Consider the following 72,089-nt stretch of genomic DNA (forward strand, 5'->3'; position numbering starts at 1 on the left):
CACAAAGGTACTGGTGAGATAGTGATACTCGTTGCACTTCTCTTCCTCGAAGCTCACAAGATCGGCGTTACGCAAATATGCATTAAATTCTTCCTTAATTCCCGCTCGATCCATAAAGTTCTCAGAAGGCCATTCACAAGGATGCACTGGAGCATCTCTTGGTGGCTCTTCATCAGCATCACGCATTGCAAGCCTGGGTCCTTGCTTCCTTGAAGAACCACCTTGGAACATTTTCCTAAGCATATTTCTTGCTCTGAAAAATTCTGAAATTTTTTAGTAACTTCAAAATAAAAGTAAACCAAACTCAATAATATTGATAGCAACTACTCCTACAAGTGCCTAGGGCCTATATCATGCACCAAAACTACTTGGAACCATATAAATTTGACATGCAAACTCAAGAATAGGGTCACCTAAGCAGCAAAAAATTGCAATGAATAAAGCACTAGAACAAAAACTAATTGGACCAATGGAGGAGTCACATACCAAGGAACAATCTCCCCAAGCAGTTTTGTGAGAGGTGCTTTGAGCAAGGAGATCGTAAATGGCAGCAAAACGAGCTAGGACTCGGGTTTGAGCTAGTTATTCGTGTTTGTGGGAGGAAGATGAAGTGTGTGGGTGCAGGAATAAGTGGAGGAGGGCCACCGTGGGCCCACGAGGTAGGGGCGCGCCCTAGAGGGGTGGGCGCGCCCTCCACCCTCATGGGCAGGTGGTTGACCCCCCCTGGTTTGTTCTCAGTTCCATAAATCCTCAAATATTCTAGAAAAAATCATATTTAAATTTCAGGGCATTTGGAGAACTTTTATTTTCGAGGTATTTTTATATTGCATGGATAATCAGATAACACACAAAAAAATATTTATTTTAATTTTATTTAATATAAATAACAGAAAGTAAAAGTGGGGTACAGAAGGTTGTTCCTTCTAGTTTCATCCATCTCATGATCATCAAAAATGAATCCACTAACAAGGTTGATCAAGTCTTGTTAACGAACTCATTCCGAATAACATGGAACCGGAGAAATTTCGAATAACACTATGTTACCTCAACGGGGATATGCACATCCCCGATAATAAGAATATCATATTTCTTCTTGATAGTAGGAAGAGGAAATTCAAAACCTCCAAATATAATTGATGGAATTTTTCCAATAGAGTTGATACTATGAACTTGAGGTTGTTTCCTCGGAAAGTGTACCGTATGCTCATTACCGTTAACATGAAAAGTGACATTGCCTTTAGTGCAATCAATAACAGCCCTTGCAGTATTCAAAAAGGGTCTTCCAAGAATAATAGACATACTATCGTCCTCGGGAATATCAAGAATAACAAAGTCCGTTAAAATGGTAACGTTTGCAACTACAACAGGCACATCCTCGCAAATACCGACAGGTATAGCAGTTGATTTATCAGCCATTTGCAAATATATTTCATTAGGTGTCAACTTATTAAAATCAACTCTACGATATAAAGAGAGAGGCATAACACTAACACCGGCTCCAAGATCACATAAAGCAGTTTTAACATAGTTTCTTTTAATGGAGCATGGTATAGTGGGTACTCCTGGATCTCCAAGTTTCTTTGGTATTCCACCCTTAAAGGTATAATTAGCAAGCATGGTGGAAATTTCAGCTGCCGGTATCTTTCTTTTATTTGTAATAATATCTTTCATATACTTAGCATGAGGATTGGTTTTGAGCATATCAGTTAATCGCATACGCAAAAAGATCGGTCTAATCATTTCAGCAAAGCGCTCAAAATCCTCATCATCCTTTTTCATGGATGGTTTGGGAGGAAAAGGCATGGGTTTCTGAACCCAAGGCTCTCTTTCTTTACCATGTTTCCTAGCAACAAAGTCTTTCTTATCATAATGTTGATTCTTTGATTGTGGGTTATCAAGATCAACAGCAGGTTCAATTTCTATATCATTATCATTACTAGGTTGAGCATCATCATGAACATTATCATTAACATTATCACTAGTTTCAGGTTCATTACCAGATTGAGTTTCAGCATCAGAAATAGAAATATCATTTGGATTCTCAGGTGCTTCAACAATAGGATCATTAGGAGCATGCAAAGTCCTATCATTTTTCTTTTTCTTCTTTTTAGAATAACTAGGTGCGTCTATATTATTTCTCTGAGAATCTTGCTCAATTCTCTTAGGGTGGCCTTCAGGATACAAAGGTTCCTGAGTCATTTTACCACCTCTAGTCATAACTCTAACAGCATTATCATTATTCTTACTATTCAATTCATTGAGCAAATCATTTTGAGCTTTAAGTACTTGTTCTACTTGAGTGGTAACCATAGAAGCATGTTTACTAATAAGTTTAAGTTCACCTTTAACATTATCCATATAATCACCCAAGTGTTCAAGCATATTTGAATTGTTTTTCAACTGTCTACCAAAATAAGCATTAAACTCTGCTTGCTTAGCCATAAATTTATCAAACTCATCTAAGCATGGGCTAGCAAACTTAGTAAATGGGATTACAGCTTTATCATATCTATAGAGAGAATTTACCTTTACTACCTATGTCGGGTTATCAAGACCATGAGTTTCTTCAATAGGTGATGGATCAAGATCATATGTTTCTTCAACAGGCGGTAAATTAAGACCATGTATTTCTTCAATAGGAGGTAAATTCTTAACATCTTCAGCTTTAATACATTTTTCTTTCATAGATTTCTTTGCCTCTTGCATATCTTCAGGACTGAGAAATAGAATACCCCTCTTCTTCGGAGTTGGTTTAGGAATAGGCTCAGGAATTGGCTCCGGAGGTGTCCAATTATTTTCATTTGTCAACATATTATTCAATAGAATTTCAGCTTCATCCGGTGTTCTTTCCCTCCCCTCATAGTTGAGGGATAGATGTTGGTTTTTGGATCTCTCAAGTTCTTCATAATGATAAGAAGATATATATCCCAAGTGACTCAAAGAATAGAGCTATGCTCCCCGGCAATGGCGCCAGAAAATAGTTTTGATAACACACAAGTATAGGGGATCGCAACAGTTTTCGAGGGTAGAGTGTTCAGCCCAAATTTATTGATTCAACACAAGGGGAGCCAAAGAATATTCTCAAGTATTAGCAGCTGAGTTGTCAATTCAACCACACCTGGAAACTTAATATCTGCAGCAAAGTATTTAGTAGCAAAGTAATATGATAGTAGTGATAACGGTAACAAAAGGTAACAGTAGTAAAAGTAATGTTTTTGGTATTTTGTAGTGACGAGCTTAACAGAAGAATGCTCAATATTAAAAAATTCTAGAAAAATCCTTTGGATGCAAGGGTGCATATGAATAAATTGTCTTTCAAGTTCAACTATGAGCAAAGATATAGCATCCGCAAAACTACTAGTTCTATGGATAATGGACCCTCCCATAGTAGGTAAAGCATCGCACAAGTAAAGAAATCTTGAATGACTCCTTTTCCAATAATATTACCACTACCAATCCGAAACTTTTTAGTGTGTAAAATAGTGGGTTCTCCATGAGGATCAACAAAAGCATCAAAGTTTATTACCACTATCCTTATCAACGATAACCTCCTCAATTTCAGACATGATGGCAGCAAGAGGCAAGCAAAAAGAGGCGAACGGAAAAGGAGGGCGAATAAAACGGCAAGGGTGAAGTGGGGAGAGGAAAACGAGAGGCAAATGGCAAATAATGTAATGCGAGGGATAAGAGTTTGTGATTGGTACGTGGTATGTCTTGACATGTGCGTAGATCTCCTCGGCAATGGCGCCAGAAATCCTTCTTGCAACCTCTTGAGCACTGCGTTGGTTTTCCCTTGAAGAGGAAAGGGTGATGCAGCAAAGTAGCATAAGTATTTCCCTCAGTTTTTGAGAACCAAGGTATGAATCCAATAGGAGACTACACGCAGGTCCCTCGTACCTACACAAACAAATAAGAAGCTCGCAACCAACGCAATAAAGGGTTTGTCAATCCCTTCACGTTCACTTGCGAGAGTGAGATCTGATAGAGATAATAAGATAAATATTTTTGGTATTTTTATGATATAGATTGAAAGTAAAGATTGCAAAGTAAAATAGATTGGAAACTTATATGATAAAAGATAGACCCGGGGGCCATAGGTTTCACTGGTGGCTTCTCTCAAGATAGCATAAGTATTACGGTGGGTGAACAAATTACTGTCGAGCAATTGATAGAAAAGTGCATAATTATGAGAATTATCTAGGCATGATCATGTATATAGGCATCACGTCCGCGACAAGTAGACCGAAACGATTCTGCATCTACTACTATTACTCCACACATCGACCGCTATCCAGCATGCATCTAGAGTATTAAGTTCATAAGAACAGAGTAACGCAATAGGCAAGTTGACATGATGTAGAGGGATAAACTCAACCAATATGATATAAACCCCATCTTTTTATCCTCGATGGCAACAATACAATACGTGCCTTGCTGCCCTTGCTGTCACTGGGAAAGGACACCGCAAGATTGAACCCAAAGCTAAGCAGTTCTCCCATTGCAAGAAAGATCAATCTAGTAGGCCAAACCAAACTAATAATTCGAAGAGACTTGCAAAGATAACAAATCATACATAAAAGATTTCAGAGAATAATCAAATATTTTTCATAGATAAACTTGATCATAAACCCACAACTCATCGGATCTCAACAAACACACCGCAAAAAGAATTACATCGGATAGATCTCCAAGAAGATCGAGGAGAACTTTGTATTGAGATCCAAAGAGAGAGAAGAAGCCATCTAGCTAATAACTATGGACCCGAAGGTCTGTGGTAAACTACTCCCACATCATCGGAGAGGCTATGGTGTTGATTTAGAAGCCCTCTGTGATCGATTCCCCCTCCGGCGGAGCTCCGGAAAAGGCCCCAAGATGGGATCTCTTGGGTACAGAAGGTTGCAGCGGTGGAAATAGGGTTTTGTGCTTCTCCGGGATGTTTTTGGGGTATATGGATATATATATATATATATATAGGAGGAAGAAGTAGGTGAGTGGAGCTGCGAGGGGCACACAAGGGTGGGGGCGCGCCCAGGGGCAGGCGCACCTCCCTGCTTTGTGGCCTCCTTGCTTCTTTCTTGACGTCTACTCCAAGTCCCCTGGATCACGTTTGTTCCAAAAGTAACTCTACCAAAGGTTTCATTCCGTTTGATATTCCTTTTCTGCGAAACACTGAAATAGGCAAAAAAACAGCAATTTGCGCTGGGCCTTGGGTTAGTAGGTTAGTCCCAAAAATAATATAAAAGTGTATAATAAAGCCCATTAAACATCCAAAACAGATAATATAATAGCATGGAATAGTCAAAAATTATAGATACGTTGGAGACGTATCAGTGAGCCATGGACATAGCACTATAGGTGGAACAGAATATGATGATGGAGGTTGTGTGGAGAAGACAAAAAGGGAGAAATTCTCACATTGACGTGGCTAATCAACGGGCTATGGAGATGCCCATCAATTGATGTCAATGCAAGGAGTAGGGATTGCCATGCAACGGATACACTAGAGCTATAAATGTATGAAAGCTCAACAAAAGAAACTAAGTGGGTGTGCATCCAACTTGCTTCCCCACGAAGACCTAGGGCATTTTGAGGATGCCCATCATTGGAATATACAAGCCAAGTTCTATAATGAAAAAATCCCACTAGTATATGAAAGTGATAAAATAAGAGACTCTCTATCATGAAGATCATGGTGCTACTTTGAAGCACAAGTGTGGAAAAAGGATAGTAACATTGCCCCTTCTCTTTTTTTCTCTCATTTTTTATTTGGGCCTTTTTTCTCCTTTTTTATGGCCCCTTTTTTTATTTGGGCTTCTTTGGCCTCTTTTATTTTATTTCATTTTTCGTCCGGAATCGCATCCCGACTTGTGGGGGAATCGTAGTCTCCATCATCCTTTCCTCACATGGGACAATGCTCTAATAATGAAAATCATCACACTTTTATTTACTTACAACTCAAGAATTACAACTCGATACTTAGAACAAAATATGACTCTATGTGGATGCCTCCGGCGGTGTACCCGGATGTGCAACGAATCAAGAGTGACATGTATGAAAGAATTATGAAGGTGTCTTTGCCACAAATACGGCGTCAACTTCATGATCATGCAAAGCAATATGACAATGATGGAGCGTGTCATAATAAACGGAACGGTGGAAAGTTGCATGACAATATATCTCGGAATGGCTATGAAATGCCATAATAGGTAGGTATGGTGGCTGTTTTGAGGAACATATAAGGAGGCTTATGTGTGATAGAGCGTATCATATCACGGGGTTTGGATGCACTGGCAAAGTTTGCACCAACTCTTGAGGTGAGAAAGGGAAATGCACGGTACCGAAGAGGCTAGAAATGATGGAAGGGTGAGACTGTGTATAATCCATGGAATCAACATTAATCATAAAGAACTCACATACTTATTGCAAAAATCTACAAGTCATCAAAACCAAGCACTACGCACATGCTCTAGGGGGGTAGATTGGTAGGAAAAGACCATCGCTCGCCCCCGACCGCCACTCATAAGGAAAGCAATCAAAGAACACCTCATGCTTCAAATTTGTCACACAACGTTTACCATACATGCATGCTACAAGACTCCCAAACCTCAACACAAGTATTTCTCAATTTCACAATTACTCAACTAGCATGACTCTAATATTACCATCTTTATATCTCAAAACAATTATCAAGTATCAAACTTCTCATAGTATTTAATGCACTCTATATGAAAGTTTTTATTATACCCATCTTGGATGCCTATCATATTAGGACTAATTTCATAACCAAAGCAAACTACCACGCTGTTTAGAGACTCTCAAAATGCTATAGGTGAAGCATGAGAGCAAATGACAAACTACTCCAAAAGATATAAGTGAAGATCAATGAGTAGTTGAATACTTATGCAACTACGTGAAGACTCTCTAACATTTAAGAATTTCAGATCTTGGGATATTATTCAAACAGCAAGCAAAATAAAATAAAATAAAATGACACTCCAAGAAAAACACATATCATGTGGTGAATAAAAATATAGCTCCAAGTAAAGTTACAGATGAACGAAGACGAAAGAGGGATGCCATCCGGGGCATCCCCAAGTTTAGGCTCTTGGTTGTCCTTGAATATTACCCTGGGGTGCCTTGGGCATCCCCAAGCTTAGGATCTTTCCAGTCCTTATTCCTAGTCCATCAAAACTTTACCCAAAACTTGAAAACTTCACAACACAAAACTTAACAGAAAACTTGTAAGCTCCGTTAGTATAAGAAAATAAATCACCACTTAGGTACTATTGTGAACTCATTCTAAATTCATATTGGTGTAATATCTACTGTATTCAAACTTCTCTATGGTTCATACCCTCCGATACTACTCATAGATAACAGCGGATCATATAACTATCCCTCAACATGCAACAAAGAGTCACTCCAAAGTCACTAACAGCGGAGAACAAACGAAGAGATTATTGTATGGTACGAAACCACCTAAAAGTTATCCCCGATCGATCTATTCAAGAGTTTGTAGTAAAATAACATGAAGCTATTCTTTCCGTTCGATCTATCCTAGAGTTCGTACTAGAATAACACCTTAAGACACAAATCAACCAAAACCCTAATGTCACCTAGATACTCCAATGTCACCTCAAGTATCCGTGGGTATGATTATACGATATGCATCACACAATCTCAGATTCATCTATTCAACCAACACAAAGAACTTCAAAGAGTGCCCCAAAGTTTCTACCAGAGAGTCAAGATGAAAATGTGTGCCAACCCCTGTGCATAAGCTCACAAGGTCACGGAGCTCGCAAGTTGATAAGCAAAACATACATCAAGTGGATCATGTGAATATCCCATTGTCACCACAGATAAGCACATGCAAGACATACATCAAGTGTTCTCAAATCCTTAAAGACTTAATCCAATAAGATAACTTCAAAGGGAAAACTCAATTCATCACAAGAGAGTAGAGGGGGAGAAACATCATAAGATCCAACTATAATAGCAAAGTTCGCGATACATCAAGATCGTGTTGAATCAAGAACACGAGAGAGAGAGAGAGAGAGAGAGAGAGAGAGAGAGAGAGAGATCAAACACATAGCTACTGGTACATACCCTCAGCCCCGAGGGTGAACTACTCCCTCCTTGTCATGGAGAGCATCGGGATGATGAAGATGGCCACCAGAGAGGGATCCCCCCTCCGGCAGGGTGCCAGAACGGGTCTAGATTGGTTTTCGGTGGCTACAGAGGCTTGCGGCGGCGGAACTCCCGATCTAAGTTATTTTCTGGAGGTTTTTGTATTTATAGGAATTTTTGGCATCGGGAACAAGTCGGTGAGGGTCCCCGAGTCGTCCACGAGATAGGCGGCGCACCCGGGGGGTAGGGCACGCCCCCACCCTCGCGGATGGCCCGAGACTCTTCTGGCCCAACTCTTTTACTCCGAGGGCTTGTTTTGGTCCATAAAAAATCGTCAAAAATTGGCACGTCCATTGGACTCCGTTTTGTATTCCTTTTTTGTAGAACTCAAAAACAAGGAAAAACAAAAACTGGCACTGGGCTCTAGGTTAATAGGTTAGTCCCAAAAATCATATAAATAGCATATAAATGCATATAAAACATTCTAGATGGATAATATAATAGCATTGGACAACCAAAAATTATAGATACGTTGGAGACGTATCACGTGCTCCTGACCTCCACACAAAGGATGACAATCAATAATAAATCATGCTCTAACTTCACTGCATAACGATAGACCATATGTGCATGCTTAGGGAATCACAAACTTTAACACAAGAATTTCTACCAATACACGATTACTCTCTAGCATGAATCTAATATCACCATCTTTATATCTCAAAACAAATGCAAGGAATCAAACTTCTCATATATTCAATGCTCGTTATGAAAGTTTTTATTATATCCCTCTTGGATGCCCATCATATTAGGACCAAATTCATAACCTAAGAAAATTGCCATACTATTTTAATACTCTCAAAATAATGTAAGTGAAGAGTTCATCAATTTCTACAAAATAAAACCACCACCATGCTTAAAAAGATATAAGTGAAGTACTAGAGCAACTGCCTAGCTCAAAAGATATAAGTGAAGCACATAGAGTATTCTAATAAATTCACGATTAATGTGTGTCCCTCTCCAAAGGTGTGTACAGCAAGGATGATTGTGGCAAACTAAAAAGCAAAGACTCATATAATACAAGAAGCTCCAAGAAAAACACAAATCATGTGGTGAATACAAATATGTGTGGCACCCCGGCTCAAAGAAACCGGAACGCCCCGTATTCCAGCCCAGAGATCGATGAGAAGTCTTCTGGAATATGGCACTGCTTAGCATAGAAAAAATCAGCTCTTTATTACAAGCTATATGGATAGAAGGGGATTACATTGGCACGGCGACACTACGCCTGCCACGGTTGCTCCATGCAAGCAGCAGAACAACACGATGCAGCGGAATAGCGACGATGGTGATGAACTCCACTCCGCAGGGACTCTGGCTGGAATGCTTATCCTAGCTCGCAAACAAGGGATCCACGGCAAACAAGCAATCAAATCTGGCATGACCTGCAAACTCGCATGACACACCAGGTCAGTACATTGAATGTACTTGCAAGCTCACAGCAACCAAAGCACAATAGCATGGAAATTACAGGTTAACCAGAATTAACATGATACTATCAGAACAACATGGCATGAACAACATGATATAGCTAGAACAATCCGAGCATGGCATGAACATATAAACATGATGACACTATCATGCAACATGATGACGTTATCATGCACCAATTTACTCTGTTCGGGTTACCTCGTAACCAACACGGACACCACACGATCATCTCAGGATCCAATCAAGCTTGGTATTAACAATACCATAGTAATCATTACATGACCACAAGGAGCTTGATCTTCACCTTTGCTCTTGCATAACCCCACAAATACCCATCAACTCGGAATCCTCGATACAACGGTGATCATCTCACGATCACAACCAAAAATATCCATCAACTCGGTATCCTTGATACCACGGTGATCATCTCACGATCACACCAATCTCTTTCTCATCATCGAACCAGGGTTGTTATTAAGCAAGTTATTATTATTACTGTTGACCCATAGTGTGACCAACTACGAATTGGTCCATTATCCGCGGGCACGGCTACTGATAGATTTAATATACACTCTGCAGAGGTAGCGCACTGTACCCACACCACAGAACCCATGGCCTCGCACTCCCATTTGGGTGGACCAATGACGTTCCAACAAAACCGTCCTACTGCCATGACACTCTCCTGGCCACTTCGACCAACACCCCCTTGGGGTTCAGTCCCGGGTGGCCCGTGCCTACCAAAGGCATCACGACCACCGTCGTGGCAAAACAAAAATGGTCCCAAACGGGGACATGTGCACATAACCAAATGCGGTCTCAAAAGTCTTATGCCATCCTACCTGGCCAAGGTAGCGCCCGCGCATAACCTTCCCTCGTTGGAGGCACCGGCGAGAGGCACAACAATAGACCCAGTTAGGACCCTCCCATAAAGGCAAGTGTGGTTACACTGGTCAGCTCGATATGGTGGCACCATGACTCAGCCAACAGTTGTTCAAGTTCAATTTAATCCGGTTAAACTTGAATGCAATATGCTGAGCCATGATAAAATAACATGATGCAATTACAATGCATGAGCATGATATCAACATGAGCATGAGGGTACAACATAACTATCAACCATATCAACAATGAATCATATCCAACTGAGCATGGCATAATGACGAGCATGAGTATCACAAGTAACACTACTCATTGTATAACATGACCACTAACATCAACAATAAATACCGTGCCATAACACATCAATAATATTACCGAGTAAACACTTAACCAACTAACAGCAAAGGAACAATGCATATCAACGGTACTCGGTAACCGACGTTAGTCATGCACCGAAGAACATGACCAACCCAACATGTACTACTATCAAGCATGACCAATATGAACTTAATACTAGCAGGTAGAACATGATAGAGTGCAAGAAAACATAACATGACGGTAATCACCGATCCATAAGCATAACCGAAATAACGACAGCAGTAGCAAACAAACATACAGTTATTAAAGATTCAAGTTGAAAACCAAAGCTATTGCATGGCTATCATGCAAATGGTGGTTCTGGCTTGCCTGGGGATGAAGAATGCACTAGGGAGATTGCGGTGAAAGCGCGAAAAGATTCACCGGAAACAGTTCTCTCTTAGAGGGGGCTGTTTACGGGCAAGGGAAAAATGGTCATTTCCATTATGTCAAACCATAGGAAAATGATACCAAAAGTTAGGGCTCAAAGAGATGAAGATGTGGGCATTGGATTCACCTCAATCGGAGTCTTGAGCAAAAAGTTATAGCTCGACGAAGTTCAGGGACCAATCTGTAAAAATAACTCTACAAACAGGCCCGTGGCTGGAAAATCAGAAAGCGCATTTCTCAGATTACGTCTTCAGAAAGTGAAAACGTATTTTAAGCCAAAGGAGAAACAAAATACGTTTTCTTCAAAGGAAAACGTATTTCCAAGAATACGCCTTCACTAAAACGGTCAGCGGGGCCACTGGGTCAACATGAGAGACTTACAGGTGGGGCCCGTCACTTATCCACGTGGGCAGGACGGGGTCAACGCCCGTGGCTTATATGCGGGGTCCGCATGGAGGTGGGGCCCGCCTGGCTTGGCTCCTTCTTCCTCCTTGTTGTGCCCCGATGGAAACAGAGGAGGGCAGGGGAGGGCGCACAGCCAGCGACGGCTCGGACGGCTCCGACGGTCTCCGGCCAAGAGAAGGCCACCGGCGGACGCAGGGTGGAGAGCCGCTCCCGCCTGGATCAGCAACAACGCCAAAGAAGGGACGGGGCGACCGCGGCTCGCAAAGCGGATGGCTCGGGTGGCACGGCCGATCTTGGGGTCGCGACCACACGAGCTCCGGCGAGGAAACCAGAAGCTGGGGAGGGTTGAGGTGGAGTGGGGAGGCTAGTGGATAGGTCAGGGAGTGGAGGGGTGGCTTGGGTCGGCCGAATTTGAGCGGAGCACCGCGGTGAAGCTGCAGCCATGGGAGGGGCAGGGGAGGAGTAATGGAGCGAGGGGAGGCTTGTGGTGCAGACGAGAGCGCTCGGGAGTGCCTTAAATAGGCGGGGCGAGGATGGCCAAGCTGGTTGCCGCCGCACGAGCTCGGCCAAGGCTCTGGCGATGCGCAGCGATCACGGGGAGGCGCGGGATCACGACGAGCAGGAACCGTACGAGCTACAGAAGGTCACGGAGCGGCCGAAACCAAGGGGGAGCAGAGGAAGAGGCCGAGCGCCATTAATGCGCTGTCGGCTATAGCTCGCCCGTGGGCGCGCGGCGGCGAGCACTGACGGAGAGGCTTATGGAGGGGGAGATGGCTCCAGGAGGATGGCGACGACACAGGGAACACGCTGGACAGGCCCGTGCTCGCTGAGACGTCGAGCAGAGGAGGGGCCCGAGCAAGAAGACGCTCTGGACGCGGCCAGTGTGTGCCAAAACGGTGGTCACTGTGTGCACTGGTGCACACAGTGCCACAAGCTATGCCAAATGATGTCTGGGTGTTAGTCCTTCCAGGCTAGGTTGCAACTTAGGTGGTATATCGGTTAAAGACTCGATGGTTAAATGGTAAGTGAGCTCTGAAGTTTACTGCATCAAACTGAATCATTATGCAGTGATCAACATAGTGAGGTTAAGAGGCAAACTAGATGCCAGGGGAGTTTAGGTTAGGAAGGACTATAATCCTATCAAATATGAGATGATTTGGACAAGTATTTTATATAGTTGCTTTACAACTACATAAACTGCTCCAGAAACAAAATCATGAAGGGGCACTCACCAGGAGAGGCCACTTGAGCTAAAAATGGGCATGGTAGAATGATTTGGGCATATGAGAGTGCTGTAAAAATTTCATACCATTTGGTCAAGCCAAAGTGGTACTTCTTTCATACAGCACCTCTCTGGACAGAAACTTAGGAAAAATCCTAAGGGAAAATGGCTTCAGGAAATGATCCCAAAACTTGTGGAGATTGGTTATATAGGTGGGAGAAGGCCTAGGAAAATTTTCAGACATAATGGAGCAAGATAAAATATACTTGCTTCATTAACTGAAAATTTGGACAGAACCAAATAATTGATGATCAGCTCACATGGTTACATTGCATGAGCTCAAATCTTGAGGAGGGTGATTATTTGGTGATATGAAGGGCCATGCAAAATTTCAACTCAATAGGATAAACCTAGCTAGTACTTCCTTCACAACCAATTCCCTCAGACAGGAACTTTGAAAAATTGCTCAGGAATATTCACTAGGCAAATTAAGTTGAAATTTTTCATGAGGCAATTATTTGGACATTAAAAGGTTTTCAAAAAGTTTGGGGTCAATTGGGCAAAGGTAAATGGCACTTGTTTCACAATCTGCCATTCAGGACAGAATACGAAAGGAATTAATTGGGCATGATGGGAAACATGGCCAATGAAATATCTTGCCATATTTCAGGAATATATGACCCAAATAATTTATGAGAATTATTTGGGAATTTTAGGAGTGATGGAAATATAGGTTGCTTCATAACCTAGGGCAAAAGGATTATTCATTTAATAGAAAAGGAATATTCCCAAGGAAAAGAATACTGGGGTTTGTCTAGGATGGAAATGGCAAGGTCTTGGGAAGGGTTTGAGGATGACAAGCCACTCTGGAAAGAAAGAAGAGGTCATCTTCTTCAGTTTCCAGACCACAAAGTCACGGAAAAAGAAAACTCAAGCAAAAATCCTAGAGGAACAAAAGAAAAAGAAAGGGCCAAAAATCAGGCTGTGACATATAGCCTCAAGTAAATTTACCGATGGATTGAAGACAGAAGAGGGGATTCCATCCAGGGCATCCCCAAGCTTAGATGCTTGGTTGTCCTTGAATATTACCTTGGGGTGCCTTGGGAATCCCCAAGCTTAGGCTCTTGCCACTCCTTATTCCATAGTCCATCAAATCTTTACCCAAAACTTGAAAACTTCACAACAGAAAACTCGTAAGCTCTGTTAGTATAATAAAGCAAATCACCACTTTAGGTATTGTTGTGAACTCATTCTAAATTAATATTGGTGTTATATCTATTGTATTCCAACTTCTCCATGGTTCATACCCCCCGATATTATCCATAGATTCATCCAAATAAGCAAACAACACATAGAAAACATAATCTGTCAGAAACAGAACAGTGTGTAGTAATCTGGAAACTTCGTATACTTCTGTAACTCGAAAAATTCTTAAAATTAGGCAAATATAGGCAATTTGTATATAAATCTTGAGTAAAAAAATCAAGAATTTATCACGTTCCAGCAGCTCAGATCAATTCTGTTACTGGGCGCAAAAGTTGTTGTTTTTCAGCAAAATCAAATCAACTATCACCGTGGACCATCCCAAAGGACTTACTTGGCACAAACACTAATTAAAACACTAAACACAATTATTACAGAAGTAATATTGTGTATTTATTCAAAAACAGAAGCAAAAACAAAAAACACAAAATAAAATTGGGTTGCCTCCCAACAAGTGTTATTGTTTAACGCCCCTAGCTAGGCATATTGCATAGATCTAAGTATTGTCATCTTTCTTCTTAATTTCCATGATAGTGCTTTTGTTAGGAGATTTTTCAAATATAACATGAAACACATCATCCATAGAAATTTTAGCATTATCAAGTTGTCCCTCGGCGTATCCCCTTTGATTACCGGCTACAATCCAAGAAAATTGTTGGTTAACATCATTAAAAACTTGTTGGATCATATCTAAAACAGGAATTGCCTTTCTAAGGTTCTCATCAAAGATTTGATTATTGCCAAGCAAGGTTATTAAAACATGATCACTATTGTAGAGGATCTCATCTATTACCGGTTTCTCATGGTTCATACCATAAAAATCAAAGATCTCCCTAGGTTCCCGTACTATATGATCAAACTCATTCATAAGAACAAGGGTAACTATTTTTTAGCTTTAGGGTCCTTTATCACCAGCAGCTCATAAACAATCTTTGCAAGGTGGGGTGTGTGCGAATAAATCTTTTTCAAGTTTATGAACAAGAGCTGAAATAGTATTTACATAAGTATTTGTCCTTTTAAGTATGGGAACATCATCACAAGTCAGAGTCTCAATACAATTAAAGAACTCTTCAATGGTTTTTTTTCCTATAACATTCCCTTGTCCTAGGAAAAAAATTAGCATCTAGATTAGCATAACGTCCAATTTTAGGAGTTCTGTCGTCATCTATTTCTGCCATACCGAAATCACTCATGATAGTAGGTTCAAAGCAAGCGATCAAGCAAATGAAAAGCAAGCGAAAACACGAACGGGAAGAAGGCAAATAAAAAGGAAAATATTTTTGTGTTTTTCTGAAAACTTTTAGAAGTGGGGAAGAGGAAAACGAGAGGCAAATGGCAAATAATGTAAATGCAAGAGATAAGAGTTTATGATAGGTACTTGGTAGGCTTGATGTAGAACCTCCCTGGCAACGGTGCCAGAAATTCTTCCTGCTACTTCTTGAGCTTGCGTTGATTTTTTCCTTAAAGAGGAAAGGCTGATGCAACAAAGTAGAGATAAGTATTTCCCTCAGTTAAGAATCAAGGTATCAATCAAGTAGGAGGCACAAGCAAGTCCCCAATATATGCACCTGCACAAACAAACACTTGCACTCAACGCGAAAAAGGGGTTGTCAATCCCTTCATGGTCACTTGCAAGAGTGAGATCTAATACAGATAGAAAGTAAAAGGCAAAATAAAATAAATATAAATAAATTATAGAAAGGTATTTTTTGGTTTTTATTTTATAGATCTGAAAATATATGATGGAAAATAGACCCGGGGGCATAGGTGATAGGTTTCACTAGAGGCTTCTCTCTTGAAGAAGCATATAGTGGGTAAACAAATTACTGTTGAGAAATTGATAGAAAAGCGCAAAGTTATGATGATATCTAAGGCAATGATCATGAATATAGGCACCACATCCGTGCCAAGTAGACCGACTCATGTCTGCATCTACTACTATTACTCCACACATCAAGCGACTCATGCCTGCATCTAGAGTATTAAGTTCATAAGAACAGAGTAACGCCTGAAGCAAGATGACATGATGTAGAGGGATAAACTCAAGCAATATGATATAAACCCCATCTTTTTATCCTTAATGGCAACAATACAATACATGCCTCGCTACCCCTACTGTCACTGGTTAAGGACACCGCAAGATTGAACCCATCACAAAGCACCTCTCCCATTGCGAGAAAAACCAATCTCGTAGGCCAAACCAAATCGATAGATCGGAGAGAAATACTAAGTTATCTCAATCATGCATAAAAGAGTTCAGAAAAGACTCAAATAATATTCATATATAATCTGATCATAAATCCACAATTCATCGGATCTCAACAAACGCACCGCAAAAGAAGATTACATCGAATAGATCTCCAATAATATCGAGGAGAACATTGTATTGAAGATCAAAGAGAGAGAAGAAGACATCTAGCTACTAGCTATGGACCCTTAGGTTCGTGGTAAACTACTCATGCTTTGTCGGAAGGGCAGCAAGGTTGGTGTAGAGGCCCTCTATGATCGAATCCCCCTCCGGCGGAGTGCCGTAGAAGGCCCCAAGATGGGATCTCACAAGAACAAAAGCTTGCGGCGGTGGAAAAGTATTTTTGGTGTGCCCTCTGATGTAGGGGGGATATTTGAGAATTTATAGTGGTGGAGTTAGGGTTGGAAGGTCTCCGAGGGGCCCACAAGCCTAGGGGGCCCTTGGGGCATGCCCCTAGGGCTTGTGGCCTCCTAGTAGGTCTTCTAGCCTCCTCTCGGAGCTTCCTAGGTTTCTTCTGGTCCAAGAAAAATCATCGTAAAGTTTTATTCCGTTTGGACTTCATTTGATATTGATTTTCTGTAAAAGCCAAAAACAAGGAAAAAATAGCAACTGGCACTTGGCCCTAGGTTAATAAGTTAGTCCCAAAAATAATATAAAATAGAATATTAATGCATATAAAACATCCAAAACAGATAATATAATAGCATGGAATAATAAAAAATTATAGATACGTTGGAGACATATCAGCCGCTCACATGTGTATTGATGTGGAAGGAGTAGCGCGGGGTCACTCACATTTTCCCCACACGGTGGCACAATAACACATGATGAGTCCGGGATGATGTGGAAAGAGTAGTAGGGTGGCACGCCCTAAGCATGTCATGCTATCATCCTCTTCGTTGTTAAAATCATCAATAATGTCATACCATTGTTGACCCTCTGTAAGTCATTCATGTGCCTCATGCGGCCACCGGTCACCGCCTATGTTGATGTGGAAGGAGTTGCGTGGCTCCACATGCTAATCCCGCCATATTATAGTCCTCTTCATTGTGAAAAGTAATGTTGGTGCCACACCATCGTCGACGCCCATGGGATATCCATTTGTCTCATGTGGCGGCACACTTACACACAGTGAGACCAGTCTGATTTGGCATGACTAGTGTAGGGTCACACCCTCAGCCTATCATAGTATCGCCTATTTGATGTTAAAAGGATGGTCAATGTCACACCATTTGTCGATGCTCCTAAGCCATTCATTTGTCTCATGTGGTCGTCGCTCACAAGTGATAGCCCTAGGCTGATGCAGAAGGAGTAGCATGGGATCATGTGCTAAGCCCGTCATAATGTAGTCCTCTTTAGTGTTAAAAGGAAGGCTTGTCTCATACCATCACTAACATTCTAGAGCCGCAGATGCACACTCACGCGTGATTGGGGCGAGGTCGATTTGGAAGGAGTAGTTTGCGGTTACACTAATCCCATTGACTTGTAGTCCTCTTAAATGTTAAAATGAAGATTGGTGACATGTCATCGTCGATGCTCTTGAGTTGTCCATTTGCCTCACGCAACCACATGCTTACACATGTTAGGGCCGAACCGACATGGGAATGAGTAGTGTGGAGTCGTATTGAGCCCATCGTGATGCAATCCTATTTTAGTGTTAATAGGAAGGCCGACACATGACACCATTTTCAACACTCTCAAGTTGTCCATTTGCCTCCCTTATCCGCACGCTCATAGGTGATGGAGCATGATGTAGTGGAATAGAAGCGTGGAGTCGTGTGATAACCACATAAGGTTGTAGCTCTAAGGTCACACCATCGTCTAGGCTCTCAAGCTATTCATTTGCCTTATATGGGGTCACATGATAAGCTAGTGCATAGTCCTCTTCAATGTTAGAAGAAAGTGCATGTCATAATTTTTCTTCGTATGCCAAGCAAGTATCTGAATAACATACTACGAGACAAATTTCCTCTCACTAGCCGTGAATATACCCATGCCATCCATGCACAATTACTTTGTGATTAATTGGTAGAGGAAGATTAATTCAAGCACCCATTGATCATACTGTTATGCCCAGTGGATTGGTTCTGTTGCAAAAAATCACGAAAACAATCTTGAGAATGGAATCAAGAACATCTTTAGTATTTCCCTAAAATCTCTTGAACTATATAAAAAACTTCACTTTGAGGACTTATACCCGATCTAGCCCTTCCCTCATATCTTCAATTTCTCAAAAGTTTAAGGACTTACCCCTCACAATAGCCCTCCCTCCTTCAATTTAAGCCGCCACTCAAAATCTTCATAAAGCTTTTATTTCCTCTCTCAGACTCAGTCATCGCCCACCTCCTCGACGACAACGTCTCAGAGTTCCCCGTCGTCCATGTCGACTACGCGCGACAACCCCGACTACCCCCACCCCACGCTTTCTCCCTCCTCGACGATTGCCAAGCTCCTGTAATCGCCGTTATCTCCCTCCACCATAGCTACAACAAATAAGAACGTAGTGATTGAGATAACTCGCACATAACTCGTCGGGAGCTACTAGCCTCTCGAAAGAGGTCATTGTTGAGGAGGGCAACTGCCGAAGGGCCTCATGATGCTACATGCGCCCTTCGCCTCTATTGTCGGGATCCTTCGTCAGAGGCCGATATGGTGGCAGAGGTGGTGACATGTGTGAAGACGAGGCTCTGGACCTCGTCGATCGATGTGGGAAGGATATGTCGGGGCGAAGGTGTACGAGGTTGGCGCGGGTGAGACCCTATCGCGAAAACATGCATGAACAACACCATGAAGCAGTGGCCCCTATTGTTTTAGAGCTCAAGGTGGGACATCTTAGCACCGTTAGTGTAGATCCTAGCACGGTAGAGGTCAAAGGGGCCCCACTCAATGAATACCTTGATGCACAAGCCGACAAAGGCGGAGGGGACATGGTCTATCTTGGTGGATTCGAGTCGCGGGGATGTCGATTTGGAGAATAAAGGATAGGAAGAGAGACGGGCTTGCATGCGGGACCCAGGGTGTAGAGGAAGAAGAAAGGATAGGGAGAGAGATGGGTTTCCTTTACTCTTGAGAATGGAATTAAGAAAGGAGATGGAGAATGGAGTTTAAGCAGCCACTTGATATCTCCCTAAAGCTTCTCTCCCCCCTCTCAGACTCAGTCATCACCCAACTCCTCAACGGCAGCGTCTTGGAGCTCCCGGTCGTCCGTGTCGACTATGTGCGGCCTCGTCGACCCCCTCCTCACGACCGCCCTGCTCCCGTAATCGCCCTCGTCGCTCTCCACTATGGCTACAAACATAGAAGAGCAAAACGATCGAGCTGGATCACACAAAACTCACCAGGAGTTACTGGCCTCTCGGGAGAGGTCATGGCTGAGGAGGAGTACGAGTCGAAGGGTCCAACGATAGTCGATAGTCGTGCTCCTTCATCGGAGGCTGAGCTGGTGGCAGAGGTGGCGATGAGACTCTAGCCCTTGCCAGCTGGTATGGGGAGGATCATGCTGGGGTGGAGGCGTAGGAGGTCGGCCCGGATGAGGCCCTGTTGGGAAGCCGCACATAGACAAGACAATGAAGTCATAGCCCCTCTCGTTTTAGAACTTGGGGCATGACACCTTGACGCCATTGGTGTAGATCCTGACGCAGTAGACGCCAAACGAGCCCCGCTCGGTGAATACCTTGACGCGCAAGCCGACAGAGGCAAAGGGGCAGGATGTATCTCTGTTGGATTCGGTCACGGGGATGTCGGTTTGGAGAATAAAGAAGAGGGAAAGAGACATGCTTCCATGCGGGACCCGGGGTTTAGTGGGAGTTAACTGAGGGAAGAGTAAGATGCAACAAAATTAACTCATCAAAATCTAAAGGGCCAAGGTTTTCGAGTTGTTCCCTAAAAAAAAGGTTTTGAAGTTGTTTGAGAAATGAAAAATTGGAGGAACGGCTAGAGATGCTCTGCCCCCCTGCCTTTTAACCATGGCTAGCTGTCATCGGTGCATGTTTTTTTCTGCTTTAAAGCAAATGAGCCCTTATGTGCAACATTACAACAAGCAAGGTGTCATGTGAAACTAATGCCTGCTGGCGCTTAATGAAAACAATTAAGAAATAAAATAAAACCCTCGAGCAGAGTACCAGGCCGCACAGCCTTCTCCCTCTATAAAACCCCTGCCTACTTTCTTTCTTCCACCTTGACTCCCCACTCTCGCTCGGCCCACCACCATTGACACAGCACAGAGATCATGAAGAGATCCCCTCCTCCTCCTCCTCCTCAGCCATCTCCTTCTTCTTCGCCGGCATGCTCGCTGTCGCCGTCGCCGTCGTCTCCTTCCTCCTCCGACTCGTCCTCGATCGCCATTCCCCGCAAGCGGGCGCGGACGCAGAAGGCCGGGAGCGCCAAGGCCAAGGCGGCGCCCAAGCGGGCCAAGAAAGACGCGAGCAGGAGCAGCAAGGAGTCTGACGCCTCCGCCAATGGCGCCGCCGCGGCAGGGAAGAGGAGCTCCATCTACAGAGGGGTCACAAGGTATGGATCATGCCTGTATTCCGTGGATTGATTTCGATCTCTGCCCGCAAAGTAACCAGTCAATTGCGCATTGCCGCTGATTAATTAGGAGTCGCACAATTGGTTGGTCCCCAACCTTGGCTTGCATGTCAAAAGTCTACACCCTTTTTTCCTTCCTGGTCTCTCGGAGAGCCTGTTAAGCATGATCCCGGTGGAGTTCTTGAATTCGGCCATCGGATTTTCTTGCCGTGCTCCATTTGAATAATTCGGTCAACTGCTGTTAGTTGTTAGGAAGTAGGAGGGCTGGTTGATCTGCAATCTGCATTACTGCTGCCTGCTCATTTAATCCGGTCAATCAGTTTTTCCTTACTTTTTTATCTCCTTGAAAGGCAAGTGCTTATATTGATCAGCTGCATCCATGTCAATATGTACCCAGGCACAGGTGGACGGGCAGATTCGAGGCACACCTCTGGGACAAGAACTGCTTCACTTCCATCCAGAACAAGAAGAAAGGGAGGCAAGGTAGATTTTTTTCCTTCACTTCTTCTGATTTTCAGATTTAAATCGCATTAATGTTTCAGATTTATAGAATTGTTTTTTTAAGCATCAAAGGAAAAATAGAGATGCAATACGAGGATGGTACCTAATACTGAATAAAAAACTGCAAGGTCCTTGTGACCGAGGCTGCTCTGGATCCTGATATTCCCATCTCTGATATTAGCACAAAGCATATTTTTTCTTCCGTAAAGCGAAACGAATTTATTAAGGCTGACATTCTGATTATACTTTTTTATCTCTTTGTTTTCTGTTATCTTTTGTGGGGGTCCTTGTCTGGTGATCTGCATGTGACTGCGATCTACTTCTCCTTTGATGCTGTGTTGGCTCAATAGTCTATCTGGGTAAGTCCCACAAGCATATTTGTAGACACACATCCAGCCTACCTGTTTTTGGCAGATTCATGTCACTTGTCATTTTTTTTCTTCAATCTTCCTTTAGAATCAAAATACTTATAATCTGCTTGTTGACGATTTGGTTGTCAATTCTGCAGGGGCTTATGATACAGAGGAGGCAGCTGCTCGTGCTTACGATCTTGCAGCTCTCAAATATTGGGGCCCTGAAACCACACTGAATTTCACTGTATGTTGTTCTCCTCTTGGAAATAGAAAAAGTAATGCATTGATATGAATGTGTACATATACATCCAAGTTGCTGCGTCAGTTCCTGTTTGGTACAAGCAGGAGCCAGGGTGTGTCTTGGCAAACACCACCATTGACTCGAGAGTTATGGTGGTGACAGCAGAGAGAGTAGTAACGTCTTGACAGCCCATGTCGCTTGTGTTTTAGTAGCACTACTACTAGATGAGCAACACGCATAAAAAGACGGCCTTGAATGTGCTGGTTGTATAACAACTGTTTGTTGTTTTTCTCAACAAAATAAACATAGTTACTTACCATGAGAAATTATATTAATTCATGGACGGACGCATGCTGCAGGTGGATGAGTACGCGAAAGAGAGGTCGGAGATGGAGGGGGTGTCACGGGAGGAGTACCTCGCCGCCCTCCGCCGCCGGAGCAGCGGCTTCTCAAGGGGGGTCTCCAAGTACAGGGGCGTCGCCAGGTACTACACTATTACTGCATTAATTAGCAGCTCCGTTTGGGTAACACTATTGCGAGGCATGCAAAATTCATGAAGAGACACGTGGCATGCAAGTGCCAAGTGTATGCTACGTGGGATACAGGGATGGTGCTGACTCGGGAGGAGGGACCTTTCTGGTCGACTGACAAAATAGGGGTACGTAGGCAGCTAGGATCCATCTGCATCGTGGAGTCAGTGGCATGCGTCAGCTGGCAGGCAGAAAGTGCAACGTCATACCCCAGCCAGCCATGTCATCTAGAGTGGCCACAGATGGCTCACCTACCTACCTCTTTCTCCCGTCAGCTTCGTGTGTCGAAAAAAGTCCAACCTGGCCGACAGCAGGCCGCCGGTTTGGAAATTCGACTGGAATTCACAGAAACGGCTCAACAATATGCATCCAACTTTTTTCTCGTGACTAATTTTGACAAAACACGGGAACTAATTTTGCTGAAATTTCAGAGAGAAACAGTTGGATTTGTTGTGTCTGAATATATGTAAATGTTTATCATTTTGGGTGCAGGCACCACCACAATGGGCGGTGGGAGGCGCGAATTGGGCGGGTGCTGGGGAACAAGTACCTATACCTGGGAACCTTTGGTGAGCTCCTCCTCCTACTCCTTTGAGCAAGAAAACAGTTTTAATTAATCGGCATTGAAAGGTTACCATTGTTCGTTGTAGAATCGTCCTGCTTAACATTCCGCAAGAGCAGAGCAGCTGCCCACCTAACTTTTACCAGAATTTTATGATCAAACCTAACACCCACATATATTCAATGGCATGCACTTGTTGTTTCCCTCCCTTCAATGCACCACACCCGGGCTTACCCTGATGCTGCTACCATAATCTTTACTACTAGCATGTTAATTACTAGTTGTTCTCTCTTTATTTCTACTTTCTTTTTATTTTCTATGTATCTGAAAAAGAAAGAAAGGAAGAAAAAAGGGGCAGTGGCAGGGTCAAGATTCAGGACCATGAGAGAGACAGACCAAGATACCATCCTGTGTGCAATCCCAAGGGGATTGCTCAACTTGCCCTAAGAATAACATTAAGCACACAGACAGAGCGTTGGATCAGATCATACGCAATGCCTGCACTGCTAATTACCAGTAAATACTGCGGGCATGTGAGCAGCACGTGGTGGGAGTGGTAATGCCACCGGCTGGTGCATAGGGATCTTCAATCTCTCCCTGTCTTCTTTTCACTTGCCTCTCTGACTCAGCAGTGAGTGGTCGCCTCACGTGCATGGGGCATGCCCTCCTCTCTGTCAAAAAACAGACCAGATCAAGATTCAGGATCCAAATCACCGCACAAATGATATGATTCACCACACTAACAGCAGAGATAAAAAAGAAAAAAAAATCCCCAAAGGGCGAGAAGATCGCCACTAAAGGGCAGGTTGCCACAAGAGTTCTCTAGTTAATTACTGCAGTAGCAAAACACCGCAATCAACTCTAGTGACCAGCACATGTGAAAGTAGCAAGCATCCCATCCACATCCACTGTCGTCTTTCAGGCAACTAGGGTGTGAAATTCAGCATCTTCTACTCTAGATATCTGATGCTTGCGCTCATTCACTGATACCACCAAACAACTCTTGTCCTTTGGGAGAACAATGGAGCCAATTTGACACAAGTTGGTAAATTCTGTGATTTAGCTCACCATAGTGCATCTACTTTCTTCCTGCAGATACCCAAGAGGAAGCAGCCAGGGCCTATGATCTTGCGGCCATCGAATACCGAGGCGCCAACGCCGTAACCAACTTCGACATTAGCCGCTACCTGGACCAGCCACAGTTACTGACACAACTGGAGCAGGGGCCACAGGTGGTGCCAGCATTGCAAGAGGAGCTTCAACATGATCACCAAAGTGACAATGCAGTCCAAGAGCTCAACTCAGGTGAAGCGCAGAAACCAGGTAGCGTCAACGAGCCCATTGCAGTGGATGACACAGACAACACCGGAGACATGGGTGCCCCCCTTGTGTTTGACAGCGGCGTCGAGGAGAACCTGTGGAGCCCTTGCTATGAATTGGAGAACTTCTTTGGGCCCAACAACAGCAACTCGATGAATCTGAGCGAGTACTTCAACGTAAACGATGCCACCTTTGAGAGCAACATCGGGTACCTGTTCGAAGGATGTCCCGACATCGACGACTGCAGCACCAGGCATGGCACAGGCCTGGCGGCGCTCGGTTTTCTCAAGGAAGGTGACGATAATATGAAGGATGTTCCAGACATGGATGCAGAATTAACTCCTCAAGCAAACGATGTCTCCTGCCCTCCAAAAATGATCACTGTGTGTAATTGAGTATCTCTGTGCTCTCATGTCCAAGGAAGGTTTCAGGTTTTCATGTTGGGTATACTTCTTAGCTAGCTCCTTGTAGGCTGTCTGTCTGTCTGATCAGGTCGGAAATTCATGTGTTCATCCCCATCCTTTGAGAAAAACCCAAAGGCATTCTACTTGGTATGGTATGAGTGCCAATGTTCCTTTTTCTTCTCCTTAAAAGTTACCCAGAAGGCTAATATACTAACCTCAACGAGATGTGCTCACTTAACCTCGGTTTAACCAATCACATTGTGATAGCTTACAAGTTTCATTCATGTATTTACCCTTTATTTTTTGAGTTGGATTCATGTATTTACTTGTTCCTATAGAAGTACGGTGGTCCTAATATACTACTCCCTCTGTAAAACATCTTATATTTGTTCGAGGACGTATTACAATATAGCTTGCTTGATTTGAAAATTCCCGCTACGAATGCAGAGAATGTCCTAGGTCCCCCCAAAAAAAATCTTGATGGAAGAATCTTAACTTCCATTCAACACAAATGCCATCTGTGGTAAAAACAAAAACAAATGCCGAGTACTTAGAAGCAACGTTCTTGCAACAAGTTTTCGCCGTAGAAATAGTTCAATAAAAGTTCCCGTCATGGTTATTCTTTTTCCTTTTCAAATCAGAAAAAACAGAGGCAGAACCTCAGGATATATTCTGGTAAACGTAATGTTTATTTGGCGAATTGTCATGTTATAGTGTGTCTAGCCAACCAAATAGTGGAAATGACATACGTATTAAACTTAACAAAGGGCTACATAACATTTTCTTTTTTTCTTCTCGAGATGACATGAAATGTATAAGAGGGAGCCTGTAACCGATGGTTTCTCTACACGGCAAGGTGGGAGACAAAGGAATGGATCATCAGTCATCAAGCCAACCGCAGGAGCCTGGCTGTGGACGCAGGAACAAGTGCTTCGGCGCAAATGAATCGATGGGCTTCACCCTACCACGGCCAGTTTCTGCCGGCTGAGGGGACTGAGATGGATTGCAGGACGCTAGGCGGTCGAGTAGCTCGTCTTCGTCGGGTATATCGTGCCCGTGAGGTGCACCTCTATGCCTTTCTGCTGCATCAGGATTTCTCGCATCTGGAAAGACAATATGGTCCCTCTTGGGAGTTCCCAGCTCTTCTTGAATCTCATGCTTCCTGAAAACATTTACAGAAATTCACAGAGGGTACCAGAAACCAAGACAAATGGAAAACAGGAGAAATTATGTGGCTGATCAAAGTAGGAGAATCAACAGACCTGCAGTAGATTAAAATTTGATCAGGTAGAATGCCATCCCATGCCCTTTGTGGAGTAGCCTCTTCCTCGTCCTCTACCAAGGAAATATCCCTGGAAAACAAGTAAAGGTGACGACCAGAAATTCTTATTTTCTGCAATGGGACATTACATAAAAGAGACCGGGTTGACGATGGCAATGCAAAGGCAAACCTTGGCAAGCACTTCCGGTGATATACAGTAGGACAGCGCCTGCATACTGCGAATTGCATTTCCTTGTCATGCTTGTTCTCTGCTTCCTTACACCGCTTACATTTATGCACGGGACAACTGAATTCCAGTCCACCAGCAACACAATGCTCAAAACATGTGGCCTTGGCTTTGTTATCAGGGTAGAGTATTTTAGCAACACATCCCGGGTGGTAAAAGTGCCCACACTTTTGCTCCTTACATTGGAATACCTGAAAAGCCATCAAGAAATGGGTAAGAAAATTAAGTATTTTATAAGATGAGAACACACAAGCATTATACTCCCTCCATTTTTATTTACTTCGCATATTAGCTTTGACCTAAGTAAAACTTTACAAAGTTTGACCAAATTTATAGAAAACAATATAAACTTTCACAGTAAAAAATATATATGATGCGAAAATATATCCAATGATGATTCTAATAGGTATTGATTTGGTATTGTGGATGTTAATATTTTTCGTATAAATTTGGTCAAAGTTTACAAAGTTTGACTTGAGACAATGCTAATACGCAGAGTAAATAAAAATGGAGGGAGTAATTATTACTCGTATAGATGTGCAGCACACAAAGTCAAACGCCTTCTAAGATTTAATTTCACTGCAAAGCTCTGACATGGTCCTGACATACGCGCATATCCCAATACAAGCTGGCGGATGAGATAAGAAGGTATAAGACCGAGCTCAACAACACCTTTCCTGACAGGTAAGCAAATAAGCACATCATCATCGAGTGCGGCGTTGGTGTGCTCGATGTCAATTTGTGGTGGCAGTCCATCCAGCTTTGAATACACCGGGTGATAGATTTGACACCGATGGTTTGGATGCGAGGGGATATGTATATGTTTGATTTGGCACGATCGTCAAAATTTCTATACATGCAGTATATAGTTTTTTATTAATTCACAGCAACACATTGGTGTTGCACTACTTTCTAACATCTTAGAAAATACTATAATGAAAAAGGCATCTTGAAATGCTTCCTATTTCTTATAACTTTTGAGCAATATACTTAATTTCATTTCTTCATCTCTTCTGACATAAACAAAGACAGAAAGTATCGATGAAAGATAATGAAATGTATCTGTTCTGCATACCTCAGGACCTGCTGTTAAGTTTGAAGACCCCAATAATCCACAAGCAAATCATTGATGCTGCTTATGCTTGCAGTTCTCGCACAAATATAACCCCTTTTCCTGAATTACCATTCAAAATATGAAGCAAAATGTCAACTCCTATACATAAATAGAAGTGCAAAATGAAAAACGACTAAAATATATCATATACCGCTAGTGCTTTATGCTTTTGCCACTTTGCTTCATTTAGCCCAAGGGTTGTGCACATTGATCTTTCACCATGTCCTTTGGTTGGGTGGAAGGATCTCAGACATCCACCATCACAGCTAAAAAAACATAATGTAAGAAGGAAAATTGACATAAAGCAAGGAATGCGGTTCGTTCAAAGCAACAGGAAATTCAACAAACTTGCATCTATAACACTGGAAACCATAACTCAGTGTTGCGTTACAAACACATTGATGACAATATTGAAGAAGATCCATATATTTCATTTCAAACATGATGCCTATCACAATATTGGTGGGGCTGAATCACAGAACAATTTCTGGACATAGTGAACGTGCTATCTATTTGGAAACAACTATCATGTGAATGTCAGCTATCCGAGTAGAAAAGTACAGCATTCCTAGTTTCATTAGTTTGGTTGAAGAAACATGGAATCTGTTGCTTAAAGAACACTAATTAACTACAACATTACACAACCAATGCCCGTGTTATGTGTCAAGAAACTAAATTGCTCTATAGAGTGGGTCAAAGTTTCAGTGGAGAACGATTCTCGAGGAAAGAAAGTGAATTCGCGATCACAACTGGACATTCATTAAAGATGAAGCCGCTGAAACTTGATTGTAGATAAACCTACCAGATTAAATCACCACCATCGTCGCAGAATGCACAAACTTCCCTCTGCACAAAAATTAGATATGTTAGCTTCGCAAAATTGGGCTTAAGTAGACCAGCAGAAAACGAACACAAAATCTGGGAACTAGTTAAGAAAAGGAAAATATGGTAATATGCTAGGCATATGGGTGGAAAAATTCAACTGAATCAAGAAAATGGTTAATGTAGTTGCCTCCAGAGAAGTCCATGGTTAAGAGCTTAAGGCTACTTGTGTAATTTCGAAAAACAAGATGACAACAAGCTAGGCATATGGGTGTCAAAAATCTGGGAACATGAGTACATCACTGCTAACTTCGCTTATAGCTTTGTAATGGCATTTTTTGTAGGTTGTTTTCTGTAGTCACATTTTTTATTATGCCAAGTTGGCAGTGCCATATTTCAAATTAACCAAGTTCAAAAAGAAAGAGTCAAACTTGTTTAAGTTTGACCAACACTGTACACAAATGTGGTAAGATCTAAACCACCAAATACACATGGTACAAAAAATATATTTCATAAATAAATAATCTCATGAGACTAATTTGGTGTTATAGATGTTAATATATTTTTCTATAGACTTGGTCAAACTTAAACAAGTTTTGACTTAGAACAAACCCAGAACTTGAATTATTTTGGAACAGAGGTATAGTATGCGGTACCTGCTGAGGCTCAACTGGTGCCTCGCCATTGGCCCTCTTGTGCCTGCTGTCCTCAACACTCTTTGCCTTGCGGAGTTTGCTCACTCGCACCTTTATCACGGCCATGATCTCCCCCAAGGATCGGGCAAGGCAGATCTGCTGCCAAGACGCGAACTTTAGTTTTTCATAGGGTCCCAAACAAAAAAAGAGAAGAAAAAAACTGTCAATCTCCCTCCCCCCCTCCGCGGAGAAGTGCGGCGACCGAGCCGACAGACCGGACGCGGGCGGAAGTGAGAATCGCTCACCTCGAATCCTCTGGACCTACTCCTCTAGCGGATGCTGCAAAATCTCGGCCGCTGAAATCGCCATAAGGTTCGGATCGCTGGAATTTATGGAGCCTGGGACGCGTGATGGCGAAATCAGACTCGGATCGGTAACGATTATGGAGCCTGACACGCGTGATGGCAAAAATGGAAAAAGTTCATTTTAAACCCTGAACTCGTACACGTCCGGCGAAACGAAACCTCAAGTCGAAATTCCGGTTGATTGCACCTTAAACTATGTAATCCCGGTCTAAATTGAACCTTCAAGTCGTTTGGATGGCTGGGATCGGTGTTTTCGCTGAGGGCTCACGCCTGCATCCCGCTGGGCCGGCCCGCTTTAGTTTTTTTTGTTAAGAAATAAATATTCACAAACGGGGCTACACCTTGCTCCTGCTGGGCCGGGCCGCTTTTGTTTTTGCGTTAAAACAAAAGGTCACGGTGTGGCTCGAAAAGCAATTGCGCGTAAGCCGGCCGGGGGCTTCCTGCTGAATTCGCTTCCGTATCGGTGCTGTGGAATGTGTTCCGTTCTGGAAGGACGAATCCAGTTTCGGGTCAACCTGGTCTACCTAGCAACTGTACCTACTGCTGGCAATAACTCATCTCTTTAAGTATGTATTTTTAAATTTCCTCTAAAAGAAGTATGTCAATCCTTTTAAGTATGTACTTTTAAGAAACGGAGGGAGTATTTTTTAATGCAACGACAGACATGCATGGTGGGGATTTTTTTAAACTATATAAAAACTGGTGGCTATCTTAGTAGGAAATAGAGTTCCTTATTTTGAAAATTTGTTCAGAATGTTTTCGTTCTATATTTCTTATAACTTTTTAAACAAATGTTCGAGATTTCAAAAAATGTGTCTGTTTCAAATATTGTTCACAAATTTAAAAAATATCCGTGTGTTCTAATTTTATTTTGGAGATTCAAAAAATATTCCTATATTTCACAAAATTCTACATATGTTCGTGTTTTCAATAAAAATCTTTAGTTTAAAAAATGTTCCCATTTCAAAACTGTTTGCAAATTTTATAAAACGTTTGTGTTTTGAAATTTTGTTTGGGAGTTTTGAAACTTGTGCATGTTCCAAAATTTTGCTTGAATTTTCCGAATTTAGTTTGGTAACAATGTTTATAAATTTGAAAAGTGGTTGCTTTTCATAAAACACTCATTTTTTCAAAAAAAAATATTTTGAGTCCGAAATTTTAAAAATATTCGAGTTGGAGATGATTATTATTGTTTTGTGCTGCTATATAAACATATTTGCTAGCTAGCTCAAGTTTTTTTTTGAGTAACCTAGCTAGCTCAAGTGGTAGTACCACCTCATCTGTAGCTGCAGATCCTGGGTTTGAAACTCGCCAAGCGCACAATTTTTTAGCGTTACAGGCTCGTGGTACAGTGCTGGTTGTCTGTCGGTCGCCAGTTTTCATGGGCCGGCCCAGTAAGACTTCCGCATGTGTGTACGTCCACAATTCTGCCCAAAGAGCGATAGAAAAATAAAAATAAATATTTTTTAGCAAACAAAAAATATAAATGGGTTGGCCCAGCGCAAAGGACGGGTGCTCCTTGGCCCACCAGCTAGACAAATCCCGGTTGACATTTGCCAGGGTTTGATTTAGACCGGGATTGCATAGTTCAGGGTGCAATCGACCGGGATTTCGACTTGAGGGTTTGTTTCGCCGAACGTCTACGAGTTCAGGGTTTAAAATGGACTTTTTCCGGCAAAAATCGGATTCGGCATACACGTTATTATGCATAAATCATCTACGGTGTTGGACCCACCTGTCTGTCAGGAACTAGCTAGCAATCGGGATGCGATCTAGAGATTTGGAGGGGAGAGATTGCGGAATTCCGCCCAGATCTCGAATGTATGTATTAATATATGGATTTACTTAGCCATCTAGGCAATTCTCAGCAACAGCACGATGCCTCCAGCCAGCCATAGCCCGGCTGTCTTTATAGGCGATAGCTCCGGGCAACGGGGTGAAACGGAACAGTAACAGCTAACGGTAAAGACACAATTCAATCTAACGGCTAGCGACGAGCGGTAACAGTGAGGAGTCATCTTAGCCGTCCGTTTCTTCTGAAACGTTTTCCTTGATCTGCTACAGTTAACTGAAACTATCGACACCTGGTTCAGTCCTGACATTGCCCCCTTCTTGAGTTTCGACGTGGCCTCACGACGATGTTGCTTCTCGCCGCCATGCTCGTGTAGTGGTACTGAAGAACTCGGGGTACGTGCACTTGATGAAATCCGCGTTCTCCCATGTTGCATCTTCAGGTGGCAAGTTAACCCATGGAATCAGCCATTGCACCACTGGCACGTTGTGTCTCTGAACCCGATGAACTTGAAGTACTTCGGCTGGCCCCATTTTCATTGTACCGTCCGCATTCACCAATGGTAGGTTAGGGCTTGGGATGGATTTGTCCCCTATGTGCTTCTTCAGCTGGCTGACATGAAAAACAGGGTGTATTTGCACTTTATCTGGTAACTGTAATTTGTATGCAGAATTGCCCACTTTTTGTGTCACCAGAAAAGGCCCATAGAACTTGTTCTGTAACGTCAGTGCTCCCCTGAATCCAAATGCAGCTAGTCTATAGGGTGCCATTTTGAGGTAAACATGATCTCCAACTTGAAAAAATTCTTTCACTTCTCTTGGTGTCTGCAAATTTCTTCATCCTGTTCTGAGCCAACAACAAGTTCTCTTTCAGTTGTTGCAAAATTTGTTGTTTGGCAGACAGAAAATCTTGTGCTTCTGGATCATCAGGACCAGGAATGGCCAACTCTGAAATGAGTGGTGGAGGAAAACCATATAAAGCCTGGAAGGGGGACATCTTGATTGCTGTGTGGTAAGTAGTGTTGTACCAGAATTCAGCTAGAGATAACCATGAAAGCCATTTCTTAGGAGCTGAAGTTGTCATGCATCTTAAGTAAGTTTCCAGGCACTGATTTACTCTCTCGGTCTGACCATCAGTTTGTGGATGATATGCTATGATGTACCTCAGTTCTACTTTAAGGGCTGCAAAAATATCTCTCCAGAGTTGACTAGTAAAAATTCTGTCTCTATCAGATATGATCATTTTAGGAGGGCCATGCAGTCTAATTATGTTATCCACAAAAGCTTGAGCCACACTGAGTACTGTATATGGGTGAGAAAGTGGGATGAAATGTGCATATTTAGTAAATCTGTCCATTATTACCATGATCACATCTTTTCCCTGAGAACTAGGCAGTCCTTTAATAAAGTCCATTGATATATGTTGCCATGCCATGTCAGCTACAAGGAGTGGCTCCAGTAGTCCAGGTTGCAAGCAGTTTTCATGTTTTGCTCTCTGGCAGATGGGACAGGCGGCAATGAAAGCCTCTACTGCTGATTTCAACCCAGGCCAGTAGAAAATGCTTTTAACTCTATGGTAAATTGCTCTTCTTTCAGAATGACCCCCCACAGGAGAACTATGTAGTGCAAGTAGTAGTTTGTTTCTTAACTCAGGGATATTGCCCACCAAAATTTTCCCTTATATCTTATAATGCCAGCTGTAAGGGAATAATCTGATACTGAGTTGTCTTTCTTCAGTAGCAATTTCTCCAACAACTGAAGACTTCCTGGGTCTTTGTGATAACTGTCAACTAGTTCTTCTGCCCATATAGGAGTAGCAGCAGAGATGGCCATGCATTTAGGGAGCAGTCTTGACAATGCATCAGCTACTTTGTTCTGAATCCCTTTTTTATATTGGATGGTGAAATTAAATTCCAATAGCTTCATCATCAACTTATGTCGTACTCCTTCAGTAATTTTCTGGTCAGTTATAAACTTTAGTGACTGCTGGTCTGTTTTGATAATTAGCTTTTTGCCCAGGAGATAGTGCCTCGACCTCTTGAGAGCTTCCAGAATGGCCAAGGCCTCTTTTTCATAAGTAGATAGAGCAGCATTTCTAGGGCAGAGAGAAGAACTGTAATAAGATATAGGTCTTCCCTGCTGCATTAACACAGCTCCAATACCTTTCCCACAAGCATCAGTTTCCAACATAAAAGATTGTGTGAAATCTGGTAGAGCCAACACAGGAGCAGATATGAGAGCTTGTTTTAGTTGTTGGAAAGCCGTACTATGCTCAGGTTGCCAGGAGAAGTTGCCCTTTTTTAACAAGTCATGAAGGGGTCTGCATATTATACCATAACCTTTAATAAATCTTCTGTAATATCTAGCCAGACCTAGAAAACTTCTCAGTTTAGTTATGTTTTCAGGAGTTGGCCATTCTGCTATAGCTGAAATTTTTTGGGGGGTCTGTTGCTACCCCTTTCTCAGAGATAACATGACCCAAATACTCCACTTGCTGTACTGCAAATACACACTTGGACATCGTTGCATATAGCTGATTTTCTCTGAGCAATTCCATTACTAGTTTGATATGTTCCAAGTGTTCATTGAGAGATTTGCTGAATATTAATATGTCATCGAAGAAAATCAATACAAACTTCCTCAAGTAAGGGGAAAATATGGTGTTCATTAATTCCTGAAATGTACCAGGAGCATTTGAAAGTCCAAATGGCATAACAAGATATTCAAAATGCCCTAGAAATGTTCTAAAAGCAGTTTTTGGTATATCTTCAGGAGACATCCTGATCTGATGGTACCCAGACCTTAAGTCCAATTTTGTGAAGTATTTTGCTCCTTAGAGTTCATCTAACAAATCTTCTATAACTGGTATAGGAAATTTATTTTTAATGGTGAGAGCATTGAGCTTTCTGTAGTCTGTACATAACCTCATAGGTCCATCCTTTTTCTTTACTAGGAGGACAGGAGCTGCAAAAGGGCATTGACTGTGTTTTATCATGTGTGCAGCTAGCAGCTTTTTGATTTGCTTTTCCATTTCCTTCTTTTGGTGCTGAGGAACCCTGTAAGGTCTGACCTGAGGTGGAGTAGCCCCAGCTACTAGAGGAATTTTGTGGTCCAAAACTCTCTGTGGTGGCAGTGTTTTTGGCTCTTCAAGGAGATTTGCATATTCCAGTAGTAACTTTTGTATTTGAGGAGGGGTTTTGAAATCTGCAGGGGCATCCATCAATATATTATTGATCTGACAAAGAAATACTTCAGGTCCTTTTTCCATCAGTTTGTCCACTCTCTTAGGTGGCACTTCTTTCATATTAGCAGCACTTGAGAATATGGCTATAGATACAGTTTGTTTCCCTCCATGAGTGAATCCAAATTGCTGTGCAGGTTTGTCAAATGATACTGGACTTACATCAGTGAACCAATCATATCCAAGGATAACATCATGGCTGGGTAGAGGTATTACCCTAAAGTTGTGAGACAATGTTAGTTTAGCTATCTGAAATTTACAGTTGTGAACTACTGCATCAGATACTAATATGCCCCCTCCAGCTACTGAAATGTTTCTGGGCTTTACAGGTAACATGTTGCAGTTAGCTTTAACTGCAAAATCCTGATTAAGGAAAGAAGTAGTACTGCCAGAGTCAAGTAAAGCTACTGCCCTTTTTCCATTGATATATATTATTACTGTTGGTGTTGGTACAGCTAACTGTTGTCCCATAGCAAAGGCAGATATAAACATAGCTTGATCTCCTTCAGATACTGGTTCCATTTGCTCCTCAAACTGTTGCTCTTCCATATCATAAGTTGTTTGCTCCTCTGTTTCCTGCTGCATGGCATGAAAAGTTGGCACTAATTTACACTTATGACCATGCACCCACTTGTCACCACAAACCTCCAACACTCTCCTACTTTCCTGATTTTCTGTGTGTTGTTAACAGGAATTTCAGCTTGCTTGATAGGTGGTTGTTGCTGAGTAGAGGGAGTAGTGTTCTGTTTAAGAGGAGAACTGCCATGTGATTTCTGGTAGTAATTGCTATAAGGAACAATATTTCTTTTGGGAACTGTTGATACTGGTGGATAGCAGGGCTCCACATCTTTAGCTAACCAATATGCATCAGTAAGTGTTTGAGGTCTCAGGGGTCTGATCTGGAATTTTATGCCATCTCTCAATCCATTGACATAGCATCTAACAAACCAAGATTCTCCCAGTTTTGGATTTTCTTCCTGAACTTCATCCATGAGATCTTCAAAGAGCTTTGTGTATTTAGATACATTGCTATTCAACTGTTTAACTGAATTGAATTTTTCAGTTAAGTCATAAGAACCCTGTGCAGAGAACCTCTTAGTGATTTCAGTGCAGAATTCCATCCATGATACTTTCTTTTTTAACAGTCCTGATCTCCTCAACCACACATTTGCTTCCCCTATAATGTATAATTGTTCCAAAGAAACCTTATATTATTCTGGTGCTCCAGACATTTGGAAGTATTTGTTACACTGCCTAATCCATCCAACTGGATCTTCACCTTCAAATCTAGGAAAATCCATTTTAGGCCCTTTTGTCAGAGATCTCATGAACTGGCACTGCATGTCATGTTCATAAGTTTTTGCATAGCCCTGCCATAACTGTCTATCTCTGTTTTGCTGATAATGTTGTTGAAATGCAGGAGTATAAGCATTGTGCCTAGCTATCAGAGGTGTTCCCAATGGACTTGCTTGCTCTGTTCTGCCCTGCTGATTAAATCCAGGAGGTACTGCTGGTTTACTTGTTCTGATAGGAGGTAAGTTTTGTACCTGCAACTCTTCCAGTTGTCTAGTTTTCTCTTTTTCTGCTTCTAGATGCTTCCTGAGTTGTTCTGTTCTGAGTAGTTGGTTCTGCATTTGCTCCTGATGTCCTGCTGGTGATTTAGGAACTTGATGTGAGCTGGAAGGTAGATCAGTAGCCTCTCTTTGTACTTGGTTCTTCACCAATGTTTGCAGCACTGCATTAATTGTGGAGAGTTGTTTGCCTAGGTCCAACACAACTTGCTCAACATTCCCCACTTGCACTGATATTTCACCCCGTTTGGAACTAACAGAGTGGACATCATCATGCAATTTCACCATATCTGCCTGCATCTGAGCTTGATCTTTCTGTAAAACTCCCAAATCCTCGCGCAGAGACAACATCTCTTGAAGATCTGCCTCGTCAATTGCCTTTGTGCGCCCCATCTCCTTGATCTGAAGTGGTTCTTAGGAATTTTACCACTGGATGCCCAGCAACCCTCGCTCAACTTCAGATCCTGTCGTCGCCACGATCCACGCCTCCAAGGTACACGGATTAGTGCTCAGACACAGGATTTTACTGATCAGGCGATGTGCCCGACCAACCGCTCCTGCTCGACTGATCTGTACCCGAACGATCGCCGATCAGAAGAACTAGGGTGGGAAATTGTGGTGGGATCTGGCTTAGAGAGAAAAATTTCCCCAATTACCTCACTTCCAGCCGAGGAAACGACTGCTCCATGATACCAATTTGTCCAGGAACTAGCTAGAAATCGGATGCGATCTAGAGATTTGGAGGGGAGAGATTGCGGAATTCCGCCCAGATCTCGAATGTATTTATTAATAATGGGGTTTAACTTAGCCATCCTAGGCATTCTCAACAACAACACGATGCCTCCAGCCAGCACACAGCCCTCGGTTCTTTATAGGCGATAGCCTCCCGGCAACGGGGTGAAACGGAACAGTAACAGCTAACGGTTAAAGACACAATTCATCTAACCGGCTAGCCGACGAGTGGTAACAGTGAGGAGTCATCTTAGCCGTCCGTTTCTTCTGAAGCATTTTCCTTGATCTGCTACAGTTAACTGAAACTATCGACACCTGGTTCAGTCCTGACACTGTCATTGAGAGTATTTTCTCTTCCGGCGTGGGCAGGGAGCGGCGTGGCGTCGATTCGGGTGGCTGTAACGCCCCTGATCCGAGAGGTGATCAGCGATCCAGAGAGGGTGAGAGGGAGCAGGTGAGGAAAGGGGATGAGCTTGGAGAAGGGGTTGGGATTGCTGAGGGAAGTTTAGATACGGAAGTGATTTACACACGCATGCTTCATACGGCCACATGCAGCCACCCTTTATCGTCACCCACGCCTCCACTTCGCCGGCTAGCTGGCTGGGCCCACCAGCCAGCTCTTAGGCACACTAACAGCTGGTTAGGTGTGACATTCTCCCCTCCTTAAGACGAGGCATCCCCCTCCCAGATGGTAGCTGTGGGAAATCGCCGGCGTAGCACTTCGTAGTCCTCCCAGGTGGCCGAATCCGAAGATGATGACGACCACTGGATCTTGAGCTGCACCACGGGCGCGTCTCCATGCTTCATCATGCGCCTCTCCAGAATTTTGACGGGCTCTGTCGTCGAAGCAGACAGGTCTTGGACTCGGGGAAGCTCGGCGAACACCAGCGAGTAATCCGGCGCGAATGGATTAAGCTGGGAGACGTGGAAGACCGGGTGCACGCGGCTGTCCGGTGGCAAATCCAGCTTGTAAGCCAGAGGTCCAATCTTCTCCAGCACGGTGTAGGGGCCGAAGAACTTGTAGGCAAGCTTGGCGCATGGGCGTGAGACCACGGAGCGTTGCACATAGGGATGTAGTTTCAGCAGGACTTGTTCGCCCACTTGGAAGGAGCGCTCGACGCGGTGCTTGTCCGCCTGCTTCTTGAAGCGGTGCTAGGCGCACGCCAGCTGGGCACAGATGGCATCCATATGTGCTGCCCAGGCCAGGTCGTCGTCGGCTGGTGCCTCATCCGCCTAGGTTGCCATGGCGCCCAAATTGGCTTCTCTGCCGTACAGGGCCTTGAAGGGTGTGCACTTGAGCGATGAATGGAAGGTCGAGTTGTACCAGAACTCAGCCATCGGAAGCCTGCGGCGCCACTTGTCGGGGGAGTCGTGGACGGTGTAGCACAGGTACATCTCCAGGCACTGGTTCACCCGCTCGCTCTGGCCATCGGTCTGCGGGTGGTACGCTGTTGAGTACAGTAGCTTGGTGCCCGCGCTCTCAAGCAGCTCGCGCCAGAGGTTGCTGGTGAAGATCTTGTCGCGGTCGGAGACGATGGACGAAGGGATGCCGTGCAGCTTCATAATGTTGTCCCAGAACGCGCGGGCGACTGTCGCGGCGGTGAAGGGGTGGCGGAGTGGCATGAAGTGCGCAAACTTGGTGAAGCGGTCGACGACCACCATGATGGAGTTGCAGCTCTCGGACGCTGGCAAGCCCTCGATAAAATCCATTGTCAGGTCCTCCCATGGCACGGAAGGAATGGGCAGGGGCGCGAGGAGGCCAGCCGGTTTGGTGTGCTCATGCTTGGCATGTTGACAGATGGCGCATTGATGCACAAACTCCTCCACGTCCTTCTTCAGGCCACGCCACTTGAAATGCTTCTTGACACGGTGATAGGTCGCCGTGACGCCCGAGTGGCCACCCACCGTGCTATTGTGGAGCGCGGCGATCAGCTTGGTGCGCAGGGCCGTGTTCGCCCCAATCCAGAGCCGGCCTTGACGATGAATGACGCCTCGGTGGAGCTCGTACCCGTCTGCATCCGGGCTGGACACGGCCAGATGTTGGAGGTGCTCCTGGGCCTCCGCGTCCGTCACATAGGAGTTAGCCACCTCTTGCAACCACGCCGGCTGGCAGGTCAAGAGCACGGCCATGCCCATGAGCTTGCCCACCCTGGAGAGCGCATCCGCTGCGTTGTCGAGGCCGCGCTTGTACAGGAAGCGAAACTGGAGACCGACGAGCTTGGACATGGCCTTGCGCTGGACGTCTGTCTCGAGATGTTGCTCGCCCAAGTTGCAGAGGCTCTTGTGGTCCGTGAGGATGTCGAACGGCCCGCGTTGTAGATACTGTCGCCATTTGTCCACAGTCATCATAACCGCGAGAAACTCCTTCTCATAAGTGGAGAGTTTCTGGTTGCGTGCGCCCAGTGCCTTGCTGAAGTAAGCCACGGGGTGCCCCTCTTGAGTGAGCACAGCGCTGATGCCCGTGTTGCAGGCATCCGTCTCGATGGCGAACGGCTTGTCGAAGTTGGGGAGCGCGAGCACCAGTGTGGTGACCATGGCCTGCTTGAGCAGGTCGAACACAGCTTGGGCGTGCTCGGACCACTGAAAGCCTTTCTTGGTGAGGAGCTGCGTGAGTGGCTTGGCGATGATGTCGTAGTGCGGCACGAACTTGCGGTAGTAGCCGGTGAGGCCGAGGAAACCGCGAAGTTCAGTCGCCGTCATCGGCGTAGGCCACTGCACCATGGCCTGGGTCTTCTCCGCATGCGTGGCGACGCCCTCGCGGGAGATCACGTGGCCGAGGTAGTCGATGTGGTCGGTGGCGAACTCGCACTTGGAGACCTTGACATAGAGTTGGTGTTGTCAGAGCAACTCCAGCACCATGCACACATGTTCTAGGTGCTCCTCCATCGTTTCACTAAAGACCAGAATATCGTCAAGGAGAATGATAACGAACTTGCGGATGAAGTTACGGAAGACCGCGTTCCTCAGGCATTGAAATGTTGCCGGTGCGTTGGTGAGGCCGAACGGCATGACGTGTGTCGGTGTCAAAACCGGCGGATCTCGGGTAGGGTGTCCCGAACTGTGCGTCTAAGGCGGATGGTAATAGGAGGTAGGGGACACAGTGTTTTACCCAGGTTCGGGCCCTCTTGATGGAGGTAAAACCCTACGTCATGCTTGATTAATATTGATGATATGGGTAGTACAAGAGTAGATCTACCACGAGATCGGAGAGGCTAAACCCTAGAAGCTAGCCTATGGTTTGATTGTATGTTGTCCTATGGACTAAAACCCTCTGGTTTATATAGACACCGGAGAGGGCTAGGGTTACACAAGGTCGGTTGCAAAGGAGGAGATATCCATATCCGTATTGCCTAGCTTGCCTTCCATGCCAAGTAGAGTCCCACCCGGACATGATATGAAGTCTTCAATCTTGTATCTTCATAGTCCAACAGTCCGGCCAAAGGATATAGCCCGGCTGTCCGGAGACAGCCTAATCCAGGACTCCCTCAGTAGCCCCTGAACCAGGCTTTCAATGACGATGAGTCCGGCGCGCAGTATTGTCTTCAGCATTGCAAGGCGGGTTCCTCCTCCGAACACATCTCAGAAGAATTTGAATACAAGGATAGTGTCCGACCCTGCAAAATAAGTTCCACATACCACCGCAGAGAGAATAATATTTCCACAAATCTTAATCTGCTGACACGTTTTGGCAGCATGACATCATGCCATGGCCTGATGATTATTCGAACCGTTTTTCTTCAACCAGCTCCACACATAACGTGAGGCGGTTTCTTGCCACGTCTTGTCAAAGCAGAGATCGTGTTCCCCTAATTACAGGATTCTCATCAATACGGTCGTGGGTAACCCAACCGTGTCTAGGACTCCTAGATTATAGGCAAGTCCCAAACGGCTACGAAGAGGACGCTTGATATTCACCCTCTTTATAAAGGGACAAGGCTTTTACTTTTTTCCTTCCCCCGCCTCGAGTTCTAACACCCAAAGCCCAGGTCAGGTGCTTCGGACCTTCAATCATGTCCGGATCTAGCCTTCAAGACCGGTGGATGCCCTCCTCCGTTACGGAAGAGGATATCAAGAAGTTGAGGGAGACCAAATACCTAACCGCCGAAATTTCGCATAGGCTGCCCACCCGAGGGCAGGTCATCCCTACTCCCGAACCCGACGAGAGCGTCATGTTCGTCTCCCACTTCCTCCGAGGTCTAGGCCTCACTCTGGATCCCTTCGTTAGGGGTTTGATGTTCTATTACGGGCTAGATTTCCACGATCTAGCCCCAGACTCCTTTCTCCACATCTCGGCATTTTATTGTCGTATGTGAGGCCTTCCTCCGCATTACCCCTCACTTCGGCCTGTGGCTCAAGACCTTCGACGTGAAGCCGAAGATGGTCGAAGGGCAGCATGTAGCGTGCGGAGGCGCATTAATAAGCAAGATCACCAGAGCTCCATGGCCGAAGGGTTCCTTTCCAGAGGTGTCCGGATTATGGCAACGGGAGTGGTTCTACATCACAACTCCCAGAAGTGCCAAGTGGGTGGCTGCCCCTGCTTTCCGCTCGGGCCCTCCACCACAACTAATGTCATGGATTAGCAGAGGGCTGAGCTGGGGTCCAGCCAAGGACGTGCTTGTACTGCAGAGCCGCATTCAAGATCTCTTCGAAGGAGATTTTAGTCTGGTTATGGTGGTGCAAGTCATGCTGGTTCAACGAATCCAACCATGCAAACGCCGGCCCCTTCGCATGTGGGAGTTCAACCCAGAAGGACCACGCACTATTCAGAATTTCCTCGGCCTGACGCACGAGGAGATGTACAAATCATTCTTCGGACCCCAAATGGAGTGTCCGGAGACTACCGAGGACGTGGGCCTAAGCAGCAACCACACCGCCGACCAAGTAAATAATCCTTTAGCCGAACACACCGTCTTTCATTTACCATGACGTCATTCTGAGAAATCACTCTTTGACCAAGACTGGCTAACAAGGGCGAAGATGATTCGGTGTTCGCCCCCCTCCCTGAGGGTTTGGAGAATCCGGTACTGGAAAAGATGCTTGAGCTAACACCTTGCCCGGAGCCCTCAAAGGAAGATAAATGGGGGAATAATGAGGTCAAAAGCGGACCCCCATCGCTACCAATTCCAACCGAGGGAATGAGCACTTCCGTGAAGGAGGATAACCAAGGGGAAGAATCTGACCTTCTTTGGGGAAGGAAGAGGACTGCCTCTAAAGACCCGGAAACCAAGGCTTCCAAACAGGAGAAGAAGTCTCCACCAGAGGGTCCTGCCTTGGAGGGTGCTTTTGCCGCACAAAGTCCACGCGAGGATCAGCCCTCCAACGAGCTGTAAGTAATCAAAAAGTACTTTAATAGTGGAGATATACTATCTTACCTCTGTTGAAAATAACCGAGGCGTATATCTTGCAGTTCGGATCTTAGCCCTTCTCAGTAGAGCTCGTCTTCGGGGGATCTTCTTCCGGAGATGATGGAGAGCGAAACGCCTCCCCCAGACTCCCCCGCTCAAGAAGCGGGCGACCTTGAAGTGTTGTCACGGAGGGCCTATCCGGATCCGGTGAGGCTAGAAGATAATCCTATAGTCACCCGAAGTCCCCAACGCCCGACTCTTGAAGAGAGCAAACAAAAGAGTCCGACACCGTCTGGTATGCGGTCGGACATACTGAGGGAGCTGTTGGAGCGAGCGGCCATCTCAAAAGAACACCGTACATTGATGGGTACGGTGATGGAAAGAATTTCATCCGCCGAAAGCGGATTGCATGAAGCTTTTATGAGTCTACTGACAGGCTTTGAGGTACGTGAAATGATATACTTTTTGATAGTACCGCACATTTTTAGGTGTGCCCTGTGTAGATAGTAGCCCCTGAGACTCTGGTTGTCATCGAGAACGGCGGCGAACAAAGGATCGTAGTCCCTGGTAATAACCAAACCGCCTTAATGTGCAGGTGGTGGAAGCTCCGGTGGCTAGCCGGACTAATGAGTTTGCCGAACTAAAGCGGCAACTGGATGCGGCAGATGCCGACATCGAGCTTGTTAACAAGCGGCTTGACAAGGCACATGGTAAGTAATGTTTTCTGGTGAATGTCACATAGTAAGAGCAGCATGATGCCAGTATCTTTAATATGTTGTGACCGCAGATGGAGCTGCCACCATGGAGACCCTTCGGGCGGAACTTGCCCGAGCCAAGGAGCAAGCAAGAATTAGTAATGCGGCCGCTTTAAAGGCGACCGAAGAGTTAAGAGCCGAAAAGGATGCACATTGCGAGAGCAAAGATAAAATGGCCAAGATGGCTATAAAGTTAAGAGACACTGCCGACCGTTGCCAGTTCCTTGAAGAAGAGAACCGAGCGAAGGCAACAGACCTCAAAAAGGCCACGGTGGCGGCCAAAGACACCCGCTCTGCCATGAGGGCAAAGAAGGAAGAGCTGCGTGAGGCTGGTGATATTGCGGCTGGGAAGCCCTTTTTGCTGTGGAGGAAATTCGGAGATCTGCGGTATGCTCCTCTGGATCGGTTGTGGAGTTCGGCAGACACGTATATGGACTTGGCGGCGAGCGCTGTTGATGCGGCCGAATACTTCCGAGATCAGATAGATCGTGAAGTGGACAAGCTGTTCTGGTCGCAGTTTAACGTTCCAGAGCATCTGCTTCCATTGACTGATCAGCTAGCCAAATGGGCCGAACTCAATAGGTTGTCCGGACTCGCCATGAGGTCCGTCGTAGATCATCTGTGGCTGGAAAAACCAAGGCCGAACAATTATTTCAGCTTAGTGCAGCAGTTCCTTGGAGCGGTGTCGCGCATCAGTGCGATGAAGAGGTCGGTGTGTATAGAGGGCTCGCGGATGGCCCTTGCCCGTGTCAAAGCATATTGGGCAGAGATGGATGCTACCACTGTTGCGGCACAGGGTTCGGCCATAGGCCGAGTGGCTGCCGAGCACTATTTCAAAGACGTTCTCGAGGGTGCTCGTTTGATAGAGGCCCAGTGCTCGAAGAATATTATGTTTGAGTGACATGTATTCCCATTATAAACACAATGTTTTTATGAAATTTATTAAGGCTGTATTTATACTTTTGCTTGGAAGTAATATGATGCCTCATGTGCGGCCGTTTATGTATATATGTATATAACCTGAAAGATTGCAGTCGTCGGCTTCAACCCCCACGCATATAATGCGGAGGTGTTCGCAGAAGACGCGTGTTCACACTTAACCCAACGTCTTGGTCCTATTTAGGAGGTGATAGCGCAGCGAACGAGGCAACCAGACTATAATGCTTTAACACTTTCACTTAGCCATAGGAGTTTGACGGCGGGGCTACTATATAGCCCCTGGTGGCTCCGCACTCTCCCGAATTCGGGGTGCGTACCTGCCTGGCCGGGAAATGGCCCTTCGTTAAGGCGGAGGAATTCTAACATTCCGATAGGTCATCGAGTGGTTGACCGGTCTCACGCTATATCATGGCAGTCAGTTTTCGGCTTTCTCTATTGAGGTGCTCGTTCGGATGAACCGCGGCACAATCGCAGTAGTTCTCCTGGTGCCGCCTTAGCCGATAGAGTGGAACATAAGGCAGCAAAACACAGGAGCCGGGCAAACCCAACATTTGACCAAAGACATGACTTGGAGCTGATGCATATAAGGCCAAACTCGCGACGCCGAACACTCCCTAAGGTATTCGGTCTTTATCGTATAAACCGGGCCTAAACAGTGCCCTTTGTAAGGAGCCCCTGGTGTCCAGGTAGGTGCATTATTCTGATGTGGCCACATGCCAAGACGCCAGCATCTTTCTCAATAGTACTGAGAATCCGAGGGATGTGTATCAACAAGAGACAGTAAGAAAGGTTTATGCAGGGTCTTAATCTAAAGAGAATCCTTGGAACGGGTCCCTGCTGCACGTCTGCGCCTGTGTCTCCGTTGTGCCGTATCCTGGACGGGTGTAGCACGATGGTCATCTGTAAAAGAGAGGAACTTAGGTGAAAAGTTGTCATGCAAAAAAGGTAGGTTTAAAGAAACCAAGTATAATTCGAGATGAGTAAAAATTGCCACTTGTCTGCACGCGTTGAGCCCCTTGTGTTTGTAATAGGGGTGTGACCTTCAAACTTGTATGAATTACATATAGCTGCGTCATACTCGTCTAACCGTGTCCATAGTCTTGACGACCTATCAGATGCTTTAGTTGGTGAGGCTGTTTTAGTGTGCGGCTGCCAGGGATCGCTCCATATTTCCATTTGCTGTAAGGATGCCATGTGGACCGGGCATCTTAAGCGTGAGGGAAGCGTAATGCGGTATGGCATTAAAGCGAGCGAAAGCTTCGCATCCAAGTAGTGCTTGATAGCCACTTTGGAACGGAGCAATGTGGAAGGTTAAATTTTCGCTACGGAAGTTATCGGGGAAGCCGAATATAACCTCTAGTAGCAGGGAGCCCGTGCATTGAGCCCCTGGGCCTGGCGTTACTCCTTTAAAGGTAGTATTGATGTGGCAACTTTTCGTTGGGTCTATCCCCATTTTGCGGATTGTGTCCTGATATATCAGGTTTAGACTGCTGCCATCGTCCATCAGGACTCGTGTGAAAGGGTATCCGTCAATTATTGGGTCTAATACCAAGGCAGCCCATCCTGCATGCCGGATACTTTCTGAGTAATCCCGATGGTCGAAAGTGATCGGTTGAGACGACCAGTGGCCGGACTCCGCGGTGATAGGCCCTTGGGCATATTTCTCTGGGAGTGCCGCTTTGTTTCTCCCCTTGATCACGTGTAACACGATTACTGTTTTGACTTCTGGTGGAAATTTCTTTTGTTCCCCAGTGTCTTGCTTGAGAGGCTCATCCTCGTCTTTGCTTGGTGTATCCTCCCCCTTGTGTACGACGTTGAGCTTGCCGGACTGCTTGAAGACCCAACAGTCTCTATGGGTATGATTAGCGGGTTTACCAGGGGTGTTATGGATCTGACATATTTGGTCCAGAATTTTGTTTAGGCTGGACAGTTCATCTCTGGTGCCTTTAGAGGGCGGCTTTTGCTGACCTGGCCGAGAGCTTCTAAATCCGGCGTTTACTGCCGTGCTCTTCGGGCTGTCTTCTTTATTCCGGCACTTATTATTTTTGCTACCCCGTGATTTCCCGTTTCCATCTCTAACTTCGGATGTACTGGGGTCGCTGGTGCTGCATCTGGCTAGCCAGCTATCCTCACCCGCGCAAAAGCGAGTCATGAGGCTTGTTAATGCTGCCATTGTTCTCGGCTTTTCTTGGCCGAGGTGTCTGGCAAGCCATTCGTCGCGAATGCTATGCTTAAAAGCTGCCAAGGCTTCGGCGTCCGGACAGTCGACTATTTGGTTCTTTTTAGTAAGAAACATGTTCCAAAGCTTTCGGGCTGAGTAACGGGCTGTTGAGTTATATGACTCAAGTCGTCCGCGTCCGGAGGCCGGACATAAGTCCCTTGAAAATTTGCCCGAAAAGCGTCTTCGCGCTCTTCCCAGCTTCCAATGGAGTTTTCGGGGAGGCTTCTGAGCCAGTGCCGAGCTGGCCCTTTGAGTTTGAGGGGTAAATACTTAATGGCGTGGAGATCATCTCCTCGAGCCATATGTATATGGAGGATATAGTCCTCAATCCAGACCCCCGGGTCTGTTGTTCCGTCGTATGCCTCTATGTTTACGGGTTTGAATCCCTCTGTAAATTCATGGTCCAGCACCTCGTCGGTGAAACATAGGGGGTGTGCGGCACCCCTGTATCTGGGTGTACCATGGTGTTCGGATGTTTGTTGTGTTGCATCGTATGCTGGAGTGTGCTTGCATGGTCCATAGATGGATCTGGCTGCGCCATCCTTTTGATGCGAGCCATCGCATGAATCGCGTATTGGCTTATGTGCGACATTGTTTGCCGCTCTATGTTGGCCGTGAGGTCGTCTATCCGGCCAGATGGCCGTTTTAATTTTTGGTTGCGGGGGGTCAAAGGCCTCCTCATCGAATTCGGGTAGCAACTTCCGCTTCGGGTAGCTCTTGGTGGGGTGATACCGCCGTACTTTGCTGCTGTGTTGAGCACTTTACTCCATCTAATTCTGAGTGTGTCTTGTGCAGCCTTGAGCCTTTGCTTCTGCTTTTTTAGACTCCTCGCGATGGCAACGAGCCTTTGATGGGCATTCTGTTGCTCCAGGTGTCTGTCCGGTGTGATGTCGTCCGGACTATTATCTTTGACAGAGTCGGGTTGTTCGATTTGATTCTCCGTGTTGCCGTGGTCCGACGATGGTTCACCCTGCTCTAACGCTAGGTCTATATGATCGTTGTTTCTGCCGAGGCGGGATTTGGAGCGGCGCTTACGCTGCCGCTTTGACTGCTTCTCGAGGGGACAACCCTTCGTTGCGTCCTTCCGTTCCTCGTTGCCGTCTTCTTTTGGTGTGTCCACCATGTATACGTCATGTGATGAAGTGGGCGTCCAGTGCCCTGTGGGCAGTGGTTCCTGTTCGTCTCCTGCATCGTCGTCCATACTGTGGATGTCTTCGGAGTCGGAGTCGAGCATGTCGGTTAAGTCATCGACAGTGGCTACTAAGTGGGTGGTGGGTGGGCGGCGAATTTCTTCGGCATCCGCATCCCAATCCTGCCGGACATATTTCGGCCAGGACTCTCCTGATAAGGAGAGAGACTTTAATGAATTTAGTATGTCGCCGAAGGGCGAGTGCTGAAAGATATCCGCGAAGGTCAACTCCATGATCGGTGCCCAACCGGATTCGATAGGAACGGGCGCAGGCGGTTCGGAGTCCGTGGCCGGAGAAGTATCCGATAGTTTAACAACACGACTCTTGATACATCTCCAACGTATCTATAATTTTTGATTGCTCCATGCTATATTATCTACTGTTTTGGGCAATATTGGGCTTTATTTTCCACTTTTATATTACTTTTGGGACTAACCTATTAACCGGAGGCCCACCCCAGATTTGCTGTTTTATGCCTATTTCAGTGTTTCGAAGAAAAGGAATATCAGACGGAGTCGAAACGGAACGAAATCAACTGTAGAAGTTATTTTTGGAAGGAAACACACCTGATGGACTTGGACCCCACGTCAAGGAAGAAACGAGGTGCTCACGAGGGTGGGGGACGCGCCCCCCTAGGGCGCGCCCCCCTGTCTCGTGGGACCCTCATGGCTCCCCTGACGTACCTCCTGCACCCATATATACCTACGTGACCTAAAACTTCTAGAACGCAACATAGATCGGGAGTTCCGCCACCAGAAGCCTCCGTAGCCACCGAAAACCAATCTAGACCCGTTCCGGCACCCTGCCGGAGGGGGCAATCCCTCACCGGTGGCCATCTTCATCATCCCGGTGCTCTCCATGATGAGGAGGGAGTAGTTCTCCCTCGGGGCTGAGGGTATGTACCAGTAGCTATGTGTTTGATATCTCTCTCTCTCTCTCTCTCGTGTTCTTGAGATGATACGATCTTGATGTATCGCGAGCTTTGCTATTATATTTGGATCCTATGATTTTTCTTCCCCCCTCTACTCTCTTGTAATGAATTGAGTTTCCCCTTTGGAGTTATCTTATCGGATTGAGTCTTTAAAGATTTGAGAACACTTGATGTATGTCTTGCCGTGGATATCTGTGGTGACAATGGGATACCGCGTGCCACTTGATGTATGTTACGGTGACCAACTTGCGGGTTCATGAACCTATGCATAGGGGTTGGCACACGTTTTCGTCGTGATTCTCTGGTAGATCTTTGGGGCACTCTTTGAGGTTCTATGTGTTGGTTGAATAGATGAATTGAGATTGTGTGATGCATATCGTATAATCATGCCCATGGATACTTGAGGTGACATTGGAGTATCTAGGTGACATTAGGGTTTTGATTGATTTGTGTCTTAAGGTGTTATTCTAGTACGAACTCTAGGGCTGTTTGTGACACTTATAGGAATAGCCCAACAGATTGATTGGAAAGAATAACTTTGAGGTGGTTTCGTACCCTACCATAATCTCTTCGTTCGTTCTCCGCTATTAGTGACTTTGGAGTGACTCTTTGTTGCATGTTGAGGGATAGTTATGTGATCCAATAATGTTATTATTGTTGAGGGAACTTACACTAGCGAAAGTATGAACCCTAGGCCTTGTTTACCATCATTGCAATACCGTTTACGCTCACTTTTACCATTAGTTACCTTGCTGTTTTTATATTTTCAGATTACAAATACCTTTATCTACTATCCATATACCACTTGTATCACCATCTCTTCGCCGAACTAGTGCACCTATATAATTTACCATTGTATTGGGTATGTTGGGGACACAAGAGACTCTTTGTTATTTGGTGCAGGGTTGCTTGAGAGAGACCATCTTCATCCTACGCCTCCTGCGGATTGATAAACCTTAGGTCATCCACTTGAGGGAAATTTGCTACTGTCCTACAAACCTCTGCACTTGGAGGCCCAACAAGGTCTACAAGAAGAAGGTTGTGTAGTAGACATCAAGCTCTCGTGAAGGGTAAGATCGATATTCGGCTCGATCGCCGTTGGGGATGCGGCCTCTGTGGCAGGGTCTATCCACCCATCCATGGGAGGCATAACTGACTCCGAATTAAGGGTTGGAGCAGTTGCCGGTGTGATTTCTTAAACACTATATGATGGCAGAGCTAAATCGTACTCATCGTGACCGCGAGACGCACAAGGCAGAGGCTCGAATCCGTCGAAGATCAAATCTCCATGGATATCGGCCGTGTAGTTTAAGCTTCCAAACCTGACCTGGTGGCCAGGGGCGTGACTTTCGATCTGCTCCAGATGGCCAAGCGAGTTGGCCCGCAGTGCAAAGTCGCCGAACACAAAGATCTGTCTGGGGAGAAAAGTCTCACCCTGGACTGCATCGCCATCGATGATAGTAGGAGCCATCAAGCCTAACAGCGACGACACAGAGGAACTCTCAATGAAAGCACCAATGTCGGTGTCAAAACCGGCGAATCTCGGGTAGGGGGTCCCCAACTGTGCGTCTAAGGCGGATGGTAACATGAGGCAGGGGACACGGTGTTTTACCCAGGTTCAGGCCCTCTTGATGGAGGTAAAACCCTACATCCTGCTTGATTAATATTGATGATATGGGTAGTACAAGAGTAGATCTACCACGAGATCGGAGAGGCTAAACCCTAGAAGCTAGCCTATGGTATGATTGTATGTTGTCCTACGGACTAAAACCCTCCAGTTTATATAGACACCGGAGAGGGCTAGGGTTACACAAGGTCGGTTACAAAGGAGGAGATATCCATATCCGTATTGCCTAGCTTGCCTTCCACGCCAAGTAGAGTCCCATCCGGACACAAGACGAAGTCTTCAATCTTGTATCTTCATAGTCCAACAGTCCGGCCAAAGGATATAGCTCTGCTGTCCGGAGACCCCCTAATCCAGGACTCCCTCAACGTGGAACTGAAAATGGCCGTGATGGGTTTTGAACGCCGTCTTGGCCTCATCTTCTGCTCTCATTCGAATCTGATGATGAAAGTGCAACTATCCCTAGGTGGTTTTGGTAATTCCTAACAACATATAGCTCATTGAGCTAACATTATTCCAAGATTAATATTTCAGGAAAATCTCAATGAATGGCATGGCATGGATGAGGAAAGTGGATCCCTCAAAATTCTAAGGACAAAAAGTTTGGCTCAAGCTTGAGGCTCAAGACTCTACATTTTATATTTTAGTGATCCAAGATCACATTGAGTCTATAGGAAAAGCAATACTATCAAGGAGGGATGAGGTGTTGCTTAATGGCTTGCTTGCTCAAAATGCTCAGTGATATGCTCCAAAATCCTCAACTACCTTCCCACATCCACATATGACCTAAACCAAAAGTCAAACTCGGCCCCACCGATTCTTTCTATCCGGCGCCACCGAGTTTCAAATGTCATAGCCACTGCCACAAACCCTAGGCAAATCGGTCTCACCGATAGGGATCTCGGTCTCACCGAGATGGGATTGTAATCTCTCTGTTTCCCTTCGTAATGTTTCAGTCTTACCGAGATGAGCGATCGGTCCCACCGAGATTGCAATGTAAACTCTCTGTTTCCCTTTTGTAACATTTCGGTCTCACCGAGATGAGCGAATCGGTCCCACCGAGTTTACCTGACCAACTCTCTGGTTAGCTTATTACCAAAATTGGTCCCACCGAGTTTGTGTAATCGGTCACACCGAGATTACGTTATGCCCTAAACCTAACCATATCGGTCCTACCGAGTTGCATCTCAGTCCCACCGAAAATCCTAACGGTCACTAGGTTTGCTGAATCTGTCCGACCGAGTTTAACCATTCGGTCCCACCGAGTTTGGCAAATTGTGTGTAACGGTTAGATTTTGTGTGGAGGCTATATATACCCCTCCACCCACTCTTCATTCATGGAGAGAGCCATCCGAACATACCTACACTTCCAATACACATTTTCTGAGAGAGAACCACCTACACTTGTGTTGAGGTCAAGATATTCCACTCCAACCATATGAATCTTGATCTCTAGCCTTCCCCAAGTTGCTTTCCACTCAAATCTTCTTTCCACCAAATCCAAATTCTGTGAGAGAGAGTTGAGTGTTGGGGAGAGTATCATTTGAAGCACAAGAGCAAGGATTTCATCATCAACACACCATTTGTTACTTCTTGGAGAGTGGTGTCTCCTAGATTGGCTAGGTGTCACTTGGGAGCCTCCGACAAGATTGTGGAGTTGAACCAAGGAGTTTGTAAGGGCAAGGAGATCGCCTACTTCGTGAAGATCTACCGCTAGCGAGGCAAGTCCTTCGTGGGCGACGGCCGTGATGGAATAGACAAGGTTGCTTCTTCGTAGACGCTTCATGGGTGGAGCCCTCCGTGGACTCGCGCAACTGTTACCCTCCGTGGGTTGAAGTATCCATCAACGTGGATGTACGATAGCACCACCTATTGGAACCACGACAAAAACATCCGTGTCTCCAATTGCATTTGAATCCTCCAAACCCTTCCCTTTACATTCTTGCAAGTTGCATGCTTTACTTGCTGCTGCTCATATACTCTTTTGCATGCTTGCTTGAATTGTGTGGAGATTGCTTGACTTGTGCTAAGATAGCTAAAATCTGCCAAGAACTAAAATTGGGAAAAGGCTAGATTTTTATTTGGTCAAGTAGTCTAATCACTGTAGCGACCAGACCTCAAACAGTCTGATCTCTGTGCTCCGGTGTCATCCCTGGATCAGTAATGCTGACACCACACAGTACTCGGAGGATTTATAGCAGAGTAGCAATCACACACTTATTACATCGAGTGTCTCAAAAGAGAACTTATTACAATAACTATGGCTTAAGGCCATCTAATACCGATAACAGCAGAAGGCTTGGAAGATAAGTGAGTCCATCAACTCCAACGGCATCACTGAGTATAGAACCATGACCTAAAACTCCTCAATCGTCGTCTGAAAAGTCTGCAACATTAACGTTGCAGCCCGAAAACGGGTCAGCACATGGAATATGCTGGCAAGGTAACACATAGAGAGTAATGGAATGCAACAGCTATACTATATGCATATTTGGCTGGTGGAAAGCTCTAAGGTTACAGTTTTGCGTAAAGCCAATTTTTCCCTACTTCAAAGGAATAAAATTAATTACTATCATGGTGGTTGTTAAACATTGAGAATGGTTGACAGCATTCTCAATCCCAATTAAGTAACATCATTAAAAACCCCACAAAATTAATTTAGAGTAACATGTTGAGATTCACATGATAATCCAGGTACTAGATACTCAAGATGTCCATAACCGGGGACACGGCTAACCATGATTAGTTTGTTACACTCTGCAGAGGTTTGCGCACTTTTCCCCACAAGACTCGATCGCCTCCGTTTGGTTTCTCGCACTACAGGGTGTTTGAGAAGACGGATGACCGAGACACAGTCTTTCAGAAGCGCTAGCACCTTACAACGGATAGACCGGTACACCTACTTTCCCCTACATCTGCTAGTCTACCCTGTAAGAGTTCGCACAACTTAGTCAACTATGCCAGAGCCCATAATGGCTTGTCGCTGCACACGGAAGTTTCTAGTATGAATAATCTCATGATCCCTTTGGGCCTGGGTGGCGGTCCAAATAAAAACAGGCAAGTCCTGGAAACCCCAGGTGCCTCAATCCACCCAGATGTGTGTTAGGTTGCCACCTTAGATAAACCCTTAATTATCAATCTCACATCTGTCATGGATATCACTCACCCAATCCACGTCTACTAGCATAGCATGGCATAATAAGCAAACGTAGAAGTAACTCCCAAAGGTTTGATAATAAACAGGTAATAGGTACTACCTCATCTACTTCTCATCCCACAATTTAATTAGATCCTAATCATGCAATGTGTGAGGATTGATCTAATGCAATAAAACTGGGTTGTAGAAAAGGTATGATCAAAGTGTTACTTGCCTTGCTGATGATCCACGTAACCTAGAGATTCGAAGTAACAGGCGGTGCACTCCGGGTATTCTATCACAGACAAACAACAAGCATACAATAAGTACTCATCTAATGCACAGGTAAAACTCAAATAAGAGATCTAACCAGAAAGTTCAACTTAAGAACCCTGGTTTGCAAAAAGAATCAAATCGAACGAAGCAAAAGAAATCAAACGGCGAAAGAAAACAACTTCGTTCTAGTAATCTGGATCTAGGGCAAATTTTACAGTAGCAAAAACATGTTTAAGTTGATTATTCGGAAAGAGGGTTTCGAGACGAAACTCCATGCGCTTGAATCGCCTGATTCCGATAAACGAGCGAAAAGTTATACTAAAACGAAAATCGGATCAGAAATCACGATCAGAAAATAACCACGAAAAATCCGACAAAAAAGAAAAACGACGAACAGATTTTTTTTAAACAGCACGGAAAACGAGGCGGCGGCGAACCTCGGGTGGCGCGCAACTCCGGCGGCGGCGGCAGCGGACGGCGGCGGCGGCTAGGGCGGGGCTAGGGTTAGGCGGCGGCGGCTGGGCTCTCTCTCGGCTCGGGCCTCGGGCGCCTTATAAAGGCCCCGGCCAGGGAGTCCTGGCCGAGTACGGCCCATAGTCGGTTCCGTTTTTTTAAATAATTCCGCTCAGAAGAAAAATAAAAAGAAATACTAAACGGACTCCAAAAATCACGAAATAAATTTTGCCGGGTTTCTAAAATCAAGCCCGATAAAGTGAACATTTATCTGGGCCCAAACTACAACTTTGAAAAATGCGCATTTTTTCTAAATTCAATTAAAAATACCGAAAAACTCCGAAATAGAACTTATTTGATTTTTTTATTAATTCCTCAATATTTCTATATTTTGGGAAAGTCATTTTATTCCCTCTCTCATATTTTTGTAATAGAAATAATTGATGATAAAATAGATAAAATCAAATGATCCTGTTTACATAATTTGAGAAAACTCAAATATGTAAATAACGAAATCCCCAACTCTCTGCGTGGGTCCTTGAGTTGCTTAGGATTTTCTAGGATCAAAACCAAAAGCAAAATAAAATATGATATGCATGATGATCTAATGTATAACATTCCAAATTGAAAATTTGGGATGTTACAAACCTACCCCCCTTAAGATGAATCTCGCCCTCGAGATTCGGGTTGGCTAGAAAATAGGTGAGGGTGGTCTTTAAGCAAATCTTCCTCTCGCTCCCAGGTGGCTTCATCCTCCGTATGGTGGCTCCACTGAACTTTGCAAAACTTGATAACCTTGCTGCGAGTAACTCGACTGGCAAACTCGAGGATCTTGACTGGTTTCTCCTCATAGGTCAAATTGTTATCCAACTGAATTGCTTCTAATGGCACTGTGTCTCTCAAGGGTATGTCAGCCATCTCCGCGTGACACTTCTTCAACTGAGAAACGTGGAACACATCATGCACTCCTGCCAATACTTATGGCAATTCCAACTTGTAGGCCACTTCTCCCATACGCTCCAAAACTTGATATGGTCCTACAAATCGTGGCGCTAACTTCCCCTTAACTCCAAAGTGCTTAATCCCTCGAAGTGGGGATACTCGAAGATAAACTCTGTCTCCAACTTCGTAAACTGTCTCCTTGCGTTTAGAATCTGCGTAGCTCTTCTGCCTGGACTGGGCTACCTTGAGCCTATCGCGAATCAACTTCACCTTCTGTTCAGACTCTTTAATCAGATCTGGTCCAAACAACTGGCGGTCTCCAACTTCGTCCCATGACAATGGTGTCCTGCACCTCCTTCCGTACAAAGCTTCGAAAGGGGCCATCTTCAAACCGGTCTGATAGCTATTATTGTAAGAGAACTCTGCATATGGCAAATTATCGTCCCAACTAGATCCATAATCTAGCGCACAAGCTCTCAGCATATCCTCCAAAATCTGATTGACTCTCTCGGTTTGTCCATCTGTCTGCGGGTGAAAAGCTGTACTAAATTCTAGCCTAGTACCCAAAGTCTCATGCAACTGCTTCCAGAACTTTGAGGTAAACTGGGTTCCTCTATCTGATACGATGCTCCTAGGAACTCCATGCAAACATACGATCCTGGTCATGTATATCTTTGCCAACTTAGCACTGGTGTAAGTGGTCTTTACTGGGATGAAATGAGCTACCTTCGTCAATCGATCAACTACAACCCAAATTCAGTCATAGCCTGAACGAGTCCTTGGTAATCCCGTGATAAAATCCATGCCTAACTTATCCCACTTCCATTCGGGTGTTGGCAATGGTTGCAACAATCCTGCTGGCTTCTGATGCTCTGCCTTTACTCTCTAACATACGTCACAAACTGCTACATACTCCGCAATATCCTTTTTCATTCCAGTCCACCAGAAAATATCCTTCAAATCCAAATACATCTTGGTATTTCCTGGGTGAATCGAATATGGTGAATCATGTGCCTCTTGCAAAATCAACTTTCTGATCTCCGGGTCATTGGGTACATAAACACGGTCTTCGAACCATAGGGTGTCGTGCTCATCCTCACGAAATCCTTTAGCTTTTCCTTCTTTCATCTTCTCCTTTATGGAAGCAATCTCCTTGTCAGATTTCTGAGCTTCTCTGATTCTGTCCATCAATGTTGACTGAATCTCGAATGCTGCTACATAGCCTCTCGGAACTATTTCCAAACATAGTTCACGAAAATTTTCTGCTAACTCCTTGGGTATTTCTCCCGTCATTAACGTATTGACATGGCTCTTGCGGCTTAATGCATCAGCTACTATATTAGCTTTTCCGGGATGGTAATGTAATTTCATATCATAATCCTTGATAAGCTCCAACCATCTCCTTTGTCTGAGGTTCAACTCCTTCTGCGTGAAAATGTACTTCAAACTCTTATGATCCATGTACACCTCACAATGATTTCCAATGAGGAAATGTCTCCATGTCTTCATTGCATGCACTACGGCTGCTAACTCCAAATCATGCGTGGCATAATCCAATTCGTGGGGCTTCAGTTGTCGTGAAGCATATGAAACAACTCTCCCTTCCTGCATAAGCACTGCTCCAAGTCCTCGACATGAAGCGTCGCAATACACCTCATAATCCTTGGTTTGATCTGGCAAAATCAACACTGGTGAGGTAACCAAGCGTTTCTTCAACTCCTGGAAACTAGCCTCACACTCCTCAGTCCATTTGAACTTGGTATCCTTCTTCAGCAACTCCGTCATATGTTTCGCGATCTTTGAGAAATTCTCAATAAATCTCCGGTAGTATCCTGCGAGTCCAAGAAAACTCCGGATCTCTCCAACGGTAGTTGGGGCTTCCCACTTGGTCACGATTTCAACTTTAGCGGGATCTACTGCTATACCTTCTCCAGATATAACATGTCCGAGGAATCCTACTTCCTTCAACCAAAATTCACATTTGCTGAACTTGGCATATAATTGATGTTCTCTGAGCTTTCCAAGTACCAAACGCAAATGTTCCTTATGCTCCTCTTCATTCTTCGAATATACCAGGATATCATCAATGAACACTACGATGAACTTATCCAAAAACTCCATAAACAGTTTGTTCATCATGTTCATAAAATAGGCAGGCGCGTTAGTCAGTCCAAATGACATAACGGTATACTCATACAATCCATATCTTGTGGTGAATGCTGTCTTCGGGATATCCTGTTCTCGAATCTTCAACTAATGGTATCCTGATCGCAAATCGATCTTGGAAAACACTTTAGCTCCTTGCAATCGATCAAACAGATCATTGATCATTGGTAGCGGGTACTTGTTCTTGATTGTTAGTTCGTTCAATCCTCGATAGTCAACAACCATCCTTAACGACCCATCCTTCTTCTCCACTAGAAGTACCGGTGATCCCCAAGGCGAAGAACTTGGGCGAATATATCCCTTATCCAGTAACTCCTTAATCTGCTTCTTAATTTCCACCAAATCTTTTGCTGGCATCCTATATGGTCTCTTCGATATTGGCCTAGTGCCTGGCAAAAGCTCAATCAAAAACTCAATGTCTCTATCCGGTGGCATGCCTGGCAACTCTTCGGGAAATACATCAGGGAAATCCTTTACCACTGGTACTTCCTCCTGCACAACTCCTGTTAGGCAATTTAGTTGGGTGCTCTTTGGCACATGCCGGGATACATACTTGATCCTTCTCCCTTCTGGTGTGGTAAGCAAAATTGACTTACTAGCACACTCAATATTCCCTTCATACTTTGATAACCAATCCATGCCTAATATCACATCCAATCCTTGAGATTCCAATACTACTAGGTCTGAGGGAAAAACATAGTTACCAATCCTTAATGGTAACCGATCACACCATAGACTAGCCACATACTCTGCTCCTGGCGAGGTTACTAACAGGGGTGACCTAAGAGCTTGGGTTGGAGGCATCTGAGGGTTTAGAAAAGATGAGATATAAGAATAGAGGGGGTCTAAAGAGAAAACACTACCCATATGCACATGAGGCAAAAGCAACCAATTCACTTCATTCAAACAAACAAAGGCATACAATCGATCTAACTATCGCAAAGTGCACGGACTACTATATTTACATGGTGGACTACTACTACTGATGATGCGGTCTACTAGAAATATTCTATGGTTGTAGACTCCATGATATCTGCTCTTGCTTGATCCACATAGTCATCATCGCTACTATCTTGCTCCGAGTCGGTGCCGTCGATGATGATGTAGTCTTCCGGGCTAATCTCCTTGGGTTCTTCGTCTTCATCTACCGGTGTCGGGCCTCCCATAAATATTCCAATCTTCTTGATCAGATCGTCATTCTTCTCCACCAATACTTCAATTTCTTCTTCATAATCTTCGCGTGTAGCCTTGAGTTCTTCCTCTAGTTCCTTGATTCTAGTCTTAGCCTTCTTCAGATCTATCATGTCGGCGCACATCTGATTCCCCTGTCGTCGAATGTGCTGGTTTAACTCCTGGATAAAAGCTGCAATTGATCTATCTTTCCTGGTGCTGATCATCTCCCAGTGTTCATCTCGGCGTCCACAAATCTGGTAGATAGTATCCTTGAGATCCTTGCGGTAGACTTCTCCAATGCGTCCCATGGCGATATGAGCTGCCATGCTCTTTCCTAGACTCCAAGTTGGTGCATCAAAAGAAAACTCTATGGGCTCAGTGACTGGCATAAACGTCCTTCCTGGAACTTGAACTTGAATCATCCAGCGCTCTTCTTCAGGTAAGGTGGCGTTGTAGGTTCCCGTGAAGCTTGGTACTCCTATGTTCAGGTATCTAGTGACTTCCTTCAAGTGGCGTCCAAAGGGTGTATCTTCATATGGTTGTGTGAACTTGTTCCTTGCATCCGCCATCCTAAAGAGTAGAAAAGATGAGAAGTCAGAAGAGAAGAGAGTGAGTAGTGATCTAAGTCTTTAGCTTAGTGGTTGTGTCCTACAGTCAGCGTGTGCTCTGATACCATCTCTGTAGCGACCAGACCTCAAACAGTCTGATCTCTGTGCTCCGGTGTCATCCCTGGATCAGTAATGCTGACACCACACAGTACTCGGAGGATTTATAGCAGAGTAGCAATCACACACTTATTACATCGAGTGTCTCAAAAGAGAACTTATTACAATAAATATGGCTTAAGGCCATCTAATACCGATAACAGCGGAAGGCTTGGAAGATAAGTGAGTCCATCAACTCCAACGGCATCACTGAGTATAGAACCATGACCTAAAACTTCTCAATCGTCGTCTGAAAAGTCTGCAACATTAACGTTGCAGCCCGAAAACGGGTCAGCACATGGAATATGCTGGCAAGGTAACACATAGAGAGTAATGGAATGCAACAGCTATACTATATGCATATTTGGCTGGTGGAAAGCTCTAAGGTTACAGTTTTGCGTAAAGCCAATTTTCCCTACTTCAAAGGAATAAAATTAATTACTATCATGGTGGTTGTTAAACATTGAGAATGGTTGACAGCATTCTCAATCCCAATTAAGTAACATCATTAAAAACTCCACAAAATTAATTTAGAGTAACATGTTGAGATTCACATGATAATCCAGGTACTAGATACTCAAGATGTCCATAACCGGGGACACGGCTAACCATGATTAGTTTGTTACACTCTGCAGAGGTTTGCGCACTTTTCCCCACAAGACTCGATCGCCTCCGTTTGGTTTCTCGCACTACAGGGTGTTTGAGAAGACGGATGACCGAGACACAGTCTTTCAGAAGCGCTAGCACCTTACGACGGATAGACCGGTACACCTACTTTCCCCTACATCTGCTAGTCTACCCTGTAAGAGTTCGCACAACTTAGTCAACTATGCCAGAGCCCATAATGGCTTGTGGCTGCACACGAAAGTTTCTAGTATGAATAATCTCATGATCCCTTTGGGCCTGGGTGGCGGTCCAAATAAAAACAGGCAAGTCCTGGAAACCCCAGATGCCTCAATCCACCCAGATGTGTGTTAGGTTGCCACCTTAGATAAACCCTTAATTATCAATCTCACATCTGTCATGGATATCACTCACCCAATCCACGTCTACTAGCATAGCATGGCATAATAAGCAAACGTAGAAGTAACTCCCAAAGGTTTGATAATAAACAGGTAATAGGTACTACCTCATCTACTTCCCATCCCACAATTTAATTAGATCCTAATCATGCAATGTGTGAGGATTGATCTAATGCAATAAAACTGGGTTGTAGAAAAGGTATGATCAAAGTGTTACTTGCCTTGCTGATGATCCGCGTAACCTAGAGATTCGAAGTAACAGGCGGTGCACTCCGGGTATTCTATCACAGACAAACAACAAGCATACAATAAGTACTCATCTAATGCACAGGTAAAACTCAAATAAGAGATCTAACCAGAAAGTTCAACTTAAGAACCCTGGTTTGCAAAAAGAATCAAATCGAACGAAGCAAAAGAAATCAAACGGCGAAAGAAAACAACTTCGTTCTAGTAATCTGGATCTAGGGCAAATTTTACAGTAGCAAAAACATGTTTAAGTTGATTATTTGGAAAGAGGGTTTCGAGATGAAACTCCAGGCGCTTGAATCGCCTGATTCCGATAAACGAGCGAAAAGTTATACTAAAACGAAAATCGGATCAGAAATCGCGATAAAAAAATAACCGCGAAAAATCCGACGAAAAAGAAAAACGACGAACATAATTTTTTTTAAACAGCATGGAAAACGAGGCGGTGGCGAACCTCGAGCGGCGCGCAACTCCAGCGGCGGGCGGCGGCGGCGGCTGGGGCGGGGCTAGGGTTAGGCGGCGGTGGCTGGGCTCTCTCTCGGCTCGGGCCTCGGGCGCCTTATAAAGGCCCCGGCCAGGGAGTCCTGGCTGAGTACGGCCCGTAGTCGGTTCCGGTTTTTTTTTAAATAATTCCGCTCGGAAGAAAAATAAAAAGAAATACTAAACAGACTCCAAAAATCACGAAATAAATTTTGTCGGGTTTCTAAAATCAATCCCGATAAAGTGAACATTTATCTGGGCCCAAACTACAACTTTGAAAAACGCGCATTTTTCCTAAATTCAATTAAAAATACCGAAAAACTCCGAAATAAAACTTATTTGATTTTTTTATTAAATCCTCAATATTTCTATATTTTGGGAAAGTCATTTTATTCCCTCTCTCATATTTCTGTAATAGAAATAATTGATGATAAAATAAATAAAATCAAATGATCCTGTTTACATAATTTGAGAAAACTCAAATATGTAAATAATGAAATCCCCAACTCTCTCCGTGGGTCCTTGAGTTTCTTAGGATTTTCTAGGATCAAAACGAAAAGCAAAATAAAATATGATATGCATGATGATCTAATGTATAACATTTCAAATTGAAAATTTGGGATGTTACAATCACCCCCCTCTAGACATACTTTCGATCCTACAAGTGGTATCAGATTTTTGGTCTCCATTTGCTTTGATTTCCATAGCTTTTGGTGGTCATAGCCTTGGTTTCACAACCTAGGTGAGTATGGCGTCTAGCGAGGGAAATTATCACCGTAGAGGTCCTTACTTTGATGTCACTAATTTTTCTAGTTGGAAGCATAAGATGAAAATGCATATTCTTGGACATAACCCCGCCGTTTGGGCTATTGTGTGTATTGGCTTGCAAGGTGAATTCTTTGATGGGAAAGAACCGAACCGTGAAGCTACCGCGGAAGAGTTGAAGATGCTGCAATACAATGCTCAAGCTTGTGATGTCCTCTTCAACGGATTGTGCCCCGTAGAATTCAACAAAATCAGCCGTCTTGAGAATGCAAAGGAAATTTGGGATATGTGACACTCCAAAAATTTTATTTGGTTTTCAGCAAAAACTTTGTTGGTTTTGAAAAGAGGCCATTTAAATTTTTTACAGAAAACCTTCCTCTTAAAAACTTCTTTGGCAAGGATTTTTATTTTTGTATCTTCTTCAAACTATGGTGTTTGATCATTTAAAACTCTTTCTCTGATGTTCCCTTCTCAAAGTATATTTTTGGAAATTATTCTTTTTCTTATAAAAAGAACTCTATGAATTTTGAGGTTTTTCTTATCTTGAAAACCACCCATGGTTTTACCATGTCTCCTATAGTAAATCTTCTCAAAATCCCTCCCTCCACCTTTGAACAATCTAAATTCTCTGTCTCAACAGGTCCAAACAAGTTTTGGATTTTATTTCAATTATTTTATCTCTCAAATCATTTCTGCCAATTATTTTGAGCCTGAGTGATTTTCAAAGCAAGTACCTCATTGCCTTTGAGTTTTTATCTCAAACCAACTCCTCTGGATAGTCCTTAGTACCCACAACCTAGAACCATCTTGGTCCACTCTTCTTCTCTTCAAATTTTTCAAATTTCACTCGCTGCAAGTTTGGACCAGATTTGCCAAATTTGGTGAAATTCATATCTACACTTCTCCAAAAATTCCACCAAAATTCAGGCAACCTCTAGTTGCAATGAGAGGCCACTCTACCAAAAATCAGCTCAAGCAGAGCCTCCCTCATACCAAAAACATTCTGTCGAACACCTGAGCTGCACTGTTCCTTTGCACATTCAGAAAATTCAGAGAAACTTCAGGGTTCAGTGTCGTTTCTCTTCGTCAGATTTCGGTCACGCGGCCCCAGTGCCCTTGGCACGTTGCTCGCCGCCTGGCCTGCTTGTCCGGAGCTCCACACGTGCGCTTGGCGCCTTCCTGGCGTCGGTGGCACCCTGGCCCGCCTGCGCCGGCGTGTCTTGCGGCGGCCGAACCACCGTAGTGGCCGACAGGGAGCAGAACGGCGGCTCAACGCCGTTCGGCGCCGCCCAATCCTCCTGGTAGCTCCGCGTGGCCATCTCCTTGCCAGCGCACGCATGCGGCACCGCCGCCGTGGCGCGGCACGCACAGAGCATGCTCCCTGCCGCCGACGGGCCCGCGCCGCCCTGTTCCGTCGAAACCCACCCCAAGCTCCTAATCCAAGTCCGTTTAGCGTCTGAATAGAACCAGTGGACCTCCACGTTGATGCCCAACCTCCTAAACTCCCCGACCGAGCACTGCGCCGCCGTAATCCATCGCCGGAGAACCCCGTTCACGGCCACCGCCTCGGATCGCCTATAAAAGGGGACCCCGAGCTCGCCCTCGAGCACACACCCTCACTACACCCCACAGACACCCCGCCAGGACACTAGGAGGACCTCGAGGAGGTCTCCTCCCCCAACTCCGGCCGCCTCGGCCACCAACTCGATTCACTCCGGTGAGGCCATCCCCGACGCCCAAACCTCGTCAGTAGCCTCCTCGAGCACCCGGTGAGCTAACCCAAGCCTCAATTTGGCCTTCGCAGCTCTCCCCGACGAGATCCATCTCCACCCGAGCCACCGTCCGTCGGAGCAAGGGCCGCCGTCGACATAGAGCTCACCGGCGACCACCACCACCACCCACCGACACGGAAGGACGCACTGAACACAGAGGTACCACCCGATCCCCCTGCCTCGCCGTGGATCGCCGCCGGCGACCACCGCGGCTCTCGGGCACCGTCGAGCTCTGCCGCCTCTTTTGAAAATTTAAACCTGACGGGCGGGACCCGCCTGTCAGCCTCTCTGTCCTTTCTAAACGAACCGTTTTCTGAAAGCGTCTTCTGCCAAATGCGTTTTCCCTCTGGGCCGGCGTATTCTTTATCGAAGTGTTTTCTGTTTTTATAAGTTAAACCCTGGAAACTTTCTGTTTCATTACAGATGAGTCCCTGGACAAAAACCTTTATAACTTTTAAACAAAAATATATTTTTGATTGATTCTTTTTCTGTCCTCTTTAGAATTTCTCTAGTTTTTTATCAGATTTATTTGAAAAATATTTGGAATAATTTTTGTGCACCTCTCGGTATTTACGTTAGCGCGAGTGTTTTCTTTATACCATAGATACCGAAGGAGGTGACGGAACCGCGGACTTCACCGAGCTAGGCTCCGACTACTCTGAACCAGGCAAGCATGTTAGAAATTTTGATATGATGATTGTTTTGGCATGTTTGCATTAAGTAGTTTCATGGCATGTTGATGAGCATACCGACGAATGTCATGTTACATGCAACGATTGGGCAAGTGAGTTTCGAAAATCCATAAGTGGATGGATGTGAGTATGCATGGCCATGTGTTGGCATGAGGATGGGTAAGATGGTAGTGTTGTAGCATGCCAGTCTTATGCCAGACTATATGACTTCAGTGTCAACCCGTATCGGTCCAGTTCCTTCCATTTTTCCTTCCCTGTAATACCACATGTTTTCCGCAAGGAATATGGCTTAGTAAGTTGCAAACCGCTTTCTTGGTACACACCAAAAGGAGAGGCCGTGATGATGGTTCCATGGCCCTGGATTAAAGCCAGTCATCCGGTCAGGGGGCATGGGTGTTTCCGGTTGGGACCGAGAGGGGGGCACCCCTTAGAGCGCGCGTATATAAATTTGATCCCATGCTATTCGAGATTATGATCTCCCCGTCTCAAAAGTTTTTCTTGGACGATGTCTAGGGTGATTCCTGGCATCGAGAGGTAGGATGGGTGTGTACTGGCTAGCTGTGTTTTCTTCCGAAATACCGTAAACGGAACTAGTCCTTCGTGACTACGGAAATCCGTTGGCCGTGGGAAAATTTTTCGTACAAACTCTGCAGAGTCATATATTCCTTTGAATCATCTATTCCATGTCCAAGTTTGGTATTATCTTATCCTGACAAATGTCAGTTTTGATGACAGAGACTCCGGTGAATCACATGAGTGCTAAGTCCGGTTAAATGTTTATTCCTGTGGATGGACTAACCCGTTTATTATCATGAATTGAATATTTATTATGAGTATTATTTACTTGTGAATAAAAGCCCTTTCTGCGATGTCGCTCAGACGTCCGACTGTGGCATTGTTATTATTTACTTTCAATAAAAGCCCTTTCTACGATGTCGCTCAGACTCCGACTGTGGCATTGTTATGATTTACTTTCAATAAAAGCCCTTTCTGCGATGTCACTCAGACGTCCGACTGCGGCGGTACTGTTATTTACTTCCAATATAAGCCCTTTCTGTGATGTCGCCCCGATGTCCGACTGTGGCACGCATGTCTTTTATTTTCAGTTTAAGCCCTTTACGTGGTGTCGCTTAGACGCCTGACTGCGGCATGATCTTTATTTATTTGTTCACCCTTCGAGGCGTCGCTTCAGACACCCGATCGGTTTCCTATTATTTCTTTTTGTTGGGTTTTCAGGCGGACTACCGCCGATTCCCTCTTTACTTACCTTGCTTGCTAAATTTTGAATGTGCATTGGTAAGTTAATCATGACGCATCCATGCATGCATTTGTTATATCTTACGTCTGAACTGTCTTGCGAGTACTTTCAAAGTACTCACCTGGCTTGTTGATTTGGCCAGATGCTGACGAAGGCGATCTCATGGATGAAGAATTCGATAGCGAGTCCGACGCCTAGAGGAATCCCAGTCAGTCTCGTGCGACCCTGGATTTGGTCACTATATTATATCCGCTTCCGCTACCAAATAAATTCATCGAGCCTCACCTCGACGCTCGATGAGATTCTAGTTTTAGAGTCATGTATCTCACTCCCCGCTTTGATTTTCCACCACCACCCTATCCTCGAGTCAGTAGTATGCCTCCACACCACCGTGTCATGTATCTCACTCCCCGCTGTGATTTTCCACCACCACCCTATCCTCGAGTCAGTAGTATGCCTCCACACCATTGTGTCATATCCGCCATTATGTATAATTATTGGCGTGCTTGTAATAATTTGGTTGAGCAACCGTAGCTCGACCCTGTAATATATTTTGTGCTACTGGCTTATTGTATCAAGAATTTGTCTACCAGTAAGGAGGATTTTTCTCATACTGGACTCAAAAGATTGGTTTCTCAATAAACATTTTTATTGAAAAACCGGTCATGACAAGCTTGGTACCAGAGCCAGGCTGACTGTAGGAAGCCACTAGGTGCGATCGCTAATCGGTTATTAGCATAAGAGTTAATTCGTGTGGTTCCGCCCCTGGCACCCGCTGCATCTACTCGGCGCAGGCTACTCGTATGGAGCCTATTAGCGAGGAGGAAGTTGAGTCCCCAGCCTCGCTGCACCTCACCCTTGGCAGGGCCAAGGAGATCGTCAACATCTCTGACTGAGTATGCTTAGCCGCCATGCAATGTACCGCTTTGTACGATATGTTTATATGTACATAGGTTGTGAGGAGTAGCTTGTTTGCGCATCATGTAGGAACTGGGAGAAGTGCACTAGCCTAAATAACATGTCAGGATTATGTACGCATATCCTGAGTGATGTATTGTATAATTATCACCCGCGTGTAAGATACGTAATGAGCAGTTCTTCTCCGTGCGCAAATCGATTTGTTTTTCTTAAGTAAGCTTGGTTATTTAATTTATTTGCCAGCTTTGTGCATTTATGGAATTGTTTTTGCGACCCTTTTCGCTTTTCTTATGGGTTTTACAAAATATATCCCCAGAGTGAAAAATGTCTCGTCCTTGGACTCGCTCCATGCCAACTCCACCAGAGGAAAATTATGACACTCAACCAGGCAACAATTTCACACAGGGACAGTCGAGTCAACAGGACAGTGAAACATCATTTTCCCAAATGTGCCGCCTTTATGAGCAAAGTCAGCAACAACACCAGGAAATGATGAACCAAGTCATCAACATGGGAAATCACCATGGACAGTATCAGCAGCATTCCAAGTTATCTGAGCTACAGAAGACACGTCCCCAAACATTTTCTCATACTGACAAGCCTCTTGAAGCCGAGGATTGGCTTCGAGATATGGAGAGAAAATTAATTATTGCAAAATGTTCAGACCCCGAGAAGGTACTATATGCCCCGCACTATCTCACAGGAGCAGCTGCATCATGGTGGGAGAATTTTCTGCACATGCACCCCAACGAAAATGATATAACCTGGGATGATTTCAAGGAAGGTTTCCGTGGTGCACACATTCCTAAGAGTATTATGAAAATCAAGAAGAGAGAGTTCGATGACCTCAAACAAAGGAACATGACAGCGTCAGATTACAACGGTCAATTTACTCTATTGTCTCGCTACGCCAATGAAGAACGTATGACTGAAAGCAAGAAGATGGAGAAATTCCTTGACGGTCTGGCGCCCGCGCTTAAATGCCAACTGGTCGTGCACACTTTTCCAGATTTTAAGACACTAGTGGACAAAGCCATTACTCTGGAAAATGAGAGACGTAGCTTGGAGGATTTCTGCAAGCAAAAAAGAGACCAGACTACTCTTGCGCGCAACCACCGAAGCAAGACAGATTTTCAGAAAGGTGGGACACACAAACCTATGACAAACGTCTCACGCCCAACCAAGAATTTACATGCCAGAGACAAGGAGTTCACATATCGCCCAGGCGTTACTTGTTACGCCTGTGGAGAGGAAGGGCACTATGCCAAGCAGTGCCCCAAGCCAAGGAACTCGACCCCAAAGCCGAACAAGCAATAATTCAGCACCCAAGCAAAACAATTTCAACCCCAACAACAACCACATGAAGGGTCATCTGAACCACGTGACCAAAGAAGAAGCACAAAACGCCCCGGATATCGTACTCGATACGTTTCCTGTCAACACAATACCTGCCATGGTTTTGTTTGATTCTGGAGCTTCTCACTCATTCATCTCGAAAAGTTTTGCTTTGCAAAATAATTTTTCGATGTTTCCCTTGGAAAAATCCATGATCATCAAGTCCCCTGGGATTCAGCAAGTCACTCAGAATTACTGTCAGGATGTGGTTATTGAGTTTGAAGGATTGAAGTTTCACGCCAATCTTATTGTATTGGAAAATAAAGGACTGGATGTCATCCTAGGGATGGACTGGTTAACCACCAACAAAGGTTTTATTGACTGTTTCAACCGGACCGTAATTCTCACACACCACCACGGGAAGACAATAAGAGTGTCAGCCAAAGAAAGAAAAATACCCCGGCAACCAAGATTGAATAAGGTGGACGTTTCTGAGCTAAACAAGGTTCCAGTAGTGTGTGAATTTCCAGACGTATTCCCCGAAGAACTACCAGGCATGCCACCAGACCGAGAGATAGAATTCAGCGTTGAGCTAGCACCAGGAACCACTCCCATATACAAGAAACCATACAGAATGGCACCATCCGAGTTGGTTGAGTTGAAGAAACAAATAAAGGAATTATTGGACAAAGGGTATATACGAGCCAGCTCCTCACCTTGGGGTTCACCAATTTTATTTGCCAAAAAGAAGGATGGAACACTAAGATTGTGCATAGACTACCGAGCACTTAACATGGTCACAGTCAAGAACAAATACCCGATGCCAAGGATAAACGATTTGTTTGATCAACTCGCTCAGGCCAAGGTATTATCAAAAATTGACTTAAGGTCAGGATACCATCAATTAAAAGTGCGAACAGAAGATATCCCCAAAACAGCCTTCACCTCCAGATATGGACTATATGAGTTCACAGTAATGCCATTTGGATTAACGAACGCCCCCGCATATTTTGTTCACCTCATGAACAAAGTATTTATGAAGTTTATGGACAAGTTTGTTGTGGTATTCATCGACGATATTCTGGTATACTCCAAGACACCAGAAGAGCACGCGGAACATCTCAGGATTGTGCTAGGAGAACTCAGGAAACACCAATTGTATGCCAAGTTCAGCAAGTGCGAATTTTGGCTAAGACAAGTAGGCTTTCTAGGCCACGTGCTGACCCAAGACGGTATTGCAGTGGACCCGGAGAAAGTCAAGGCCGTACTTGGCTGGAAGTCACCAGCCAGCGTAACGGACATACGAAGTTTCTTGGGAATGGCAGGATATTACCGTAGATTTATTGAAGGATTCTCCACCATAGTCAAGCCTATGACGCAGTTACTCAAGAAAGACAAGAAGTTTGAATGGACAGAAGCCTGCGAGAAAAGTTTCCAAGAGCTAAAACGGAAATTAACGACAGCACCGGTATTAATTGTGCCAGACATACACAAGAATTTTGAAGTGTATTGTGACGCGTCCAGAAAGGGTCTCGGATGCGTGTTGATGCAAGAAGGCAAGGTTGTCGCGTACGCTTCAAGGAAACTTCGCAAGCATGAGGAAAATTATCCCACTCATGACTTAGAATTGGCAGCAGTCATACATGCACTCAAGGAATGGATGCACTTCTTACTTGGAAATCGTTGTGAAATATATACGGACCATAAAAGTCTCAAATATATTTTCACACAGCCAGAACTAAACTTACGGCAACGACGCTGGTTGGAATTGGTAAAGGATTATGATGTTGGTATCCACTATCATCCAGGAAAAGCAAACATAGTGGCAGATGCTCTTAGTCGGAACCCCAGCCCGGACGACAACAGTCTGCCAGACTTGAGACCTGAATTCCAACAAGAATTTGCCAAACTCAACTTGTTAATGATCGCGGAAGGCACCATATCAAACTTGGAAATACAGCCCGACCTTGTGGAGAGAATTAAAGAAGCTCAGCCTGGTCACCCCAGCATCGAAGGAATTAAAAGAAAGGTGAGTATGGGCAAGGCCTCGGAGTTTGTCATAGACGATGGAGGAATATTATGGTATGGAGACAGACTCTGCGTGCCAAATATAGAGGACCTCAAACAGCAAATTCTAGCTGAAGCCCACACCGCCCCATATTCGATCCACCCTGGAGGAACCAAAATGTATAAGGATATTCAGGAAAGATTTTGGTGGCACGGTATGAAGAGGGACATAGCCACATTCGTTGCATGTTGCGATTCTTGCCAACGCATAAAAGTTGAGCATCAAAGACCAGCCGGACTACTGCAACCAAACAAAATACCTGAGTGGAAATGGGATGAAATAGGGATGGATCTCATTGTTGGACTACCTCGGTCACGACACGGGAATGATGCCATATGGGTCATCACCGATAGATTAACCAAGGTGGCACATTTCATTCCAGTAAAGACAACCTACAGAGGCTTGCCAGGATTTATCTCTCCCGTATAGTTTGTCTGCATGGAGTCCCGAAGACTATAATATCCGACAGAGGCACTCAGTTCGTCTCAAGATTTTGGGATCATTTACAACAGGCTCTGGGAACTCAACTGGCCTTCAGTACAGCCTACCATCCCCAGACTGATGGACAGGCTGAATGCGTAAACCAAATTCTAGAAGACATGCTAAGAGCATGTGTCCTCACCTATGGGACCAGTTGGGAAGAAAGCCTGCCATACGCCGAGTTCGCGTACAATAACAGTTACCAGGCCAGCCTGCAGATGGCACCATTTGAGGCTTTATACGGACGGAGATGTCGTACCCCATTAAATTGGTCAGAGACCGGAGACAGCCGCATCTTTGGCCCAGACATGCTCAAAGAGGCCGAGGAAAAGGTCAAGCTAATCAGAGATCGACTCAAGACCGCTCAAAGCCGACAGAAGAGTTATTACGATCAGAAACATCGTAGGGTCAGCTTCGAACCCGGTGAGTTCGTGTACCTAAGAGTATCCCCTATGAGGGGATTGCAACGATTCAAGATTAAAGGAAAGCTAGCGCCAAGATTCATCGGACCATTCTATATAGTGGCACGAAGGGGCACTGTAGCCTACCAGCTAGACTTACCCGAAGAATTATCCGATGTCCACGACGTGTTCCACGTCTCGCAATTGAGGAAGTGCGTAAGCAACCCAGAGAAACAAGTATCCCATGAGAACATTGACGTGCAGCCAGACCTCACCTATCGAGAGTGCCCAGTAAAAATATTAGAAGGGTCTGAAAGGAGGACCCGACAAAAAACCATCAAGTTTTTCAAAGTTCAGTGGAGCAACCACACCGAAAGTGAAGCAACCTGGGAAAGGGAGGATTTCCTTTGGACAGAGCATCCATACTTATTTAAGGATCAGCTGAAATCTCGGGGACGAGATTTTTCCTAAGGGGGTAGGTGTTGTGACACTCCAAAATTTTTATTTGGTTTTCAGCAAAAACTTTGTTGGTTTTGTAAAGAGGCCATTTAAATTTTTTCCAGAAAACCTTCCTCTTAAAAACTTCTTTGGCAAGGATTTTTATTTTTGTATCTTCTTCAAACTATGGTGTTTGATCATTTAAAACTCTTTCTCTGATGGTTCCCTTCTCAAAGTATATTTTTGGAAATTATTCTTTTTCTTATAAAAAGAACTCTATGAATTTTGAGGTTTTTCTTATCTTGAAAACCACCCATGGTTTTACCATGTCTCCTATAGTAAATCTTCTCAAAATCCCTCCCTCCACCTTTGAACAATCTAAATTCTCTGTCTCAACAGGTCCAAACAAGTTTTGGATTTTATTTCAATTATTTTATCTCTCAAATCATTTCTGCCAATTATTTTGAGCCTGAGTGATTTTCAAAGCAAGTACCTCATTGCCTTTGAGTTTTTATCTCAAACCAACTCCTCTGGATAGTCCTTAGTACCCATAACCTAGAACCATCTTGGTCCACTCTTCTTCTCTTCAATTTTTTTCAAATTTCACTCACTGCAAGTTTGGACCAGATTTGCCAAATTTGGTGAAATTCATATCTACACTTCTCCAAAAATTCCACCAAAATTCAGGCAACCTCTAGTTGCAATGAGAGGCCACTCCACCAAAAATCAGCTCAAGCAGAGCCTCCCTCATACCAAAAAAATTCCGTCGAACACCTGAGCTGCACTGTTCCTTTGCACCTTCAGAAAATTCAGAGAAACTTCAGGGTTGAGTGTCGTTTCTCTTCGTCAGATTTCGGTCACGCGGCCACAGTGCCCTTGGCACGTTGCTCGCCGCCTGGCCTGCTTGTCCGGAGCTCCACACGTGCCCTTGGCGCCTTCCTGGCGTCGGTGGCACCCTGACCCGCCTGCGCCGGCGTGTCTTGCGGCGGCCGAACCACCGTAGCGGCCGATAGGGAGCAGAACGGCGGCTCAACGCCGTTCGGCGCCGCCCAATCCTCCTGGTAGCTCCGTGTGGCCATCTCCTTGCCAGCGCACGCATGCGGCACCGCCGCCGTGGCGCGGCACGCACAGAGCGTGCTCCCTGCCGCCGACGGGCCCGCGCCGCCCCGTTCCGTCGAAACCCACCCCAAGCTCCTAATCCAAGTCCGTTTAGCGTCTGAATGGAACCAGTGGACCTCCACATTGATGCCCAACCTCCTAAACTCCCCGACCGAGCACTGCGCCGCTGTAATCCATCGCCGGAGAACCCTGTTCACAGCCACCGCCTCGGATCGCCTATAAAAGGGGACCCCAAGCTCGCCCTCGAGCACACACCCTCACTACACCCCACAGACACCCCGCCAGGACACTAGGAGGACCTCGAGGAGGTCTCCTCCCCCAACTCCGGCCGCCTCGTTCCGCCTCGACCACCAACTCGATTCACTCCGGTGAGGCCATCCCCGACGCCCAAACCTCGTCAGTAGCCTCCTCGAGCACCTAGTGAGCTAACCCAAGCGTCAATTTGGCCTTCGCAGCTCTCCCCGACAAGATCCATCTCCACCCGAGCCACAGTCCGCCGGAGCAAGGGCCGCCGTCGACGTAGAGCTCGCCGGCGACCACCACCACCACCCACCGACGCGGAAGGACGCACTGAACACAGAGGTACCACCCGATCCCCCTGCCTCGCCGTGGATCGCCGCCGGCGACCACCGCGGCTC

The 72,089-nt window shown here is 44.9% G+C and overlaps 1 protein-coding gene and 1 pseudogene across 1 annotated transcript; one reads left to right on the top strand and one right to left on the bottom strand.

Annotated features, from left to right (window-relative positions):
• Window positions 1-20,542: 20,542 nt before the first annotated feature.
• Window positions 20,543-25,103, top strand: LOC123103114 (AP2-like ethylene-responsive transcription factor At1g79700). Its single transcript, XM_044524609.1, has 7 exons — window positions 20,543-20,894; window positions 21,310-21,395; window positions 21,764-21,772; window positions 21,922-22,010; window positions 22,367-22,491; window positions 23,030-23,106; window positions 24,195-25,103. The coding sequence occupies exons 1-7, from the start codon at window positions 20,614-20,616 to the stop codon at window positions 24,812-24,814; spliced, it is 1,287 nt and encodes a 428-aa protein (XP_044380544.1). The 5' UTR covers window positions 20,543-20,613; the 3' UTR covers window positions 24,815-25,103.
• Window positions 25,104-25,494: 391 nt separating this feature from the next.
• LOC123103115 (protein ENHANCED DOWNY MILDEW 2-like) lies at window positions 25,495-29,198 on the bottom strand (annotated as a pseudogene).
• Window positions 29,199-72,089: the final 42,891 nt, after the last annotated feature.

Source organism: Triticum aestivum, chromosome 5A (assembly GCF_018294505.1).
Source record: "Triticum aestivum cultivar Chinese Spring chromosome 5A, IWGSC CS RefSeq v2.1, whole genome shotgun sequence".
In the NCBI taxonomy this organism is placed as follows: domain Eukaryota; kingdom Viridiplantae; phylum Streptophyta; class Magnoliopsida; order Poales; family Poaceae; genus Triticum; species Triticum aestivum.

Excerpts from the sequence above, each read along its gene's own strand:
- LOC123103114 (XM_044524609.1), top strand. The coding sequence starts at position 20,614 with ATGAAGAGATCCCCTCCTCCTCCTCCTCCTCAGCCATCTCCTTCTTCT. Across the intron at positions 22,011-22,366 it reads AAACCACACTGAATTTCACT|GTGGATGAGTACGCGAAAGA; the intron begins GTATGTTGTTCT and ends CGCATGCTGCAG. Across the intron at positions 22,492-23,029 it reads AAGTACAGGGGCGTCGCCAG|GCACCACCACAATGGGCGGT; the intron begins GTACTACACTAT and ends TTTTGGGTGCAG.